This window comes from Tiliqua scincoides, chromosome 9 (genome assembly GCF_035046505.1).
Source record: "Tiliqua scincoides isolate rTilSci1 chromosome 9, rTilSci1.hap2, whole genome shotgun sequence".
In the NCBI taxonomy this organism is placed as follows: Eukaryota; Metazoa; Chordata; class Lepidosauria; order Squamata; family Scincidae; genus Tiliqua; species Tiliqua scincoides.
Window position 1 is genome coordinate 39,051,228 of NC_089829.1, and position 72,089 is coordinate 39,123,316.

The 72,089-nt window shown below is 44.9% G+C and overlaps 3 pseudogenes; all 3 read right to left on the reverse strand.

Annotated features, from left to right (window-relative positions):
- Window positions 1–41,972: 41,972 nt before the first annotated feature.
- Window positions 41,973–42,095, reverse strand: LOC136660881 (5S ribosomal RNA; annotated as a pseudogene).
- A 29-nt stretch (window positions 42,096–42,124) lies between these two features.
- LOC136660882 (5S ribosomal RNA) lies at window positions 42,125–42,247 on the reverse strand (annotated as a pseudogene).
- Window positions 42,248–42,276: 29 nt separating this feature from the next.
- On the reverse strand, window positions 42,277–42,396 carry LOC136660747 (5S ribosomal RNA; annotated as a pseudogene).
- Window positions 42,397–72,089: the final 29,693 nt, after the last annotated feature.

Genomic DNA, 72,089 nt, shown 5'->3' on the forward strand with positions numbered 1-72,089 from the left:
AAGGAGGCTTATCAAAGCAAGAGGAAGGGTGAACTAAAGACTGTAGGAATGTAAAGAAATGGGGTCAAAGAGGTAGAAACAAGCAGGCATGAATTTTTCCCTTCCCCAGTGCTGGAGTCTTTCTGCTCCTGCTGCTCTCATGTAGTGTTCAAGACAGTTGCTGCAGACATGAGGACTAGAATCTTGTGTGAGTATATGTTGAATCGAGGAACACTGGTGGCCTTCTTTCAGCTCTAATCTTCTCCTCTGGCCTAGTTCTGTGCTGTGTACAAAACATACTTCTCTTCATGACTTCCCCAAATTGGGTTGCTTTTTAACTCTATGTCACAAGATTGCATTAAAATTAGTGTAAATTGTGGCTTTTCCTTTTAGTTACTGTTTGATTTGTATGCTTGCCTGAGTGTGCTGCAATCAGATTTCCAAGGTTGTCTTTGCAGGTGTGACAGGAGCCAAAGAAATAAATGAAAGCTGATATTTTCATGTGTGTGCTTCCTCAGTAGCTTGGGGCTTAAAGGAATCGCCTGGAATTGTGACACTTTCAGCATAATAGTGAGAGTCAGCTGGTGACCAGGACAGAGGCCCTCTTAGCTGACAACTTGTCTCAAGTTTCCTCAAGGTTCAGTCTGAAGTGGCTGGAGCTTGAACTTCGCAAAATTATCTGTCTAGATTCCATGATGGAAGGAAGAGTAGGGGAGAATGGCACGGGGTCTGGAACAGATAAGAAAGCAGTGCTTAGTATCATAAGGCTGAACTTGGAGCCACATAACCAGTATCTCCTGTCTTCATTGAGCCTTGCATATTGTCACTGAGCGGGTGACTAGCCTTCTCCTGTGTGGGGCCTGGCCGCTTGTGGACATCATTTTAGAACAGGCATTTCTTCCTGCATGATGGGAAAGGGGGAGTGCCTCTTTAACTATGGTTCTTGCCATCTACAGTGTTTTTTAAAAACACCTTGCCTTGGTTCTCAAACGAACCTTTTTAGTTTTTTTAGTTTTTAAGATTTCCAGGTGATCTGACTGATTTGCCTATTAAGCCATTTCTCCTCAACATATACATAACAAAGACCAAATGTGTACAATTGTAGGTCAGGCAGGGCAGAAATGGGTCGGGCTGGGCACTTGTGGGCTGGGCAGAAATGGGTTAAAGGTTGCAGTTTAAAAGCAAACTAATGATAGTGGAGCTGTCCCAAAATGCCCCCTTCAGTTTTGTTGGCCCATTTCCAGGTAGTGAAACTGGGGGGCATTTTTTTTATTTTCATGGCATTTCAGCAGTCGATATATTTTTTCCTTGGAGTGACCCTTGTCACAGTCCTACATGATGGTTCACCCAATACTTTATAGATCAGCTGACTCCATGTGATTTGGGTGCATGTGCTCGCAGCATGGACATAGCATTGTGGTCCCTCTTTTGCATTCAGTTTGTTGAATTTGGGGAGGGGGGCAGTAGTGGCCCAGGTGTGAATAGGCTGTGCCCATGCTGTTAGCACACACGTCCTTGATCACATGGACTGCTGAAGTATCATCTGAACTGCCCTTTGTCATGTACTGTCATTCTGGCAGGGGCATTCTGGGAAGAAAAATGGCCATCAGCTGGTGTCCATGATGAGAAGCATGGCTTCTCCCATTGCTGAACTGGTGGCACTGAAACAAGGGCAAGGCTAGTGTGGGGAACTCGATCGGTTCCCTCAACCCAGATTTGAACCTGAGATGGAAGTGCCATCAGCTTAACCTCTGCTTTGATTAGTTTGTTATAGAGCAGTGGTTTCCAACCTGGGGTACGTGTACCCCCAGCGGTATGTGAAAAATAATTGATTAATGGTGGAAAAAGGCAGGTCCATATTAGAATGCCTTACTGGGGTGGCAAAGCAGGAAGGAAGGCAGAAAGCAAAAGCCTCTGCAACTGCAAATTTCTGGTCATTAGTTAGTGTATTATAGATATAAATCAGTAGTTAAAAATATAAAAATTTGAAATAACAGCGACTGAATTCATTATAAACATTTTGCTAATACGAAGGGCAAAATATATAATATAGCAAAACATTTTGCTAATAAGGAAATGGGCTGCCAAGAGGTATACAAGAGGAAAACGCTGGGAACCTCTGTAATGGACAGGTCCTCTGGCTCTTTTTTTTTTTTTTTATAATTTTTAACCCTGTACTCTTTAGAGTGCATCTTTAGAGTGCACCAACCCAGACCATTTTCTTTCTCTTTCCTCCAACCCAAACCAGCTCTTTCCATCAGTCCGAACAATTCCAGAAAGCACTGAAAGAAGAATTCAGGCTCTCACCCTCCGGCTTTGTGATGTTTATAGAGGAGGCAGGCCCCAGTAGGAAATGTCAGTGACTGTATTTTGGTGGCAGGAGGAGGAAAGGATGGCAAGAGTGATACTTGTTGCCTGCATTCCCTGCTTCCTGGTCATTTTAGTAAAACAAAATAGCAAACGGAGGTGCTATAGTGGGGGAGTGAACTGCTGGAATTTCTTTAAAATTAGCTGAGCTTCAGCTGAGCAGCGAGATATAATCTGAAAGACGATATTTAATTAGCAGTCCGCGTCCACCTGCTCGTCTCCCCACCTCGGAACTTCGGAGGAGGATTTTCTCATTTCTGAATTGCACAAGGAGATGAGATAACAAGGAAGATGCAAGGTTTTGTAACTCTGCAAGTTGCTCCAGGCCATTGGTTGCCTGGAATAAGGTCTTTAAAGAGGAACAAAGTATCTCAATCAACAATGCCTTCCTTTTTTTCCCCCTGGGAGCAGGCAGTAAATGGCATTGCCAGCTGAACTGAAAGGCTGGTCTGTTTTGGCATTATTTAAAAGGGGAAAAAAAATGTATTCCTGAGATAATGTACGTAAAAGTGCTTTGAACACTCTTAAGGGTTATAGAAATGCAAAGAATTATTATTAAAGTGATTACCTCCTGGCTGTATCATGCTAAAGCCTAATTTCAACACGATGCAGGCAGAGCAGGAACAACCGCCCAAGAGCGTTGGCACCAAAGTCTCGCACAAAGTGAAATTCAAAGCAAATGTCAGAATTCTTCCCAAGGCAAAATGGCTGCGAATTTTCAAGTGTAGCCAAATGAGTTGGTGACTCGAGTGGGGGCGGCGCTGTTGCCGCTTATCTCTTGCATCGGCGGCAGCATGACCCAGAACACTGTCTGACACTGTCTGTGCGCAATTTGCATGCGCGCATGCTCACACACAAAGTAGCTGCTTACATGGTTTCTTCAACTGCAGAAGTGCAAAGTGAGCGCATCGCCCCACTCTCACTTTCCCTGACCCGAGGAGCCCTGTAGTCGCTCGCGCCCGGCTCCCCGCAGCCAGGGACGGCTGCTGCAGGGACTGGAGGGTGCACCCCAGTCCCTGCAGCCCGGTCAAAAGGGAATGTGGGGCGATTGCGCACCGCTTCCGGTTTCGTGGAGCGGGGCGCGATCGCTCCGCTGTCACCTTCCCTGACCCAGGGAGCCCTGCCGAAGGTCGTGCAGGGCTCCCCGCACCCCCGGGGGGCTGCAGGGGGCTTGGACAAGTTCACAAAGTCCTTGCAGTCCCCCTGAGCAGCATGATCCTGGGGATCGCGCCGCTGCCTCCTCCCTGCCTCCTGGCTGCCCCTGCCCCTTAAGGGGAAAGGGACCAGGACCCTCAGGCTGGGGCGTCGTGAGGCCCCAGTTTGAATACCACTGCCATATGGCATTGCTTGCTACCTGCATTGTCTTTAAGCTTGGTCATCTTGCTTTGTGCATGTGAAGTTAGCGCTCCAAGGATCCATAACCCAGGCAAAACACCATGCTGGCACATGTACTTAGCAGCTAAAGATATGGTATAAATGAGATGCTGCATACAGCAGTAGTGGACTTGCCCTCATTCTGACCTGGGGCAGGTCCATGACATGACGCCCTCCCTCCCCAGGATACTCACCAAGGTTCATGGAGCCTTGTGCAACGTTCCCTGGTGGTTCAGAAGCCTTCTGAGGCTTCTTGGGCTGTTTTAAACAATACTTCCTGTTTCCCAATTAAACTGGAAGCGTTGTTTAAAACAGTAAGGGAAGCCTTAGAAGGCTTCTTGCCAAGTGCCGTGCTGAGCCTTGCCTGCCCATGGAACGGCTCAGACAGGCAGACAGGGCAGTGCGGCAGGAGGAGGTGGCAGCCACAAGGGGCAGCGCCCAGGGCACTTGCCCCCCTGCCCCGCCTCAGGTTTTCCACTGGCATACACAGCCTCACAGGAGGTTCTCATTCACCCAGCACACCATTTAAATTGGGTCTCAGTCTGGTTTTTCCAAGGTGCTGGGCATTTGTCCCTCATTCTCAAAGGACTATTCACACATTCCATACAATGCAGGTGCAATTTGTGTGCCCTATGCATGAATTCTTAGGCTGCAGTCCTGTGCATATTTACTTGGGAGTAGCTCCCATAAAACTCAGAGGGCCTATATTTTGAGTAGACGTGCATAGGAACCCAGATATAGTCATTCACATGGAAATGTTTATGTTCAGACTTCCTGCATGTGAACATGTTTCAGTAAATTCATTCTCCTGCATAGAAAGGGCCATTGAGTACCAAAGGACTGAAAGAGCTTGAAAAGAAAAGCACTTGGAATTTGCGTGGCTTGACTTGATAGCTTCGTTCAGTGGCAGCTTCAGGCCATAGTTTACTTTTTTTTGTGAAGTGTCATTGAACTTCGGGTAGACGTTCTCACTGCCTGTATTAGAGCATTGTTTTGTTGTCCAGCAAACATTCTAGCGTCAGTAATGGCCTGAAAAGAAAAAAAACAGTTTGTGATGGGAACAGAGGACAGGAGAATAATAATTAGTATGTATATGGAATTTTTGAGTTTGTAATGAGCCTCATATATATTATCTCATCCTTAACAATGATCTTGTATTGTCCCCATACTGCAGATGGGGATGACTTAGGCCAGGGGTGCTCACACTTTTTTGGCTCGAGAGCTACTTTGAAACCCAGTAAGGCCCGGAGATCTACCGGGGGGAAGGAAGCGTCTGACAGACACCCTCTTTAATGTATGGAGCCCCTGCTGGAGTCTAGTCAGTTTCGTCAGTTTTGTTGCTGCATGCCTGAAGAGCAGCTAAAGTGTCAGTTTCAGTTTAGTGTCAGCTAAATATGTCAGTTTCGTCTAGTCACTAGACAAAACTGACATATTAACAGTTTGGAGAGACAGGGCTCCGCGATCTACTCATTTTGCCTTGTGATCTACCAGTAGATCGCGATCCACCTATTGCACCCCTGACTTAGGCTGAGAGGAAGTGACTTGCCTAGAAACACTGAGTGATTTCATAGCAGAGCTGAGATCTGAACTGGGGAAGTCTGGGTTTTTAGCCCTGGTTCTTAGCCCCTACAATGCACAAGCTTTGTAACCTGCATACCTTTATCTCTCACAGAGCCTTTGTTCAAAGGAAATTGGATTGTAGTGGAACTTTTGTGCTTTTTCTTGTATTGCACATATCTGTCCCTTTTCTGGGGCCTGGGGACATTTAAATTGACAAGATGATCCTGGTCCAGATCTCCTCTTCTCAAACCCCCCCCCCCAATTCATGCCAGTTTGTTTAAAAAAAAAAAAGATGTTGGGACTTGCAATTCCTGCTGTCTAGTTTGGCCCTAAATTATTAGATAAAAGTTGGTGAAGCAAACAGTGTTCAAGTTTGAAAGAAGCTTGAGATGCTGAGAGCCTATCTCTAGATACACCTTGATGGTAACCACAAACAATAGGAAAACAACATTTTGGATAGAAGGAAGACACATTTTCTTTTTTCTGAACTGAGTTATTCAGAATAGGAGTGATTCTGCAGCCTTTGAGCTTTCTCATGGCAGTTAGGGCATTTGTGTGTAAGATTTCGGCAGCCTCAAAAAGAAGGACTTTGGGGGATCATAAAGCAGGGAGAAATCAGATAGTTTTGGAGTCTTGTATCCTGTTTGCACAAAAGGGGAGAGATTCCTTGAATTTTTAAGCATTTCTTTTTCACTCTTAGTTTGTTAGAAATCTGTTCGTCTGCTGTGTTACCCCCCTCCTTTGTTCCCTCGCACCCTTCTTTCCCTTTCATTTTGTTCCATTATAGAAAATGGAACACTGAACTGTGAATATATTAAAAAAAATAATTAAGAGATACATCTGGCTGGGGACAGACCCCGTGAGATGCAGAGAAAATGTGTCAGGAGTGAGTGAAGTTTGAACTCTGCAATGTGTAAATATGCTTTTAAAAAATTGGTGAGCACATCTGATTGTTCTAAAAAAGCAGAAACAGAAACAAGTTTGTAGGGAAGATAAGAAAGAAGTTCAGGTGCAACCTATTTATCCACGGATTTTTTATCTGCGGATTTGTCTCAATGGGGTGGGGGGAACTGAAAGTCACACACACTTTTACCTCCTTTGCCCTGCACTGGCTTCTTGCTCAGTTTCCAGGCAACCCAGAACACTGCAAAAAGGCTGCACCTCACCCAGGCAGGGAAATAGCCCTGGAGCCATGGAAGAGGTTGCCCTTGCTAAGGAACTGTAACACTCTTGGAACCCCTGAGCCTGCAAAGAGGCTGAGGAGGGGAAGGAGGGGTGGAAAACCTCTGTAGCTAGAGCACGTGCAGCAAGGTGGAGCGCGCGCGCTCGCGCTCTCTCTCTCTCTCTCTCTCTCTCTCTCTCTCTCTCTCTCTCTCTCACACACACACACACACACACACAGGGGCAGGTGCGATAGCAACAGAGGGAATTGCTTTAAAAAATCCAGGGAGTGTTTGCTGAACCCCCCCCCCCATGGTGCAGGCGCTTCGTGCTCCAGCCTACGGAAACAAAACAGCCGAGCAAGCAAGCCTTCCCAGCAAGCAAAGCATGAGATTTAGGCTACAATCTGCATAGGACTGGACTCTTAAAAGCTCAGCATCCCACCTGTGAAAGAAGTGGGACAGCTGGCAACGGGAGGGCTAAGTATGGAGCGGAGGAGGGGGAGGCGGAGGGGAGGGGATTGATAACAGCTGCTTAGTTTCCTTCCAGCCCCAAGTGTCAGGCTACAGCATATTTATATGGAATTTAGCACAACTCTATGGAATTTAGCACAACTCGTTTTTTGTTAATTGTGCAAGTCATGTGCCGAGTCATGGAACAGAACTAACGCAGATAAATAGGCTCTACCTGTATGTGGGAATGATAGGGCTGGTGTTGTGAGGCTACAGTATCTGAATGACCAGTGCCAAGTACATCATAAAATGGCCAGATGGAAAGAACAAGCCCGTGGGTCTATAAAAGGCCTTTAAAAAGTTATGAAAGGTGGACAGATTTTTGAAAGCATCAGTAGACCTAAGAGAAGAGTTAGAAAATTTTTCACACTTAATCAACTTTGGATGTTGTGATGGCACCTGGCTTCGATGCCTTTCAGAGAAGATTGAACAGATTGATGGGGGAAATTCCATCACAGGTTACAAGTCTTGATGACTGTATGCAGCCTCTAGGTTTTAAAGGTCAGTTATCTCTGAATGCCAAATGCAAGGGTGTGGCAATAGGAGACAGGTATCTTGTGATATTGTGTGATCCCAGAGGCATCTGGTGGGTCACTATGAGAAACAGGAAGCTGGACTAGATGGGCCTTTAGCCTGATCCATCAAGGCTCTTCTTTTGTCCGTAGTGGTGATTTCAGAGCAGTGAAGTGTCATTCTGCTTTATTAGCTGTAGCTGTGGATCCAATTCAGTGTTATATACAGGTTGACCAGATATAATGGAGGACAGAGTGCCTGTACCTTTAACCACTGTATAGAAGAGGGAATTTTGGCAGGTGCTGCTCAGCATGGAGAATTGTAAAAGCCGCATCCGCCAAAATTTCCTCTTCTATACAGTGGTTAAAGATACAGACACTCTGTCCTCCATTGTATCTGGTCACCCTGGTTATATTCAAAACTAGAAACTCTCTGATGTTGCCTGATGAGATTAGTTGCAAGGGATAATGGGCCCCAATCTTGCCCTGGGACTGGGATTTCAAAACTTTGCCTGGGAGAACATAGGCAATCACCTCTGTTGAATTTTTTGGGTTCATGACCCTAATGATATGATTCCTGCAGGTTTGGAGCAAGGCTTGACCACAGCATGCACTGGCCAAGAGGCCATGCCCATCAGAGGGCCTGCTGGTGCTGAACCCTCAGTGCTGGTGGCAGTCTCCCATTGGGGAGACTTAAAGGGTGCTGTGAGGGGGCTAATGCAGAGCACTCCAGCATCCTTGGGGTTTACTGCATGGAAAGCACTACTGAATGGCAGATACTAAGGACAGAAAGCTGTGACTAATTAAGCAACCATACATTATTTCCCTGGCAGTGGTAGTTGCTAGATCCCCATTTCGGTGATCTGTGTCTTATTGGCTAAGTGCACAGCCTTGTCTGGCATATCACGGGCATTTGGCTCTTAGTGTTTGGCTAGTTAGTACCCACTGAACTTAACCTTAGTCTTGGCTCCATCCACCAATTATTCATGCTGAAGGTCAAGAAGAATAATATATGGCCTTTTTTTTTTTAATTGTTGCAGAGCACAGAGTATTTTTGCTGATTGCAGTGTGGCAATACCTGAGGTGTTATGCATTTAAAACATGCCTAGAAAAATAGCTTTCACAGTGGTAGGGCAGAAGGAGAAGTACAATGAATTTTTAATACTGGCAGGGGAAAAATGTGTCTTGTTTTTGTTTTGGTTGTCTCCATCCCATTAGCACCATATCCAAAATGGAACATGCCATCCCTGGATTATTGTGGGTCCCTCTTCCTAGAATTCGTTTCAGTATCTGATGGAGGAATCTGACGTAGAAATATTATCTACTGCAGGTCATGTCATGTATGTTTTGTCCTGGCGAACCTAATCCAAAGTTCTGAAAGAGACTCAGTTGTAGCACATCTGTAAACCCAGAAGTAAGACTGTAATTCCCCTCCCCTTCATAGACAGAAAATACATATACTGCTTCTTTACTTGTCATTATGGAAACTATAGGTAGAGATGAAAATAGAAGTCCCTGCAGCAAGCTGCAGTGGGAGCTCTGTAAGAGCCTATAAATATGCAGATGAAGGGATATCCCACGCCCTGGCTATTGGGCCAATGTAGGACTGAATAGAATTCTGTTTTTTAAAAATATTATTATTATTGCAAGGGAGCTGTGCAAAGCAAATCTGCTTTTTCTGAGGATTTCATCAACCACACAATGTGAAAAGCGAAACAAAAGGCACTTAATCTGGTCTATTTACTAGGAATCGTTCCAATCCAAAGCACATTGTTACACTTACTTACTTACTTACTTACTTACTTACTTACTTACTTACTTACTTACTTACTTACTTACTTAAAGAAATAACAAAACAAGGTTTGTGTACCCTGTAGGGGCAATTCAAGTGTTGTAATACAGGCTGAGCATCCCTTATCTAGAAATACGAAGTATTTCAGCAGAACTATTTTGAGCACCAGCATGACTTTTGTTTTCTTTTTTGCCTAAGGAAATAAAATCACAAACTGTGTTTCATGCACAAAATTATTAAAAATATTGTATAAAATTTGCCTTCAGGTTATATGTATAAGCATGTATGAAACATAGATGATTTTTTTGTCTAGACTTGGCCCCATCCCCAACATCTTTCATTTTGTATATGCAAGGATTTCAAAATATGGAAAAACTCAATCTCAAAAATGCCTCTGGTTCCAAGCACTTTGGATAAGGGATGCCCAACCAGTAATGTGTATTGGGAGGATCTGGAATAGATGGGAAATATTTAAGAATGCATTCCATGGGCAATGCATCTTAAAGTGCATGGAAATCTATGTGTTTAATGTCTTCTGCTTTTGCTACAAAACGTGCTTTCTCCCTTCCTGAAGGAAAGAAATGTCAAGGGGCCATGCCAAATAGCAGCCGGCTGGCTGACCACCCTACTTATTTCTGGTTATCATCACACAGTGGTATACAGAAGCAATATGCGTCCAACTGGGTAATGATGCTTCCTTCAGAAGTCCCTTGCTCCTGGAATACAGAAGGAGCTAAAGGGGTAAAGGGGGAGGGAGACACTCCAGTATCATCATCTCAGCATTGCCACAGAGTTCAGTGGGACCAAGTTGGGGGGAACAGGGTAATTCCCAAGAATGGGAAGCTTGATGCATTTGGGGACAGCCTTTCCATTTTCCTGTCTTTCTCAAGGGTAGTGTCTTGAACACTAGAATGCCCTATTCTTATCAGTTTCCGTCACCAAAGTCCCATATTTTTATAGGCTGTCCTTGCAAGTTTGCTTTTTGATCCAGCTGTCTCTTTTTCCAGCAGCTGCTCATTTTGCCGGTTGGCTCGTCCTTCCCTATGTGTCAAAGGAGAGCAAACATTCCTATCAGCCCACTTTTTGAGCTTTTGCCTTGACCTGCTCACCACTGGAAGTGGAACGGTTCCAAGATACGCAGGCATTTGTAAAGGCATCTTTGATTAAATCCCTGACCCATTTGAAACTTCATGATCCCAGAGAGCAAAGCCACAAGAGACTATCACATCACAGCTACTGATTGTAGTGCTTAATAAACTGGGTGGTTGGAGGGGAGAAATGTGGTTATTTTAATTACAAGCCAAAACCTTTGCAAACTTCCTTCCTTTTTTTCACCGATCAGAACCCAAAATGACGTATCGTAAAACTGGAATGACAGCACTTCAAATTAAAACAGGTCACTGAGATCAAGATTTGTGCTGATCTGAGGTCATTGACTCTCATTTCAGATCACATAAACCTCATTAATAACAAAACCATTAACCCTTAAACTCCAGCTGCCTTTTCTCTCTGATTTTTTTTCTGATTTGTAGAGTTTTTAGCTGCATGAGAGCCCAATCCTATGCAGTGTGCACTGCTTCACCACCGGTACGCACTGTTGCAAACATGCCATAAGGCACGTTTGTGGCCCTCAGCGCTGGTGGAGCCCCAGAGCTCCACCGCTTGGCGGTCACATGGACCCTGGGCAGCAGAGAGGTAGGTGGGGCATGGGTAGAGGCGGAGGGAGGGCTGGGAGAGGGCAGGGAGGAGGTGTGCCGGGAGAGGGAGCGGGGCGGGAGGGAGGTGGGATTGGTGGAGCTTTGCACCACCAGATGCTGAGTGTCTGTTTCGTGCTGCCCGCCTGACATGGAGGCTCTTAATTCAACTTCAACCCTTGGGTTGCTGTAGAATTGAGTAGCCACATTGAAGGGCTACTTGCCTTACCCGGGGAAGGGAGCAAAAGTCCCCTTTTCCTGAGGAGGAAATGGTGGCTCTCTGGGGTGCCCTGGATGCAGCAGCAGCCATTTTCGGTGCCACTGCAGCCCCGCGCACTGGGAAGCTCAGGATAGGGCTGAAAGTCACTAACTACTACTGCTCCTACCTGTAGCTGGAATAAGCCTCCATTTTATTACGTTCGGATGCAATTTATTTCTTGGTTTTTTATAGTACTTAGAATTTGTGTCTCTTTGTGTGAGTGTGTCAAGGAGCTTCATATGCATAATTTTGTTGTAATCCTTACAATGGTCCTATAAGGTTTGTAAGTATTATTACACCCATATTACAGATAGGGAAGACTGAGGCTGAGAGGGAGCGGTTTGCTTAAGACCATTTTGTGAGTTCATGGCAGAGGTAAAATTCAATCCAGGCAAAGATTGGCAGCTCAGTTTCTCATTAACTAAGCAATGCCAGTTGTTGTAATGTTCATAAGAATATAAACGGCACTCAGAAGGTATTTGCAGAGTGGTGCAAGTGTGCAGCCGGTCCTCTTCATCCACAGGTGTGTGATCAACTGATTTGACTCATCATTGATCTCAAGCCCATGATGGAGGATCTCCTGGAGTCTTCAGAAAGGTACTTCTGTGTTTTGTGTGTGTGTGTGTGTGTGTGTGTGTGTGTTTTGCTGAACTGAAAGTTCCTTTCAGAAGACTCCAGGAAGCCTTCTGAAGCATGGGGAGGGCGCGTGCAACATTTACATGCTTCAGGGGGTCTTGCCAGAGGCTTCTGAAAGACAGTTCCAGTCACATCCGGAGGTCCTCTGAGGATCCCTCCCTGCAAATATCTTTATCTGTGGGTTTGGCATCCATGGAGGATCCAGGATCAGATCCCCCATGGGTCCTGAGGGTTGACCTATATGGGTTTTTGCCTCTTATGTCTTGGGTACAAATTGGTATATGCCTATGAGACCTTTGGGTTGATGTAAAAATATCCAATTTTTAGATAGCCCTGACTGTCTTCAATAGCCGATGCCCTTTGTTTTGTGTGGACGATGGTGATATCATGTTGTGGTGTAGTGTAGTAGCTCAGACTCTGCTGCAAGTCAGAACTTCTCCAGCTCCGGTCTCAGCTCTGCTATGAATTCACCAGGTGTCCATGGCTAAGCCACTCCTTCTCAACCTCCGTCTTCCACTGCTGCAATACGGGGGAAACCCTATGTGACAAAATTTGAATTCAAAATTTCATGGTTATCTGAATATTTTGATGTTTATTAATTTTCGTGCAAGTATTTTAAAAATGTTTTAAAATTTTGTTTTTTGGATAACATTAATAGTTTAGCCACAGTTTATGCTATGCAGTTGTATAGTACATGTACTACAATGTATTAGGCCAGTGGTTCCCAAACTGTGGGTCCGGGACCAAATAGTGGGTCATGAAACTGTCAGGGCAGATTAGACTATGTGCATCAACATTAGAAATTCAAGATGAACAATTTTTGTGTTACACAGTGTAATATTTTCTAATCTTACAGAGTTGTTGCAAAGATTACATCAAGCTCATACCTGTGAAGCACTTTGTTTACTGATAGGGGGCACTTTGCAAATTGTGAGCTTTGTGGCACAAAAGGAGCTTCATTGGATAGTTTTCACTTTGTAGATGATGAATTCCTTGGCCATGTGTGGAGGAAGGGAGCTTGCTCAATTTGTGGGGGGTACAAACAGAATATTTCAAGGGTTACTAATAAGCCTTGCCACCTGGCCATTGACATCGCAAGCATTGCCAGGGTGTTCCTATTGTCATTTATGAAACAGCGTTCGCACACAGATGACTGCTTTTGACAATAGAGAGTATGACTTGCAGCCAGAGTGAATCTTGAGTCTCACATTGGTAGCCTTGTTTGTTGCTCTAGCAATTGCACACCACTGCCTCATGACTGAGAGCTGGAAGTACACCAGCATGGGTGAGGTGAGGTTCTCCTTGACTCCTCTCTGTGGGCTGAAGTCACTGGAGCACCTATGTGTTCACCTTTCCGTGAGCTCTTCATTCTGGGATATAAGAGGACAGGCGGTTCATTTTCACCTTATGACCAGATAATGGGTTTTCTACCAGCCAAAAAAAATGTAGCAGGACCAATAAATCATATTCTTACCATAATGTGGTCTGAAGGTTGATATAAAATGTGCTGCCTGCCAACAGCTCTTTAAGAGGGTCATAACTTTGGAGGATGAGAAGCATCACTTGGAGGGAACTCTCCTTATGGAGCGGGAGGGCAGGCCCTTAATTTGTCGCTTTTCATCAGGGGTTTCATTACAGATTTAAGGCTGGATTACAGTATGGCTGCCTTTAATTTTCTTGGAGGGGACTCTCGCCTCTTCTTAACAAGTTTACATTTACCTGGACTGATTTTTCCATGATCTTCTTCATTGCAGGGATGAGATGAAGCTGTTGCTTCTGACACAGCAGAGGGGTGTGGTGTGTGTGTGTGCGCGCAAGCTTTTTTTCCCCACCTGAGCAGTTAGTAATGGAAAAAAAGTGTTTTAATTTTCTGTTGTCTTTGGTCCAAGACAAATCCAAATGGGATTAAATATTTTTCAGGTCTTTGGTCTATTGCTTTACCTAAAACTCCCATCCCAAAACATTGCAAGAAGTGCAGAGAGGCTAGATAATTATTTGTTTTAAATACCTTGTTAAAATTTCATGAAAACAGGAAGCTGGGGAAAATAGATGGTAAGGATGATGAAATCTGGGTTTTTGTCATTTTGCTCTTGACGTCAGGCTGCCCCAGCAATAAGCAAAGGGAGGGAGGAAGGGTGTGAGATTGTAAGGAAAGAAAATATTCACGGTCATGTTGAGACCATGAATACAGCTGGGATTATGTTTCCAGGTAGGACTTGGGGGGGGGGATAAAAGCAACCCCCTCAAAAAAACACTGTGGGCCCAATCCTATCCAACTTTCCAGCTTTGATGCTGCCATGCCAGTGGGGCGTGTACTGCATCTTGCATGGGGGGGGCAGTTGTGGATTCTTCCTTAAGGTAAGGAAATGTTTGTTCAGCACTGGAAAGTTTGCTAGGATTAGGCTTTATATCTCATTAAGCTCTTGGATTCCACTTGTAGCAATTGGTCACCTTTCAAGGTAACCAGAATGTATGGTGCTTTGATAAAAGTTATAGGCCTTTTGGGTTTTAAAACAAGTTGTTTTTATAACTAAGTTTAGGTTTGTTAAAGAAAAAAATTAACTATCCTTCTTTTTGCTTTCAGTGGAACCTGCTTTCAGGTAAGCGACATAGGGTTACAGTTATTAATCAAGGGAAAAGGCACAGTTATTGGGACAAACAGAGTCAAACGCATATAAAATACACTAGATGGTCACAAAGCATATTTGTTGAGATCTCATTGTGATACTTATACAGTAGAACATAATTTTAACCAGTGTTGTCAATTTATGACCATGTCATTTTAGCATTGACTCATTAACATATTGAAATATAATTGTTAATGTGTGTAGCCAGTTTTTTTTGAGCCATAAAGTAATGCATCAATTGCTTTGAAATGCCTAAAGCATTCCTTTCTTTCTCAAATACACATGAGATGAACAAGTTTCAGACATTTTAACTAAAACCAATGCTTCATTTCCCATGGATGTATGCAAGTGGCTTGAGGAAACGGAAATGTCTCTCACACCATCATGAAACATTTGAAATGTTTTATCATGCTTGATTTTGTGGGAAAAAGGGAAGCAGGAAAGGAGGTTTGGCCCTCCTTTCCTGGGCATATGTTTTAGTACGCCCATATTGCAGATGGGGAAGACCGAGGCTGTGAGAGGGAGAGGCTTGCCTAGGGCAGGGGTGCCCAAACCCCGGCCCTGGGGCCACTTGCGGCCCTCGAGGACTCCCAATGCAGCCCTCAGGGAGCCCCCAGTCCCTGATGAGTCTCTGGCCCTCTGAAGATTTGTTGGAGCCCACACTGGCCCGACGCAACTGCTTTCAGCGTGAGGGTGTCTGTTTGACCTCTTGTGTGAGCTGTGACATGAAGGCTACCTCCACTGCTTGCTGTTTCACATCTGTGATGCAACAGTGGCAGCGAAGGAAAGGCTGGCCTTGCCTTGTGCCAGGCCTTTTATAGGCCTTGAGCTATTGCAAGATCTTCATTCATTCATATAAGTTCATCTTTAATATATTCATTTATGTAAACTTATGTAAATTTATTCACGGCCCCTGACACAGTGTCGGAAAGATAATGTGGTCCTCCTGCCCAAAACTTTGGACACCCCTGGCCTAGGGCAACCTAGTAAACTATGGCAGAGGTGTGATTTCAGTTGGTTAAGCAGACTCCATGAATGAAGCGGAGGTCAGAGCAGAAGAGGAAGTGAGGAGTAGTGGGCTAGAGTGGCCATCTTCTTTTCATTTTTCAGTCCATGGAAGGAGAGAAGGTGGATGGAGATGGAGGTAAGTGCCCATTGACAATATGCTATCTCAGGCAGCATCATGTCCTAGTGGTGAGGGACAGAGAAGATGAGGACAAAGGATGAATGCAAATAGATGAAGATACTTCTGCTCTCATGCATAAAGATACTATTGAATTAGGATGTGTGCCTGCAGCCTATTAATCATTATATTCTGCAGAGCATATGTTTCTATGTTTAACTCTGTTGTTGCCAGCCCAAAGTAATACTGACATCTGACTCAGGGACCTCGGAATGTAAAGGCAAATCTTTGTCAACAGGCTGCTAGTAGGGTTTCATCGAATAAGTTGGATCAGTGAGGCTGTTCGTTCAGTCTATCAGCGAGACTGTTCACACTTGTGATTTGTATCCATCACTTGTGGGGGGCTGTCCTATTCCAAAAGTGCTTATGATTGCATTTCTGAGCAGGTTCTGCCACGGAACCAGTTCTGGTTCCATATTCCAGGAGCTGAAAAGAACGGGCACTTATATGCCTTGACTTTTCCCAATCAAGTGAAATAGCAAGCAAGCATGATCCTGTAGGTTGGTCTTCCTCTGGGTCCTTCTTCTGAAACCCTGGTGAGGCTCTCTAGTTTTTGACTGAGGCAAGTAGACCTGGATCTGAGATGACTGCTCCTTCCAGTAAAGAAAACACCTGCAGATTTCTTCTCCACACTGTGTCTGCAGTCACCTGGGTGAATTCTGCAGTTCTCTGTTGTAACATTCTGGAATTCTAGCCAGGCAGATACTCCATAACTATTTCCAAAGAGCTTGCCAAAGGCAAGTATAACACACGTTGATTTTTTACAACTTGGGGGCAAACCCGGTGCTGGATAAACCTCAAATCCCTGGGCAGCTGATAAGCCGCAGCAAGTCTGGCGTCTTATTAACAAGTTCATTGGCTTGTTAGCTCATAGTGCACCTTCGTACAGTACTTTGCCCTTGAAGAAGAAAGGCAAATGAGTTGCTTTGAGAGAGAGGGGAAAAAACATGTCCCTCCTGTTTCTTGGAAACACAATGATAATCTCCATGAGGCTTTGCAGGGCAAATGTCTTTTCTTTCAATCCTCACACGCACATGACAGTCTTTTTGCATCCATTACCAACATGTCACAGGTGCGTCCCACAAGGGATAGCGCTGCAGATTTAATTGTGAGGCAGGTGGTGATAAGTCGGCGTCCATAATGCATTCATCCCAAGGTGCACTTGTGCATCTGTTAAGAGTGTAAGGGTACTTTTTTTTTAAAAGGAGGTTGCTTATACAAGAGATTTTAGTAGCAAGGTATGATGGGGGAGTTTATAAGAGGGCAAAGGAAGTGAGGATGTCATGACAAGGGGGAAACAGTGAGAGAGAATGGCAAGAGCAGCTAAGACTAAAAAAAATACTGTTTGATTCATGTATTTGCTAAAGCCCCCCCCCCCCCCAATTTTACAGTCATTTCTTTTAGACCTGCATTGCTCCCAGGCAGGATACACACTTGTTCATACTCACTCCTGCTATAGTCAGTTGGTCAGTGTGCACCAGTGTCCTCCTACCATGTGAACATACATACATACATACATACATACATACATACATACATACATACATATAATGTCCGGCAGCAAGGCTGGTAAATACGGGTGGGCAGCACCAGGGTCCAAGAGGGTCTCAGGCCAGATTGTTAGCCTTGGAGGGGCGTTGGAGACTCTTGAAAACCAGATCTGTCCTCTCAACATTGTCTTGCCCACCTCTCAATTAAAGACTGAGGACAAAGATTAGGTTGGTTCTTTGAATCTGCCTGTGAAATTCAGTTTTCTCCATGCATCTTCCCACCCACAGTGTCATCTTTTCCAGTGGTGCATGCATACATTTATGAAGAATATATTTGGTTTTCTGGAATGTTTGCAACAAGCTATTTATTCCCAGTGATAATTCCACTTTTTGTTATAGTGTACACCTTTTGTTACAGGATTACTAGTTTAATCCACTTTTTGTTACATAAGGCAGTTGTGTTTTCCTTTATTGATTTTTTTTTTTTTTGGCTCTAACATTTCATAGAGAAATTTCAACATGGTTTGTTTCGTTGCATTCTGCATGAAATTACACATTGATTGATATTAGAACATGATGGTATTATTCAAAAATACCAAATTTTAAAAATTGGGAGGCAGCCTCTGTCACCAGCCTGTAGCTTGGCCCCCCATTTGTACGCCACTGGTCTCCTCCATTTCTCACTACTTTCTGGGCACAATCCTAACCATGTCTACTCAGAAGTAAGTCCTATTTTGTTCAATGGAACTTACTCTCAGGAAAGTGTGGTTAGGATTGCAGCCTCTTTCTTGCATATTGGGTGTTCCATAATTTACTAATATCGTCCATTCCCACCTTGCTGAACATTCCACCCTTATATTCTACCTCAGGGGTGTCCAAAGTTTTTGGCAGGAGGGCCACATCATCTCTCTGACACTGTGTCAGGGGCCATGGAAAAAAAGAATTAATTTACATTTAAAATTTGAATACATTTACATAAATATACATAAATGAATATATTAAAGATTAACTTATATGAATGAATGAAGGTCTTGCAATAGCTCAAGACCTATAAAAGGCCTTGCACAAAGCAAAGCTGGCCTTCCCTTTGCTGCCGATACTGCATCACAGACATGAAACAGCAAGCAGTGGAGGGAACCCTCATCCCACAGCTCACGTGAGAGGTCAAACAGTCGCTCTCATGCTGAGAGCAGTTGCATTGGGCCAGTGCAGGCTCCAACAAATCTCCGGAGGGCCAGAGACTCATTGGAGACTGGGGGCTCCCTGAGGGCCACATTGAGAAGCCTAGAGGGCCGCATGTGGCCCCAGGGCCGGGGTTTGGGCACCCCTGTTCTACCTCATAAGAGAATTTCCCCTTTACCTGACTAGTCTTCCAAATTCCTTCACAGCACACAGGCTGACTTTCAACATTTACAACTTCCTTTTTCCTTTCAGCAGTGATTGTATTTGTAAACTTTCTGTTAAATGACAGCTCTTAACTGAAAATGCTTGCTTACTGGGGGATAAGAGACGAGCGGTTTGAAGCCAATCTACTCATTTTATAACATTTGTACAGCACTCTCTGTGTGCAAAACACTTCATATATGTTTTCTTGATGTTGTTCCAACAACCCCGTGAGGTAAGTACGTTTTAGTACTCCCATATTGCAGATGGGGAAGACCGAGGCTGTGAGAGGGAGAGGCACACCTAAGGCAACCTAGTGAGCTCAACTGGTAAAGTCCTGATTTGCAGCTCAATTTCTGCATACCTCTCACAGGGATATTTTGAAACGCTATAAATGGCAAAACAAGACTTTCCTTTTGTCTTAATTTTAGCAGGTTTTTCTGGAGAAGTGTTTGTACACAACATGTTTTTCAGTGTGCTCTCTTCAGCCGGCACTGGTGCCAGTTTGCTAGGGCCCTTGGGGGGAAAAACCCTGCTCTGACTCCCAAATGACATTCCTAGCCACCGCCTGGAGGTGCATTGGGTATTGCTCCTGGTACTAAGGTTTCATAGGGTTGGTTTGGCCAGGTGAGCCCTCTGATGGGTGTAGGCTCTTAGCCAGTGTCCACTCTTACCAGCTCCTGGTGCCACCTGTCTGGTACTAGTGATGGCATGCTACAGTAGACACTGCTGATGCCGCATTCGTGTGTGTGCATTTAATTTGTAGTGTTCACTCAAATGCCAGTGCAATTTCCTTTTCTCTGTCTGTAGTAGTCTTCAGGGACACGTTTAACCTGCAATGTGCTGCTGCTGGTCTCTATGCAATATCTGGGGGGAGAGAATTCCCACCTGAAGGGACCCCACCACATGAAGGGCCTGTTCACACACTCCTTTAGGGTATAGCAACAGTATATTGCAGCACAACATTAAATAGCACAAGGACATAAAAAAGAACTCTGATGGATCAGGCCCAAGGGTCATTAATCCTCAACCCTTGTCCCTCATAGTGGGCTCATTAGATGTCTGTGAAAAGCCCACAACTAGGAGTTGAAAGCAGATCCCTCTTCCCTGGTTGTTCCCTTGCAGTTGTTATTCCGTGACATCCTTCATCCGAACCTGGAGGTGTCTAATAGCCATCGTGGTCAGTAATCTTTGATAGACCTTTCCTCCCTGTGTTTGACCAATCCCCTTTTCAAGCTGTTTAACTTAGTGGCCGTCACCACGTCTCGTGGCAACAAATTCTGTAGATTTGTGATGTGCTGTGTGAACAAGCCCTTCCTTTCATCCACCTTAAATCTCCTGAAGATCAATTTCACTGGATGCCCCCTGGGTTGTAGAGTTGTAGAGAGAAACAGTACGCAAACAGCAGTGTAAAGGGGGGGGGGAAATTAGTTGGAAAGTGTCTGAATCTTCAACATTTACCATGTTTGTGGATATTCAGAAAAATGCAGCTTCTGGGCCAGTGTCTAGGGAGCCTTGTTAATAGTTGACAGAAGTTTGCCTGTTTTAAGCCAAGCTATGATGTTAAAAAGAACATCTGTGTTTTGTCTCTGCTGCAACAGCTGGCTTGTTTTTTTTTTTTCTGGTTTTTTTTTCTCAATCACCCTGCCAGTCTTTTCACCTTTATACCTTACAGCCTTTCCTAAGCAGCCCTGGACTCTCCTGCATTTCTTCTTTTGCAGAATGAAAGGTTAAGAGAAAATGCAAGATTTTGATAACCCCACAGCAAGTGTGTGTCATCTCCTAGATTGCTGGGGTGTGGGTGTCCACATGTAGACGCACACGGCAGAAGACGGAGTGGGGATCCAGTTTCATTTTTGCCGCAGCTACTGCAGCTCCTATCTGCGGAGCAGTTTATCAGTGAAGACCTTGTACAGTCCCCCGTCAGTAGCAGTCCTTCCAAGCAAACGCTGCCATAATCCTTCAGTGTGAGCGCTGCCCACCCCATCACTGTTTTCATGACTTTCAGAAGAGAGGAATTGGCTGCTTCCCAAGTGACTTAGCATTCTTTTTCAGCATTGGATTTTTTTTTTTCAGCTGTGCTTACAAAAAAGAAAATTGTGGGAGAGAGGGGGGAAATATTGGAATAAGAAGATAATGCTTCAGATCCAAGAACTTTAAAAAGCTCTTTGTGGGAGACTCTGAGTGAGTTCTTTGGAGTTAAGCCCAAGAACTGTAAATGTGCACTTCTTTCCTTTTGATGAGGTGAGATGGTGTGAATATAGCTGCATTTTCCATCTGCTTGGGGGCAAATCCCAGATAGGTACTTGTGTACCTGCCTCACTGGCTGAGTTGATTCATTGGAAACCAGTATGGAGACCCAATGATAGAGTTGGCGTTAGTTGCAGCATAAGGTTTCTGTTACATAGGCCAAGTGCATGCAAGGACAAGTTCATGTGCATCTAAGCAAGCATTTTGCTCCATTCCCAGTCTGAGGGAAGCTTCTGAAGCCTGTAGTGGTTCACTTTGGTGGAGTTTGGGGAGGGGAGGAATTGTAGCCCTTGCCCAATTTGTCATCCTCCACCTGGGAGTGGAGGAGCCCTGGTAGGAGATTGTCACTGGGTTAGATTTTGCTGCACTTCCCGTGATGCAGCGAATGCCCCTGCTCCCATCTGCCTCAGCCCTTGATTTCTTCCGGCTTGCAGGCTCTGAAGGGCCAAATGAGATGTGATGAGAGCTGCCATTTCTGTTTGTTCATGAGCCTTCCCCAGTTGAGTATAAAGTGTACATTTTGCATGGATGAAGAGAAGAACACACCCTCTTCCTCTACTTTTGTTCCCCATGCTTCAGACAACCCCCATCCCCATTTTGGCTGGCTCACTCTTGGTATTGGATCCAAACTGGGGAAAATGACAGGGAATGGGGAGGTAAAGTAGGAGAAGTTGAAGTTATCTTCTTACCGCACTTTTGTTGTAAAAAATAAAATGCCTCACTCCTTTACATGTGCAAGGACAAGAACACCAACAATGGCTCCCCATCTTGTGGTTTCATCTTTGTCCACCTGTGGAACCTACTCTCTCTCTGTGTTTGCCTCCTATCAGCAAATGTTGGTGCTCTTTTCTCCTAGGAGTATACGCATCACTCATCATAAGAACATAAGAACATAAGAACAGCCCCACTGGATCAGGCCATAGGCCCATCTAGTCCAGCTTCCTGTATCTCACAGCGGCCCACCAAATGCCCCAGGGAGCACACCAGATAACAAGAGACCTCATCCTGGTGCCCTCCCCTGCATCTGGCATTCTGACATAACCCATTTCTAAAATCAGGAGGTTGCGCATACACATCATGGCTTGTACCCCATAATGGATTTTTCCTCCAGAAACTTGTCCAATCCCCTTTTAAAGGCATCTAGGCTAGACGCCAACACCACATCCTGTGGCAAGGAGTTCCACAGACCGACCACACGCTGAGTAAAGAAATATTTTCTTTTGTCTGTCCTAACCCGCCCAACACTCAATTTTAGTGGATGTCCCCTGGTTCTGGTATTATGTGAGAGTGTAAAGAGCATCTCCCTATCCACTCTGTCCATTCCCTGCATAATTTTGTATGTCTCAATCATGTCCCCCCTCAAGCGTCTCTTTTCTAGGCTGAAGAGGCCCAAACGCCGTAGCCTTTCCTCATAAGGAAGGTGCCCCAGCCCCGTAATCAGCTTAGTCGCTCTCTTTTGCACCTTTTCCATTTCCACTATGTCTTTTTTGAGATGCGGCGACCAGAACTGGACACAATACTCCAGGTGTGGCCTTACCATAGATTTGTACAACGGCATTATAATACTAGCTGTTTTGTTCTCAATACCCTTCCTAATGATCCCAAGCATAGAATTGGCCTTCTTCACTGCTGCCGCACATTGGGTCGACACTTTCATCGACCTGTCCACCACCACCCCAAGATCTCTCTCCTAATCTGTCACAGACAGCTCAGAACCCATCAGCCTATATCTAAAGTTTTGATTTTTTGCCCCAATGTGCATGACTTTACACTTACTGACATTGAAGCGCATCTGCCATTTTGCTGCCCATTCTGCCAGTCTGGAGAGATCCTTCTGGAGCTCCTCACAATCACTTCTGGTGTTTACCACACGGAAAAGTTTGGTGTCATCTGCAAACTTAGCTACTTCACTGCTCAACCCTGTCTCCAGGTCATTTATGAAGAGGTTAAAAAGCACAGGTCCCAGGACAGATCCTTGGGGCACACCACTTTTCACCTCTCTCCATTGTGAAAATTGCCCATTGACACCCACTCTCTGCTTCCTGGCCTCCAACCAGTTCTCAATCCACGAGAGGACCTGTCCTCTAATTCCCTGACTGTGGAGTTTTTTCAGTAGCCTTTGGTGAGGGACCGTGTCAAACGCCTTCTGAAAGTCCAGATATATAATGTCCACGGGTTCTCCCGCATCCACATGCCTGTTGACCTTTTCAAAGAATTCTATAAGGTTTGTGAGGCAAGACTTACCCTTACAGAAGCCATGCTGACTCTCCCTCAGCAAGGCCTGTTCGTCTATGTGTTTTGAGATCCTATCTTTGATGAGGCATTCCACCATCTTACCCGGTATGGATGTTAGGCTGACCGGCCTATAGTTTCCCGGGTCCCCCCTCTTTCCCTTTTTAAAAATAGGCGTGACATTTGCTATCCTCCAATCTTCTGGCACCGTGGCCGTTTTGAGGGATAAGTTGCATACCTTAGTCAAGAGGTCTGCAACTTCATTCTTCAATTCCTTAATAACCCTTGGGTGGATGCCATCAGGGCCCGGTGACTTATTGATCTTTAATTTATCAATGAGGTCTGAAACATCTTCTCTTTTAACCTCTATCTGACTTAACTCCTCGGTCAGGAGGGGCCGTTCGGGCAGCGGTATCTGCCCGAGGTCTTCTGCCGTGAAGACAGATGCAAAGAACTCATTTAATTTCTCTGCCATCTCTAGGTCTCCTTTTATCTCCCCTTTCCCTCCCTCACCATCCAGAGGGCCAACCGCTTCTCTGGCGGGTTTCCTGCTTCTAACATATTTGAAGAAGCTTTTATTATTCCCCTTAATCCTGTCCACCTTGCCTCCTTGCCTCCTCACACTGTTACTAGCCCCAGAATATTACCCGATGCTGAAGAAGTCAAATTGGAGCATTTTTAATATTGGAGTATATTTAATACCTTTGCAACAAAGTGTGGTTGACTAAATTATTATTATTAAGTTATTAACTTAATTATTAAGTCATTAACTATTATGGTAATTCAACCGCACTCATTCAGTAAAGACATAAAGGCTTTAGGGTGGAAGTTGGCAGGACAGGTACTTCTTATTTAGGGTTGCTACGAGGCCTGCTATGAAGCCTCGGTGACCAAATGTTTGGGACCTCACTGGTTGCATTTTGGAGACTTTATTGGCCAGCAACAAACAGTTTAAAAGATGTGTGTAGTTAAATGGACTAATCATGAGCAATGGCTAGCTTTATTTTCCCTCTGTGGGAAGTTACATTAGGATTGCAAAGAGTGGCACAAGATAAAATGAGAAGAAACAGGCAGTAAGGCAGGAGGAATGGAGCTTTGATTTGGTGCTTCCCTTCACTAGAGATTTCACAGAATTGTGTGTGTGTGTGTGTGTGTGTGTGTGTGTGTGTGTGTGTGTGTGAGAGAGAGAGAGAGAGAGAGAGAGAGAGAGAGATTGCATTCAAGGCTGTATGAACAGAACAGAACAGAAAACAAGAGCAGAGGTTTTCAGACCCAGAAGTGGGTCATGACCTTACTTCAGTTCTATCATGGCAGTTCTACCACTATCGGTTTGTGTTGAGACTCAGAATGGCTTCTCAGGAGGGCTTTCAGTAAGGATAGCTTTTTCGATGAGAGTTGTTTTGACCCATCGCAGCAGGTTTGTTGGTTGTTACAATAGCTGTGAGCTGTTACCCACAGTCTTTTTCGCTTTAGCTGGGGTTGGGTGGAGAAAAGGCTTCTACTGAGCAATAGCCCCTTCCTGATTCTTGAAAGATGATGATGATGATGATAATAATAATACAGGTATTTATATACCGCCTTTCTTGGTCTTCAGATTTCTCCTCAGACTTTAATTCAAGGTGGTTTACATAGGCAGGCTGTACTAAATCCCTTGTAGGGATTTTTACAATTGAAGAAGATTCTGTCTTTCAAGAACCACAACATTTCAGATGGATCTTTTATGATCTGGTATCACATTCTGGCCTCCAGTTTCCTCCCACACAGGCTGACAAGCAGCCCCTTCATATCTCACTTGAAGGGCGGCCAAAGAGCAGGTGGAATAACTTGGCTCAGCTTGTCAGCTGCTTCAAGGTCTCGCCATTCACAGTGCCGGTGGCCTCGAACTGGCGACCTTCGGATGTTATCTTCAGGCAAACGGAGGCTCTACCCTCTAGACCAGACCTCCTGCCCGATAGGACCCTCTGACTTGGTTGAGCTCCACGCTTAGTGAAGGCATATCAGAGGTCTTTGTGAAGACCCAAGAAATTCTGGGATGTTTTGTAGCTCAAGCACCCTTTGCCTCTGCTTCCTGCTTTGTTAGAATAACAAGATGCTTCTAGAGCAGTGTTTCTCAAACTGTGGGTCTGGACCCACTAGGTGGGTCATGAGCCAATTTCAGATGGGTCTGCAATCATTTCAATATTTTATTTTAATATATTAGACTGGATGTTACCACAGTATGTGACTACATTTGGGGAAATGTTACAGACCTGTAGTTTTAACAAGCTACTATGTATATTCTTTTAACAATGATAGCAAATGGGACTTATTCCTGGGTAAGTGCGGGTAGGATTTTCGCCTAGAATCGTTAAAAATTTTCCTGCTAGATGATGTCACTTCCAATCATGACATTACTTCTGGTGGATCCTGACAGATTCTCATTCTGAAAGTGTGTCCCAGTGCTATATGTGTGAGACCCACTGTTCTAGAGTGCCCATGGGCCCTCCAAAAGTTGATGCAGGCCTCCATGTGGGGTGGGGTGTGTGAAGTCTCTCAGTTCCAAGACAGTGAGTTTATGGATCATGCCCTACAAGAACATTTTTACAATGAAGAGAACGGCATGACTAATTTGTAGAAACTTTGCTCTTGGAAGTTGTTGACAAAGAGCTGCGATTGGGAATGATTTAGGATGTCTTGTCCCATCTGCCAAGGAAATATATTTTTTTTTAATGTTGAAGAGAGTATTCCAAGTACCATGCTTTGCAGACAAAAGAGTGCATTAACAGATCAAATAATTATCAGACCATCTTAATAAAGGAGGTTTGGCATATAGTAATAAGCACTTTCTCTCTCTTGCACTCTTGCTGTTACATTATGGCCTTTTCAATTATCCACCCTGCTGCCACTGAAGCAGAGACAACTGCAAAGCATATGGTACTTGCTAGTGATCTCCGGTGATCATCTTTCTGCTATTAAGCTCAAAATGTTTGATTTCTCTTTCTCATCATTTAGTTTAAGACTGGTGCAGAGCTTAATGCTTTCAGTTGCATCAGTATGGTTAAGAGATTGAACGTAAGCCACAGGTTTGTATTTTTCTGCCACCCAACCCTTCCTTTTCCAGTATTAACCATGGTAAATGCATACCTGGGTTAACTGGTACTGGCTCTTAATAACTTAACAACTTAATAACTGCTGACACTGTCAGGGAGAAGAAACGTTCATAGATAGGCCAGGGTTGACTGGAAAGTCTTCCGTCACGTGAGGCAGGGTGCCAAATGCCATCCCTCCATACCCAAATGCAAGCAATTTCTTTTTTCTCTTGCTCCTTTGTCCTTGAAATGGAAGAGGGGAACAAAGTGGAAGAGGAAGTGTGGAGGACACCGTACTCTCCTCCATACTTCTTCATTCACTCTATCCCCCCTTCCTTTTGGATCCAAGGTGTGGTAGAAGGAGGAGCCAAAGATGTGGGTGACATAGGTGCCAATCTGCACCTTGGGGTGATGAGCTCAGTAAGCCTCATGGGTGGCTCAGCCCTGGAAGGGCTGAGAAAAATTGAGAGCCCAATCCTGGAGCCACTATTGAACCTAAACATGGCCAGGGGATCTGGGTTTGGTGGTCTGATTTAAAACTGTGGTCGGTGATCTAAGACTGGGCAACTAGGTTATTCTGTGTCTGCCAGCAGTTATATTGGTTTACACTACAAGAGCATTCGGATTAGTGCTGCAAGTTATTTATACAAATGTATTGTTTGATAGTGGCTTGGTGTTTTTCCAGACTTTGGAAATTACAAACCTTTTTGCCTTTCCAAGAGCACCATGGGGTAAGAAGGCACTGTGACTGCAAAATGTTAAATGGGGTATTGATCCATTCATTTTATCCCCCTGGCTTCAAAGTTCAAGGTAGAAGAAGAAGATGATGATGATAGCTGCATAAGATGGCCAGAGTAAATTAGATGAAATTTTTTTTCAGTTATGCTACATGAAAATGTTGCAATTTTGTAGTTCCCATAATGGCCAACAAAGTATGTAGATAGCACCTAATCAAAATAAAACACAATAAAAGATATTAGAAGCAGCACAACCACTTTAAAGCCATCATTACAGACCAGTGGCAATCAAATTTGTCAGCAGCAAATACAGTCTCAACAGGCTCAACTTATTAACTTTTGCCTTTGCAGGCCACTCCTCCTCAGCCTCAGTCTTTCTATCTGTGACATGGGAATAAGGATGCTTGCATGTCCTTACAACCAGCCAAGAGGGAGCAGAACCACCGCAAAGCAGTGCCCCCAATCCCCTATCAGTATAATGGGTATATATTCCTATCAGCATAGTGGGTTGAGCCTTTAGAACAGGGGTGTCCAAATCCCGGCCTGGGGGCCACTTGCGGCCCTCCGGGGCTCCCAATCTGGCCCTCAGGGAGCCCCCAGTCTCCAGTGAACCTCTGGCCCTCCAGAGACTTGCTGGAGCCTGTGCTGGCCCGATGCAACTGCTCTCAGCATGAGGATGACTGTTCGAACTCTCACCTGAGCGTGGGACAAGGGCTCCCTCCACTACTTGCTGCTTCATGTCTGGGATGCAGCAGTGGCAGTGAAGGAGAGGCCCGCCTTGCTTTGTGCAAGGCCTTTTATAGGCCTTGAGCTACTGCAAGATCTTCATTCATTCATATAAGTTCCATCTCTAATAAATTCATTCATGTAAATTTATTCAAATTTTAAATGTAAATTAATTCTTTTTTCCCCCGGCCCCTGACACAGTGGCAGAGAGATGATGTGGCCCTCCTGCCAAAATGTTTGGACACCCCTGCTTTAGAAGAAGATAAATGCTCCCTGCAATATGAATTCGGTATGACTCTCTTGTTATACTGTGTTGAGAACTTGGCCTTCTTCTTCTTTCTACGTTTATGCAATGCACACATTTTCCAAAACAAAGTTAGGAGTTCTATGAATCCAGACATCTGGGTGATTTTTCCACCATCCTAATAGTGCAACAGCGTGTCTTTGCCAAGATATCAAAGAAGAAATGCCAGACAGAACTAATTTTCTAGAGACAAGTCACATAAAGAAATTTGATAACATTAAAAAAAATCCTGAGGCCAAGGCAGTATAGGGCAACCTATCTGTGCTGGCAGTGCATTAAAATAATTTGTAAAAGTACATTTTATGGGACAGAGTAAATAAGGCAAAACATATATCATTCTGTTGACAGGCAGAAATGAGGCAGAGAAAAATCACCACTGGATGTTTTATGTAAGGCCATTTTCATGAGTCAGCTCCTTTTTGAGGTTTGCGGACGTTCCAGCTGCAAGCTTGCCGTGTTGGCTTATCTTCAGCTTGAGGCTTTGCGTGTGCCAGAATTAGCTTATAATTGGCTGTGCTTTCCCCTTTGTAACTGGTAATAATAGAACCTTGATCAGCAGAGAATGGCTCAAATTTTGGATGTTTTTAGCTTCATTGCAAACTCTCCAGGCCTCCTGTTTGGCTGCCCTCTCACTTAGCTCCTGGGAGCAGAACGCACAAATGGCGTCGCTGCTTTAGAGCAAGAATCTGAATCAAAAGAAGAGGTTATAAATGTGTGGAAGAAACAGGCAAGGACTGGAATTCCAGGTCTTGGCTATCCCAGAGGCCTTGTTCATTAGATGAGTTCTTTCCAATGTAGTTCATGATTTGTTAATTTGCTGAGTTCAGAAAAAAAAAGACTTCCTCAACTTTAATGCTATACTTTCTTGTCCCTCGGCCCGGTGCAGGCATAATGTAGGTAACCCTAACAATGGTTTCTTAAGCTACCTGATCTTGTTCCCAGAGAAGCCGTTGTTTAGCTTGCTGAACCAAGCCCTTCCTTGAAGGGTGTATTTTAAGGTGGCACTGGCATGATCGGTTTGCTGCTTTGCAAGTAGAAAGACTGGGGAGACAGATAGACCGGGATGGTAAGTCAGGCGCGGCTTGACTTGAGTCAAATCATGAGTCTCAACGCCCATGACTCGTGGAAGACTTGGCAAAACAAGTCATAACAGGGGCACTTTCCAAGTCGCTGAGTTACCTTTTCGCAACTCTAAAAGACTCGAGTCACAAATTGCCCCCTTTAAAAAACCTGCCTTGAGAAAAAAAAACAGGGCTGCTACTGGGGTGTGTGTGTGTTGTGTATATGTGTGTCAGAGTTCTCTTTAAACACTCCCCTGCAGTCCCCACCCATCTGTAAACAAGGTGGGAGGGGGTAGCATGGACTGGAAGAGAGCCAGGACAGAAGCGGCAAGAGTGAGGAGGGTCACGTGCAGCAGCTGTGAGGTTACAAAGTCAACCCAGTCCTTTGCAGCTGTACTCAGAAGTAGCCCCACTGTAGCCGGCAAATCAATGGGGCTTCCTCCCAAGTAACAATGGAGCGCACAGCAGTCATGCAATTGGAAAGCATAATCTCTACAAACCTCTCCCCCCGCCCCCCGCTTTCCCACCTCCCTTTTCCCTGGGCTTCTCCAACCAGTCCCAAGGCAAGAACCCATCCACCCCCAGAACCTCCTTCTGTCTTACTCATCCAAAGAAAATATCTGATCTCCCATCCTTGGTCTCCCATCGTCAGTTCTTTCAGAGATGGGCAAGACAGCCCCGTCCCAACTCCTATTTGTTGCAAAAGCAAAACTTTGACCATTCCCTGCCTTCTAGCTGCAACTTTTTTGCTGCTGCTTTCTTGCTGATGAATGATGGCCTCACAAGGTTTTTCATGCTGCAAAAACAGTAAGCAAACACACCCAGACACAGACAGACTTGAGTCTGTGTGCCTAGGGTTGAGTGCTGAGTCAAGGGGCCCTTGACTTGAGTGTTTTGCAGTCTTCCAGACTCGAGTGTACACGCGTGCATTTTCACAACTTGAACATGAGTCATCTGACTTTCCCATTCTGCTAATTATGGTGTTTTATGGATTTCAAATTCAGTTGCTAACAGGTGTTGGTCTTTCTTTGTCATCTTCTTGTTCCATCATATTCTCCATGCATTCTTTGCAATTAGTGAGAACCAAATATAAGATAAGCAAATTTACTTGCTATTGTTGTTTTGGCCTGGAAAAGAGAGTTGTCCAGGATTTTGTTTTGTTTTGTTTTGGTACAGCTTGTTGTATTTTGGCATGCCATCATTCCCAGAAATATCAGACTAGTTGAAGCTTCCCATAGCTGTCGGTTCACAACCTTTGGACGCTAACTGTGCTTTGATGTGAACTGTGCCATTTAACTCAGTATCTCAGAGGGCTTTGTTTGATAAAGGGGAAATTGAAGTGGTTTGGGGTTAACTGCACAGCCAGTAACAATATAGCAGTGTGTTGTTTCTGAAGATTCAGGGCTAATTACGTCCAGTCTCTCTCTCTCTCTCTCTCTCTCTCTCTCTCTCTCTCTCTCTCTCTCTCAGATGTGTGATAAAACTCCTTTATTCTTAAGATGGCAAAAAGCCACAATCATGTGATACAACCCCATGCATGATTGCTCAGAAGTAAATCCTGTTGTGTTGAACAGGACTTACTCTCAGATATGTTATAGGATTGCATCTGCTGACTCTTTTATAGGATTGCAGCCACTGACTCAAAAGTGAAGGCCCTATCACCAGTCTTTCTTTGCTTGACTACCCAGCACATGATGACTGGATACGTAGTTGAACATGTGAACTATGTTAAAGTTGTGTTTGAGTGGGCATTATGTGATATTGAAGATCTAATTATGGTGGTAATCTGTGGTGGGGTCATTCACATGAAACAAAAAATAACTGGAGGCTACAAGTGAACACAAGTTTCTGAGCCAGACCTTTAGAAGAGGTCAAAAGCGAAACTCATTCACTCATCAATCCCAGGTAAATACAGTGTGTTGCAGTCACCTGGTCTACCATATGCAGTGCTTATGGTGTGTGTGGGTGGGGGAGGGAGAGAGAGAGGGGGGGACGACTGATGGGGCTTCCAGAAACAAGTTATATCAAGAGATGAATAAAAGAAAGCCAAAATAGACAATTGTACTGCTAAATGATATTGTGTAAAAAAAAAATGAGGAAAATAATTGTTTATGAGTTAAATGAATGCAATCCAGCAAAGGATATGAGTTTTTCTGCATCTACTAGTTTTGTGGTAGAATTTCCATCTTTTCAGTTCAGGCTGTTCTGATGTTCCCATCTCTCAGCTTCAAGGAAGCAATCAGTCCCTGATTAATGCTAGAAGACTTGGTGAGCTTCTGGGATCCTCCCCAAGTTTTCTGAATCCAGTTTGAAATGCATCCTCACCAGTCTTGCACATGTGCCATGCATTCAGAGTTTCCAAAAGTTGTGGGGGTGATCATGGCACACAGAGAAGACCCTCTTTGTGATGAGAGAGTAGCTTTTCACTAAACAATCATTCAAGGTGACAAATGCAAAAGAATCAATGCCGGTCATTACAAGAGAAAGCAACTTTCGCTTACCTCCTGCCAGCTTCTGCTCTGCGTGTGTCTATAAGATTAATTCAGGATGACAGCAATAGGGACTGATAAGATCCTGGATGCAAGTAAAGCCAAGAACCAAATCATCATGATTAACATTATTACTCTACCCTTCCTCCAAAAGGCTCAGGCCAGTGTATGTGAATGGAGTTACCTCTGTCCCCTTTCATCATTGCAACCACCCTATGAGGTAGGTTAGACTAAAAGAGAGTGATTGGCCCAGGTAATCTGATATGGGCACAATCCTAACCAGATCTACTTAGAAATAAGTCCTATTTTGTTCAACGGGGCTTACTCTCAGGGAAGTGTGGTTAGGATTGCAGCCTGTTTCATACCCCACGTGTGGATCTCCTCTCTCATCACAGATCCAAAAGCAGTGTACTGTCCATTTTCTCATCTACCACCTAGGTTGGCAACCTTCAGTCTCGAAAGACTATGGTATAAGCCTACAGCACCCGGTATTCCCAGGCGGTCTCCCATCCAAGTACTGACCAGGCCTGACCCTACTTAGCTTCCGAGATCAGACAAGATCAGCCATGTTCCGACAGTGAATTTCAACCACTGTGCTGCGGCACTTTGGTGTGCCATGAATGGTCTGCCGTTGTGCCATGGAAATTTGGGGAGCGTCATATGTTAGTAGGGCTATTGTGGGATGTGAGCTCATGGCCAACGGTGCATTATGCCTTTTCAGTTGTCAAAAAAACTGACAAAAACAATTTTAGTGCCTTCTCAGTGCACCATGCACCACGAGCATAGAGCAGAGGTGGTGAGCATTTTTGAGAGTATGTTGCCAAATCTTTTTAAAAAAACCTTTCATGGACCCTGGGAATTTTGAGCAGCAAGTCATTCATTGTTATTGATAATGATGATGTATTGTATACCTGTGCTTGTTCCAACTCCTGCATCATCTTATGAAAATGGATTGGGAGACATACCAGAAGGATTATACCACATATTAATGTCTCAGCGGCATCGGCCTTTCTGACACCGGTTTGTTCATGTAGTTTTATTTTGGCTTGTTCTGTTGTTTTTTTGATGTTTTATTTGGTTGTTTAGATTGTTTTTAATGAAATTGTGACCTGCTTTGGCATTTTTTTATGGGAGCCGAAAAGTGGGTCACACATTTTTTAAACAAATATAGTTGAGAGGAGAGGAGGGCAGAAAGTGGCACAGCAACAGTGTATGCTCAGTTTCGAAAGGGAGAGAAAGTGGAGACGAGGCAGGACGAGGATCGTTGCAGTGAAGCACTGAAGGATGGGTCAGAGACCGAGGGGACCCACTGAAGATTGAGGGACTTGGCCAGAGAAACCCTCCAGAGTTTGCAACACCTAGGGTTACCTAGCCCTAGCACTTTTCAAACTGTGCAGTCTTGAACCTCAAAACAAAATGTTGGAGGCGGCACTGCCACAGCCCCCCTTTTGTCATAGGAGATCTGGGGAAAACCTGACTCAGGGATGGCATTTGCTGGGGCAGCTTTCTGTTCCAGCAGTGGGAGGTCATTGCAAAGTCCTTTTCCTGACTGCGGGTTTGCATCACCTACAATCCAGTATGTCTAAGTTGTGGCAGAATGGGTCCTTCACCAGGTCGGAACAAGCCACGTAGCATTCTTGCTAGCAGGTTTGGAGAGCTGTTTGTGATATGCCTCGAGGACAAGCTACTAGCGAGGCCAAAATCAAGTCTGTTTTGACTTTAAAAAGATATACAATGACATTTTTCCCCCCTCATCTCCCCTCCCTCCCCTGGGTGTCTTCAAGAGCTTCAACTTTCAAGCACATTTACTAACAACAAAAGGATCCAAGGACCAAAAAGCTTTTTGTGCGATATCTTTGGATGGAATAAAGCAGATGGTCATTTCTAATCTAGGGAAGTGTGCCGAGAATAAGGCACAGTGTTGGAACTGTCCCTGTATTTATTGAGCACTCTTAAAGTAAGCAATAAAGTCTTTAAACATTGATTTGGTCCTTTACTGGAAGCGAACACTGTGTTTTAAAAATAGTGGTTACATGCTGATGATGGCGCTTTCAGAGAGAATTCCACGAGTTGGACAGAATAAAGCCTATTGCTCTCTGTGACCCTTCTGAGTGTGGAGGTAGTGGGGGAAGGACTGATGATGATGACTTATTTATATAGCACCCTCGGTGTACATTGCCCTTTACAAAAAGGTAGGTTGTTGCCCCGAGGGGGTGCAAAGGAGGCAATAGAAGGATGGAGAGTAAATGGAGGTGAACAGAGAAAGTGCATGCAACAGTTTCAGTTATATATACCAGAGATGGCAAATCCAGCATGGCTTCACTCGAGTCAAGTCACGAGTCTTCCCCCTTTCACTCAACTCAAAAATAAGCCCTAAAGGGGGAACTTTCCAAGATACTCAGAGCATTCTGGGGACTTAAAAGACTTGAGTCCTAAATCTTTTCCATTAAAAAAAAGTCCACAGTGGCTCCGCTGAAAAAAATGGAGCTGCTGCTGGGGTGTGTGTTGGAATTCTCCTTAAACAGCCCCCTGATGTCCTCTTTTCCCCTCCCTCTCCTAGAGACCCAAAGTCAAGATGCATCCTCTGTCCAATGGATAGTTCTGGAGCAAGAAGAAATGCCTCCCTCCCCGTGTTCTGGACATGTGCAACACTCAGTTTCTTCTGCAGATAACTTATTTCTGCAACCTGATACCCTTGAACCCTTAAAAAAAAATAAAAAAAATAACCATTTCCCTCCATCCCCAACCCTCATCTCTGCCTCCTGACTGAACATAATGTACCTCTGCTGCTGGTTGCTGTTGCTTGCACAGATCTGAATGCCTGGCTTCTGGATCACCTCACAAAGTCTCTTGGGAGACACGGAAGTGGTGCAACATAAGAGTATGCAGGCAGCACCCCCAAGCCATGTCTGGGCAACTTGAGTCATCCAAATCCATTGCACTTTCCGAGTCAGTAGCCCCAGACTTGAGTGTTTGCCTGAGTCTTTGACACACGTGACTCAAGTCCGCGAAAAACGTGTTCTTGCAACTCTGACTCAAGTCACTTCTTAAGTTCCCATCCCTGGTACATGCCTAGTTGCAAGGGGAAAATATTTAATATTCTAGGTCTTCCTTGTTTACATAGTGGTTAGAGCCAGAATTCTTTCTCACAGGTTGATCTATGCAAATAAGAACCATTCTGCAAAGCTGAGGTGGCGTATACTGTTTTCAGAAGTTTAAAGCATTTCATGTGTACTCTCTTGATGTGACCTTTACAACACCTATGTCAGGTAAGTGTAATTATACCCATATTGCAGCTGAGGAAGACTGAGGCTAAGAGGAGTGTCTTGCCTTAAGGCGACCTAGAGAGTTCATGGCAGAGATAAGATTGGAATGGGCTGGGGGCAAGTCCTAATTAGCTGCTCAGGCTCTTAGGCATTCAGGTATGTCAGTCTTCTGTCTTGGATGATGAAATTATCAAGAATTCTGTCCAGGGTTGTGTGCAGAATACATTTATTGGATGTGGCATCAGCTTTTTGAGGACAGCAGCTTTCATGGAAGAAAAGCTTCTCACTCTTGGTTGTGAGGATAGGAAGCTGCCTGACCAAATTGGACCCTTGCTTCACCCGCAAGAGTGTTAGACATGATTGGCAGCAGCTTTCCAGGATTTCAGTCATTTCTCCTTGTTTTACGTGGAGGTGCCCAGGCTTGATCGGAGACCATCTGCAGTGTGTGCGCTCTGCAACTGAGTGATGGCATGCAGGTTCTGGAATTCAGTTTTCCTTGGCACAGAATTTGAATTGGTATGAAGAATTTGTCAGGAATTTTAATTAAGAGCAACAAAGGAAAGAGCACAGGGTATGTACAGCCCTGGATATGCTAGAGAGAGAAAAAAAAAAACCTCAGCTATGCCTGGTGTGAGAATTCCACTTACAGCTTTTATGGCTCCTGGGAACAGAACCTTGGCCGTCAAATATATCCTCACCAGAATAGAGCTGGTTGGCTTGGCAGACACAGCCCTTGTACACACTCTGTGCAAAAAGATACCATTCCTCTGAGTTAGGAACACAGTTACAAACAAAAGCGCGAAGGCTGGAATGACACCCCCATGCTAATTATAACCCTTCTCCATTCACACAGCTCATGTTATGTCATCCAACTCCCAGCTTTTCAGTCCCTTCTTTCCTTTTTTTTTTTTTTTTTTTTAAATTTTGGCTGCATCATTGCAGTTTGGAAGTTGGTGCAGGAGGCTTGAGGCACAGAAGCCACGTTCTAAGTGGTGATTTATGAAGTCACCTGGAGCAGAGACAACCTGTCTGGCAGGGCAGATAAAGTGGGAAGTCTGGGGGGGGGTGTGTGTGTGTGGTGATTTCCTGCTTTGAAAGTAGTGACAAAACGTGCATAGGGGCCATAATGGTCTTCCATTCAATGAAAATGCTGGTTTTAACCTATGAAGGAGCTCAGCACACTTTGCCACTCACTTGGGTTGCTCAAAGTGAGTTAATTTCCTTTTGAGCAACTAGTTGACCAGACCTCTTCTTTCAATAATTTCTTAAGAGTAAGAGCAGTTCAGCACTGGAACAGTTTGTTATGTGCAATTGTGGGCACTCCTTCACTGGAGATTTTCAAGCAGAGACTGAATGGCCACCTGTCAGGGATGTTGTAGCAATTGCCTGGATTTAACAGGGGGTCAGACTAGATGACCTCCAAAGTCCCTTGCAACTCTATGATTCTTTGAAGGTCCTGGATTTCTGAATATTCTCAACAATAATAATAGGTCAGTCAACCTTGTTCTCCTGTGTAGTGGCTTCAGTTTTGCCCACAGTTAATTGCATGTACATAACCCCTAAATGGAAGGGCAGTTTGGTAAACTGGAACCACCAAACAATGAAGTTATCTGACAGGTTTACACAATGCACTGAGTTGCTTTTTGTTAATGTTTTAGGTCAAATTTAGGTAGCTGTTTATATTCCGAGCAATTCCCTGACCTACTTTTTTATTATTATGCATATCTGCATGCAGAGAAAATCTTTGCTGTCAAGAGTTCACCGTCTTTTAGCCTCTGTTGCAAAGCGATTGAAATCCCTGCTCCTGTGGGATGTTTACTGTTGGTTCCTATTGAAGGAATGGTGTCAGATGGCTTCAAATGGACAAGCATGTTTTCCGGGATGGAATAAGAAAACTGACTACCATATACACATTTTGAGTACATTAAAAATAAAATAAAATAAAACAAACTAGCCATTGTTCTCAGCCTCTGACAAATAGAGGAATATACAGCTTTCAAAATGCTTGAAGGGATGTATGGTCTGCTTGTGACTCTTTGTGGAAACAGACTTCTGTGCAAACAGGAGTTGGTCTGTTCCCCCCTCCCAACTCTTTTCCTCCCCAAATGTTACAGGCTCTTTCATCCAGATCCAAAACTTCACTATGATTTAGGCAGATCCTAGGAAGCTGCCATGCTGTGTCAGACCACTGGTTATCTATCCCTGTTTTGTGAACAAGACAGGCAGCAGCTATTGGCAGGGATTTTCTGCCAGGGATTAATTAGGGGACCTTCAGCATCCAAAGCAGCTGTTCTGCCACTGAACCCAGAGCTGCCTCAGAACCCAATCCTATGCATGTTTACTCAGAAGTAAGTCTCATTAGAGTCATTGGGGATTACTCCTAGGAAAGTGTGCATAGGATTTGGCTGCCAGTCGTTTGCTTTTAAAGTATTTTTTTAAAATGCCTTGTAAATGAATCCAATCAAATGTTTATGTAGTTCTCAGTTTTATTTTTATTCTAAAAATTAATAAATGCGTACACACACAAAAAATCCCTTAAACTACACTGGGGGTGGTAGGGCTGTTTGTATGGCACAAGGCCTAACCAATTCGTACTATACACAGCTGGTACCTTTTGTAAACTACAGAACTGACCTTCATCCTCTGCTTGAGCCTAAGTAGCCTCAATCATCCCTTGATTCGTGCACTTCTTTTTGTTTGATTGGTTGGTCGTCACTCTCTCCAGCTTCCTCTTTCTGCCTTCAGCTTCTATCTGTGCAAAAAAGAACACTCTCTATGTTACTTTTGGACTCGGTTCCTCCACAAGTCTTTGCTTCTTTCCCATCATGCTCTCTAAGTGGGTGATATGTCACAACCGAACTATGAATTGAGAAAGTACTTATGCCAAATCCTGGCCCTGTTCCTGTGCTGTCTTGGGGCGCTCCAGGCTGCTCAAATTTGTGCCACTTCTTTGGGTGGCGTAGATCTGAGTAGATCCATCAGGGCTGCTGCAGCGTGACACGGGATAAGGGGAATTATTTCTCCTTGCCTTGGGCTGAGCCACAGCCAGCTCCAAACTTGTGCTGGATACAGTGCAGGCCCATTGGCCTGCTTGTTCCAGCACAAGTTAGGATTGTGCTGTAAGTGTTCTTATGCAAACCACTATTCCCTCTCTACCTCCCATCTGCAATATGGGGATTGTAAATCAGAGCTTGCCTTACAGGGTTAGAAAATATAAATAAATGCAAATGGTTTATTGCTTTCCTTGCATCTTTCTACTCTCATGCATCTAGTCTGCTCTTCCACAGGCAGCCCAATCCTGAGCTGCCCGGCGCATGGGGCTGCTATGGTGCCAGAATGGCTGCTGCGGTATCCAGTATGCAACCAGGTAGCTGGGCGGCAGTTCCTTGGAAAAGGGGACTTTTTTTTTCTCTTCCCCTGTGTAAGGCTAGCAGAATTCACATTGGGTCAGCTGTAGCCTTGGACCTGCTGTAAGGACTCACAAACGTGCCTTATGGCACGTCTGTGACACTATGTCCTATGGTGAGCCAGCGCACATGTGTCTGAATTGGGTCCTGAATGTGGATTTTCAAATCCTTATCCTGCGGTGAGTCGCTGGGCCCACCTGAAGCATGAGAACCCTGATAAATAAACCATATGGGTCATTAAAAGCGGAGTGATGGAAGGCCAACTGAGATAAGATTGCTGTCTCACTGGGGGAGTTTTGAAAAGTCTGCTCTCATTTGGAATTGCATGTCACAGTGGGTAAAAGACATGCATGTTTCTTACTGGGGTCCTCTGGGTGTGTGTGTTTGAGAAAGAGAGAGATCCCCTAGACAGGAAATTTTGACACCCTAACTTCCACTTTTATCAATGTGGTTAGCCATTGTGCCTCCTGTGCTTCTTCAGATATTTCTTCGGGACTTTCCAAGCCAGTCAACTGCTCAGCTCCTGGTTCCAGGCCATTTTATGGGCTCTCTCTGAGACTCTTCCTCCCTCTCCCCCTCTCCCAGTCCTCAATCCATTCACCCTTCTGTCAGACACCTCTAGTCTTTCCCTCAGTCTCACTGCTTCATTGACAACTTTCTGCCCAACTAAAGGCTAGAAATCCTTGCCTGAGAGAGCATAAACAGCCTCAACACACTTTTTCAAATTCTCTTCTGATTCAGTTTTCTTTTTCTGCCCTGAAATATTCCCATCTCTGCACTCCTATATAAACAGTATGGATAATAGCACCATGTAGTGTGAGTTCTGGGATGTGTGTGCCTGTGCCCATTGCCTTAAGGTAACCTACTCATAAGGCCAGCTGAAATGTTTCTGGTGGTTGTTTGTGGGGCCTGACCCCTCCCCCATCTTACCTAGTTGCCACACCTGCTTCTCGTACTCTTCCCTTGCAGAGAGCCCTTGCAGGACTCACTGCCATCACCACTTCAGTCTTTTCCTGAGTGCTCGGGAGAGGAACCAGAATTGCTCCAACTTCCTTTCCTCCCCAGTCATTTGTTCTAAAGTGGCCAGATAGAGAGATGCTGAGAACAGATGGGTTTTGCTCCCAGGAACCTGCCCGTTGGCCACACCAAGCGAGGAGGGTGGTTAGGTGCATTCTGGTAGTGGGGGACCTGGTGGTGGATATGATGGGGACTGCTTGTACCCATCTGCTTGTGGGACTGCTTATGGATATGATGGGGAAGCAGGTCAGCTTGTACCACCCTGACATGCACCCTGTTAAGATCCCATTATGGGGATCTAATTAATACAGTCTTTCTTAATGAGTGTCTTTGACAAGATGACACAAGGACTGTTCACACATTAAGTTGTGGGTGGGCATATCTGTGCACCCAGGAGCAACTGCTGTTAATCTCTAACAGGGTACAGTTATCTATATGTTCCATTCCTTGCAGGGATTATATGTGTACATTGTATACAGATGGTTGATCTGTTGAAATGAAACCAGGCAAGTCATTCATATGGAAATATACCCCTGTGTACAGGCAGAGTGAGGGCTGGCCTATTGATGAGGTTGACTTTTCCTTTGCAAAGGAAAGCGAAGAGAACAGAGGAATGGAGCTGAAATATGGAGGAGAAGAGAACGAAGCTAGAGTACTGGAGATGCTTCCTCTCCTCAACACTTCCTCTTCCATTCTATTCCCTTCATCCTTTTGAATTCAGGAAGTCAGGGTAGAGGAGGCAGCTGTCATCCTGTTGGACAAGGAAAAATTTCATTTGATAGAGTGCCACAGGGAGTAGGCCCTGCTGAGAGTCACCTTTACCAGGTCAAAGGAGGCCCTGAAATGACTAGATAAAATGCAGATGCATCTCTCTCTCTCTCTCTCTCTCTCTCATGGAACTCTTAATAGTCCAATCAGGAGTGAGACAAAATGTGAGACACAATGTATGCTGTCTTTGCGGCCTACAACACACAGATACACAAGTGTGGGCTTGTGTGCATGCATTCACACATACAGAGCCATTTAGATATTTGATTTTTCTGTGTAAACCGCTTTGTGAACTTTTAGTTGAAAAGCAGTATATAAATACTGTTGTTGTTGTTGTTGTTGTTGTTACTACAGAGCCCCAATAGGAATTTATCAAATTCAGCAGTGTGGTGGGGATCGGATGGGAAAGTCATATAAACAGGAGTACCATAATCAAAATTTTATGCTAGAAATAAGTGCAATTGTTGGATGAAATTTTGCTGCATTTCAAAATTACAACTTCATCACTGAAGTTTTAAAGGATCAGTATGTTGTCTTAGGGTATGCATATAAAAAAAGCCATTACAAATTGTACTTCTGTATGAATCGTGTCTTTTCCTGAGATGGAAAAGCCACGCATTACATTAACTATATAAATAAAGACGAGGATAGTGCTTCGTCAGTCATTTTTAGGTCCCCTTTCAACTCGACAATCCAGCATGATCGCAGCATCTAAGTCTCCAATAATGTATAGGTGCTTTAGGTATTCACAGGACCAAGCATTTTCCGATCAGCCTTTAACTCCAGCTAAGCCATTTTAAAGATGAATGCAAATGTTAGCAAAAGCTTTAAAACTCTACGTTGTTGATCGACATGATACTTTGCATTTCAATGCATCAAAATTCTTGATGGGAGAAAAAGCACATGTCCATCATTCATCTTGGCATCTAGCCTCAAATGCCCATTTTTCCTCCAAATAGAAGCCTTCGGATCTTAATTCATCTTGTCAATTAGATTCTGCACAGCTTCGTTCCACAGAACTCTAACAAGCCATTAATACAAGATTCAGTGGGGGGAATATTTATTTATTAAGCTTCTTTATTCAAAGCATCTTTATCCTGCTTCTTAGCAGGGGAGAGGGAGGGAATCCCCCGGCATGGTTAATATCATCCTAAAATTATCATACAAAATACCAGTTTAAGAGCAAGCAGCAGCAGCAAAAATTGCAGCAATGCAAATAAGGAAGCACCCCGGTACCAGTTTAGTTTACAAGCAGGTCAAATAGCCACTGGATATCCATTGATCCATCTATCTATCCCTCTAATCTAATCACCACCCTCCTGTTCCCTATGGGGTGGGGCTGTAGTTCAGTGACAGAGTTCATTTTTTGCATGCAGAAAATTTTAGGTTCAGTCCCTGACATATCTAGGTAGGAGATGGATGAGAAAGACCCCCCCCCCCGAGATGCTGTTGCCAGCCCATGCAGACTGTCCTGAAATAATGGTCTGATTCAGCTTCCTATGCTTCTTAGCAATTGCATGTTTATCCTGCTTTTCCTGCCCAGGTGAAGTGGCACAAATGGCCACCCATTTTTGGGACCGTTCCCCCCCTCCCTGCCACCCTTGTACCAAAATCTTGTTTCCCTGATGTGCCTGACTCAAAAGCAAGGTGCAAAAGAATCTGCTCACATGGTGATGTGGACATGGCAGAAAGTGACCAAATTTCGTACACTGAGAGAGAGAGAGAGAGAGAGAGAGAGAGAGAGAGGCTGCTGAACTGTCCTTGGCTCACCCACTTGTGCCTGTGTAATATAATTTGCTAACCCGGATCACGTGCCTGCCATTTGGAAGCCCTTTGCAGTATTGACCTGTAACAGGGTGAGCTAAGGGCATGGCGCATTGCTGCTCCTGCTCCATTGCCTTTGTCTGTTTGATGTGACTCTTCTCTGATTCCCAGTGGCAGCCTTTCTGTGGACTGGAATCCATGTCAGTGTCAGGAAGTTCCCATATACTTCCTTTTCCGGCTGCCTTCAGCTTTGTGAGTAGAATGCCTGGCATGCACATTGTGTTATACTGTAAATGTTTTCCCTGTGAGTGACTACATGGTTGTCGACCTTCAGTCTCGAAAGACTATGGTGTAAGCCTACAGCACCCGGTATTCCCAGGCGGTCTCCCATCCAAGTACTAACCAGGCCTGACCCTGCTTAGCTTCCGAGATCAGACAAGATCGGGAGATAGTGTTCAGTATAGGGAGATGGTTGGCAAGCTTCAGTCTCGAAAGACTATGGTATAAGCCTACAGCACCCGGTATTCCCAGGCGGTCTCCCATCCAAGTACTAACCAGGCCTGACCCTGCTTAGCTTCCGAGATCAGACAAGATCGGGAGATAGTGTTCAGTATAGGGAGATGGTTGGCAAGCTTCAGTCTCGAAAGACTATGGTATAAGCCTACAGCACCCGGTATTCCCTGGCGGTCTCCCATCCAAGTACTAACCAGGCCTGACCCTGCTTAGCTTCTAAGATCAGACGAGATCAGGCATGTGCAGGGTAACAGTTGCTGCCGGGTGACTACATGAATTCATTTGAAAGTGCAGGTGAGGCCTGGATCCCTTGCAAATGTAGGGTATAGACTGAATGTACTCTGTATGCATGTTAAATGTAACACATTAATGCAGCACTTCCCAATCTTCAGTGATCTGTGACACCCAAAAGTAACCAGCAATGATGTCATTGTCAGTTGCTTCCATCTTAGGAGATCACAACGGGAGCTGCTATCGACAGTAGGAGGCTCAAGGTGGGCAGCAGGGCTTTCTCCAGTGTGTGAAAACCACTCATGGGAGTTCAGACCTCCAGGCTGAGCCTCCTGCTACTGTTTGCAGTGTCCTGTCATAGTTTTGCTGTTGCCCAGTGGCCTGCGACACCCCAGGGTGTGCCTCGCGATGCCCCAGGGCATCAGAACGCAGTTTGGTAACCCCTGCATTAATGTGTTGTTCAGGATATGTACAGGTCAACTGTTGTGGATACCCTTTAATTTTGAAATTAAATTAAAGTGAAATTATACATCAATTGACACTCATACAATGGTATTACAAAATACCAAAATTTTAAAAATTTTGTCCAGTAGTGGTGACACCCAGTGTGGTTCGCACACCATGCACCCCTTTAGCAATGCCACTGCCCAGGCCAAGCCCCCCCCCCCAAATGATGATGTCATTTTTCTTTGGAGGACGAGGAATGGGAAAGCAGCATAATGGTGTTTGCTTTGTTTTGCAGGCTGTCAATTTGACACAAATGTTCAATCAGGACTGTCTTTATCCTGATTCTACTTTCTAAGCAAGGATGTTTGTTTTTTCAAGCTACTCCAGCAGAATGCTCGCAATATCTCTATTTACAACATTGTCCCTGTTTAACCGAGAATTTGGAAGGAGTGGAACACAGCCTAGAATGCATTAAAGAAAGAATAATTGTTATGGAAGGGAAAATATTCTGTCATTTTGACTTCATTTGTGGCAGTGGCTTATCTCTTACTTTGTGTTCTTCTTGCTTACTTGGGTGTAAACATCTTACATTTTCAAATGCATTGTTCTCATCACATGAAAAACAGCCCTTTATTCAAGGGGAAAACTGTAGCTCAGTTGGCGATTCCTACACCACTTCATTCTCATCCCTCCCACACATTTTATTAATTAGATCTGGTTCTGTCTGCCACCAGTGCTATAGAGCTTAAGGTTACTAAAGCTTTCACAAGGAGAGAAACTATTAGCACAGGAGAACCAGGAAATGCAACAAACATCAACATCAATGCAACATCAAGATGCTTTCTGACTCCAGAGGGACAGAACAACTGAGAACAATGCTATCCAAAGTTCCTAAATCCTGAATTATTATTATTTTTTTAAATGCAGACCTTGAAGAAATAGATGTGTAAAAGATCAGTCCACTGTGACTTTAAGTGTAAAATCCATTTTAGTAGCAGGAAGCTGTTATATGGTTAGAGCAGTTATTTTTATTGTCTGTCTGGGTATAGTTTTTAACTGCAGGCACAGAATAAATCAATAGTGTCATAAAACTCCTCTCGCCCTGTGCCCTTTCTAACGGGACATTGTCGAGCAACTGCTCCGGGTGTGACACGGGCTGCTGCTTTGCTAGGCTGAATTATGCTGCCACAATGGGCGGATTTTCATGTGAAATACGCACTTTGTCATCTCTCATAGGTCACTGTGTACTGGTCCCAATATGATCGGAAAGAAAGGTAAAGAAAGCAAAATAGAGTAATAAATTGTACTTTCTTTCTTAATAACCTTTCTTAGCGTCTGAGAGTGCAAAGCTCATCACGCGCATTATCTTGATCTTGTCTCTTCTACAGTATGTATTATTATCCCCATATTGCAGATGGAAAACACTGAGGCTAAGAGGAGAGGGGCTTGCCTAAGGCTGCTTGGTGAGTTCATGGCAGAGGTGAAATGTGAACTGGGGCAGTCTTGATTTGCAGTTAAGTCTCATAGGGAGTAACAGCCTGTGTTTCCCAGAGCCCAGGGCTGCAGCGGCACTGAAATTGCAACTGCTGCATCCCATGGGGCTGGGAAGCGGTGCAGGGTCTATTTGGGGTAAGGGAACTTATGCTCCCTTACCCCAGGTGGCCCTGATGGGTCTCCCCAGATCTGCACCTGCTGTTGAGGAGGTGCAGATTCAAGGAAACCCATTTTCAGTCTTCTGGGGCAGGAGGTGGGTTAAGATATGGTGGCAGGGCCTGCCGCCATCTCTGCCCCCCTCCTGCCCCCTCCCTCCCCACCGCACCTTTTCCTGACCCTCCCCCCCACCCTGGAACCCCTCTCCCTGCCTCCAACTTACCAGTCCATCGCCCAGCACTTGCCCAGGAACTCCTGGTGGCAGTTGTCGCTCCTCCGCCTGGCACTGGCTCAGCATGGGCTCATATTGAGCTAGCACTATTGGGCAGGAGGTCTGGTCTAGAGGGTAGAGCCTCCGTCCGCCTGAAGATAACATCCACAAGGTCGCCAGTTCGAGGCCACCGGCACTGTGCAACCTTGAAGCAGCTGACAAGCTGAAGCCGAGCTATTCCATCTGCTCTGAGTGTGGGAGGATGGAGGCCAGAATGTGAAGCCAGATCGGAATGAAACACCTGAATGTAGTGGTTCTTGAAAGAAAGAACCTTCTTTCAAATTGTAAAAATCCCTATTTAATAAGGGATTTAAATAAAGCCTGCCTATGTAAACCGCCTTGAATAAAGACCAAGAAAGGCGGTATATAAATACCTGTGTATTATCTCCTCTATGGAGAACTCGTGCAAGGAAAGCGCCCTACAGGTAGACCACAGCTGCGATACAAGGACATCTGCAAGAGGGATCTGAAGGCCTTAGGGATGGACCTCAACAAGTGGGAAACCCTGGCCTCTGAGCGGCCCGCTTGGAGGCAGGCTGTGCAGCATGGCCTTTCCCAGTTTGAAGAGACACTTTGCCAACAGTCTGAGGCTAAGAGGCAAAGAAGGAAGGCCCATAGCCAGGGAGACAGACCAGGGACAGACTGCACTTGCTCCCGGTGTGGAAGGGATTGTCACTCCCGGATTGGCCTTTTCAGCCACACTAGACGCTGTGCCAGAACCACCTTTCAGAGCGCGATACCATAGTCTTTCGAGACTGAAGGTTGCCAATACTATGTATTATTATTATTATTATTATTATTATTATTATTATTATTATTATTATTATTATTATTATTATTACTACTATTACTATTATTACTATTATTAGCACTAGAGCTGACCTGGCAATGAGTCTTGCAGGTGTGTCTTATGGCATGTTTGTGACACTGACTACTGGCTCTGGGCTGGCACAGGCCCAACAGGATCAGGCCCTAAGTTACAAGGGTGTAAGCCCTATTAAATGTAGCAAGACTTTCTTCCTAGTAAACTTGCATAGAATTGCACTGTTGGCTGCTATGCTACACCAGCTCTATTCTCTCTAGTGAATTTATGGTAGATGGAATACATATCTGTAAGAATCCACATCATGTTCACTGTGGTGCTCTTCCAAGCCCCTATCCCTGGTCTGTATGCCCTACTCATGTAGAGCTGTGGTGCTTTGCTCTGCTAACGTTAGAAGCTCCAGACTGTGTGAGAGGAGCTAGTATTATGACTATTTCTTACACCACAGTTGCTCCTCTAAAAAAATATGTGTTCTTATTCATCTTACTCACTCTCTGTTCACTCAATGAAATTGATTGGTTGTCCATATATTTGGGACTGATGAAAGGAAGTTCTGAACAATGCATACTATAGCTTTAAATAGACAATCAAATGAATGAAGGAGGAAGGGCTGTAGCTTAGTAGAGCATGACATGTTCTGTCTGCAAAGGACCCCAAGTTCAGTCTCTGCCATCCCCCAAGCAAGGATGGGGAAGACCCCCTGCCTGAAACCTTGGAGAACCACTCTCACCCATTACAGATAGCATTGAGTTAGATAGATCAATGATCTGAAATCACTGGGAGTTTCATATGATCCATGATAGATTTTAGCAGTGGCTATATGACAGCAGAGTGCTAGCTCTATACTTCGAGAGAGTAAATGGGATAGCTCTCTTCTGCTTGTGAATATCTAGTTAGATACTGTTGGAGACATTGCGCTGGACCATACCTGAACCATTGGTTTGTGAAACAGTATAATTCACAGAAGATAAACCATGAATACACAAACTGACAAATGCGCAGTTACTTTGGATTGTTTTCTTGGTATAGGCTTAAGGCTAGTTTACAGATGTGCACACACCACTTAATTCTTGACCATACACTCCACAGATGGCCACATGGACAAGCATCACCTTTCAGGTGACATGAAGCAATGTGAAAGTTGTACTTGTGGTGTCTGATTTTATGATAGCCCATTCACAAATGCATGCATGATGTTGCGATGACAAACATGCGTGGATTGTCCCCTTTAGAGATAACCTGCCGCCAAGTTCTAATGACCTTGGCACAAACTGCTGCCAGCCTTGGCCATCTGTCGATTTTAATTCTTCGCCTGTTGCACAAGTTCTGCTTCCCTCTGCTCCTAATGTTGCTAACGGCTACTGTGGTTCGCACAACATCCTTTGGTGTAATAGGACAATAGTAGCAGACCCTCCCTTGGGAAGGGGGGGGTGTTGATTTAATGAAAGGGACTTTTCCTTGCTCTTTTCTTTGAAATTCTGCTCCCTTCAGGGCTGAGAATGCAGCTGTGCTGGGTGTCAAAGAGTGTTGTAACAGTAACACTTTTTTCTGGGCAGGTTGGCCTGTAATCACAGTTCATTGAATAAAGGCTTTGCCCTAGCTGCAGTCGAGTTCAATCCAGATCAACTGTAAATAATACATGGTAAAGTCATTCTCAGGAAGCTAAAGTAGTTAGAAGCTTTTGAAACCTTGCATATGTGTCAGGTGGAGTCCCCCTAAACTCTCTAGGCCTCTGGTGAACTGGCAAACACACACAAACACACCCTCCCGGATTCTTATATTGTGATAAATAAAATGGCCAGGGACTAAATTAGACTCGAGAATACAATATGAATCGCTGCTGTCTATTGTCAGCTTTCCCCAAAGATTTATATGCGATGCAGCGGGGACCGTTCAGTGACACATTTTAATTTAATTAAATTTCCCATTGGATTGATGTCTGATCAATCAATAATGTTAATGTTTTTGCAATTTAGAGATTAAAGCACAGATGAGCAGATTCAGAAGGGCTTTCTCCTTAACCCTGTCAAGCGGTTTGGAAAACGGCTTCTCTCTTGTCCCACCTTGAATATGTGTTTGGGGAAGATGCTGGTGGAGGCGATACCCCCAATTACCTGCACAGGTGGTGGACAAAGCTATGTGGTGCTTGTTAAAATATAAGGGAAGGGGACGCCTCCAAGGTATTTTTTCTTCAGTAGTTAATCAGTGGAACTCATTGCCACAAGAGATGGTGACGCTCACTAGCTTGGATGGCTTGAAAAGGGGATTAGACAAATTCATGGAGGATGGGTCTGTCAAGTGGCTACTAGTCATGATGTCTATGTGTTACCAGGGATGGGGAAACCCAGCGTAGTATGACTGCAGTCAAGTCTAGAGTCTCTGCCCCCTATGACTTGACTTGAAAACAAGTCATAACAGGGCACAAGTCCACGAGTCAGCAAAAAACATGCATTTTTGCAACTCGAGCCCAAGTCATCTGAGTTGAATTTCCGACCCTGTGTGTTACCTCCAGATTCAGTAGTATGTCTTAGTACCAGTTGCAGGGGATCAATGGTGGATGAGAACCCTGCCTTTCCCCCCCTCTATTGGGGCAATAGAGTGAACCACTGAAGGAACGAAAATGTTGGAAAAGATGGGCCCTTTGAGCTCTTTTTCTTATGTTCCTATGATTTTGCACCACGGCCGGGCTGACTCAGTTGGGTCTCTCTGGCTATGGATTGTTTTAAGACACCTACTTCTGTCTCCCTGCCTCCATTGCTGCCCCACTCCCTGAATTTGGAAAGGAAGAGGGGGATGGAGCAGAAAGAGTGTAGAGAAGAATGGAGCAGAAAGAGTGTAGAGAAGAATGATGGACTAGAGCAGGGGTGTCCAAAGTGTTTGGCAGGAGGGCCACATCGTCTTTCTGACACTGTGTCGGAGGTTGGGGGGAAAAAAGAATTAATTTACATTTCAAATTTACATACGTTTACATAAATGAATATATTAAAGATGAACTTATATGAATGAATGAAGGTCTTGCAATAGCTCAAGGCCTGTAAACGGCCTTGCACAAAGCAAGACTGGCCTTTCCTTTGCTTCCGCTACTGCATCACAGACGTGAAACAAGAAGCAATGGAAGAAGCCCTCATCCCACAGCTCACGTGAGAGGTCAAACAGTCACACTCATGCTGAGTGCAGTTGTGTCAGGCCAGTGTGGGCTCCAACAAATCTCCGGATGGCCAGAGTCTCATTGGAGACTGTGGGCTCCCTGAGGGCCGCATTGAGAGGCCTCGAGGGCCACAAGCGGCCCCAGGGCCGGGGTTTGGGCACCCCTGGACTAGAGCATTGACACTGTAGTCCACCACTCTCCTTTCCTCTATATTTCCTACATAAGAACATAAGAACAGCCCCACTGGATCAGGCCATAGGCCCATCTAGTCCAGCTTCCTGTATCTCACAGCGGCCCACCAAATGCCCCAGGGAGCACACCAGATAACAAGAGACCTCGTCCTGGTGCTCTCCCCTACATCTGGCATTCTGACTTAACCCATTCCTAAAATCAGGAGGTTGCGCATACACATCATGGCTTGTACCCCATAATGGATTTTTCCTCCAGAAACTCGTCTAATCCCCTTTTAAAGGCGTCTAGGCTAGACGCCAGCACCACATCCTGTGGCAAGGAGTTCCACAGACCGACCACGCGCTGAGTAAAGAAATATTTTCTTTTGTCTGTCCTAACCCGCCCAACACTCAATTTTAGTGGATGTCCCCTGGTTCTGGTATTATGTGAGAGTGTAAAGAGCATCTCCCTATCCACTCTGTCCATCCCCTGCATAATTTTGTATGTCTCAATCATGTCCCCCCTCAAGCGTCTCTTTTCTAGGCTGAAGAGGCCCAAACGCCGTAGCCTTTCCTCATAAGGAAGGTGCCCCAGCCCCGTAATCAGCTTAGTCGCTCTCTTTTGCACCTTTTCCATTTCCACTATGTCTTTTTTGAGATGCGGCGACCAGAACTGGACACAATACTCCAGGTGTGGCCTTACCATCGATTTGTACAACGGCATTATAATATTAGCCGTTTTGTTCTCAATACCCTTCCTAATGATCCCAAGCATAGAATTGGCCTTCTTCACTGCCGCCGCACATTGGGTCGACACTTTCATCGACCTGTCCACCACCACCCCAAGATCTCTCTCCTGATCTGTCACAGACAGCTCAGAACCCATCAGCCTATATCTAAAGTTTTGATTTTTTGCCCCAATGTGCATGACTTTACACTTACTGACATTGAAGCGCATCTGCCATTTTGCTGCCCATTCTGCCAGTCTGGAGAGATCCTTCTGGAGCTCCTCACAATCACTTCTGGTCTTTACCACTCGGAAAAGTTTGGTGTCGTCTGCAAACTTTGCCACTTCACTGCTCAACCCTGTCTCCAGGTCATTTATGAAGAGGTTGAAAAGCACCGGTCCCAGGACAGATCCTTGGGGCACACCGCTTTTCACCTCTCTCCATTGTGAAAATTGCCCATTGACACCCACTCTCTGCTTCCTGGCCTCCAACCAGTTCTCAATCCACGGGAGGACCTGTCCTCTAATTCCCTGACTGTGGAGTTTTTTCAGTAGCCTTTGGTGAGGGACCGTGTCAAACGCCTTCTGAAAGTCCAGATATATAATGTCCACGGGTTCTCCCGCATCCACATGCCTGTTGACCTTTTCAAAGAATTCTATAAGGTTCGTGAGGCAAGACTTACCCTTACAGAAGCCATGCTGACTCTCCCTCAGCAAGGCCTGTTCGTCTTCCATTTCCCTATCCCTTTTTTGAATTCAAAATGTGGAAGAAGGAGAAGAAGAAGCAGAGGTAGCAGCTGACATGCTGCCAGGTAAAGGGGTGGTGACAAATGATATTCTATCTCAGGGACCTCACGTTCTTGGCTGAGCCCTTTTTTTCACCAGCTCACAAAATAATCTCACACTATATCTCAGTTTGCTCAGGAGCCCATCAACCCCTTTACTCCTCTCTCCTGTTCAGAGTCCAAGAGAAGCCAAGTGCTCTCAGAAGGAGGGTAATCAAATAGTTGGGTGACATGTAGAGAAGCTTTGGAAGACGGAAAACAACTGCTCCTTCAATGACCTGGAGGCTTATTGCTCCATGAAACTGTGATCTGGTGCTGCATCTTAGGTCCAGTGTCCATTTTACCCCCTCCCCTTTCTACATCAGATAATTTGCTACATGCCATTGATGCAGTGTGACTGTCTCCGTTCACAGGACAAGAACGAGAAGTTTTTGTTTTGCTTTGCTTTGTTGCTGAATCATCATTTTTAAATGATTCTTGGTAATAAAGGAAATGGCTTTTCTCTCACTTCCTTCTTTTTTTAAAGACTGGAGTTTGGTGCAGTTGTGCCTCAAAAATCACATTTGCCCGCTTTTCATCCATTTTTTTTTCTTTAGCAGCATAAAGTGACACAAGATGGGAGTGTGTCACTGTGGGCCATGGTAGTGTCCTTTTCTGCAGCCAGTCCTTGTGGTCTTACAATGCTCTGGGGGCCAATTTCTCTTTAGTTAAGCAAATATGTCACTTGAACATGTTTTAAAACTCCAGCTTTGTGTCTCGGCTTCCTCCTTGAAACATTTTGAAAGTGTGGGTTCAGTATTACTTTTAAAGGCTTGTCCACTGTGTGGAGATAATCCTGTGAGGATATGTATTGCTGTTTAAAATACTGACACACCACTTTTTGACACTAGCAACACAGGTTCAGAGAGGTTTGTGAGGCAAAATAAGTGAAAAGATAGTTCCATGTCCAAAATGCTCTTTGTCTCAGAGGGCTCACAATCAAAGACAAGTTGCATAAGAGATGCCAGTGAAAGGCCACCTGGGAGGGACACTGTGCTGGTGTTGCATAGGAGCAGTTTCTCTTTACTTCTGAATATGAGAGCCAGCACTTCAAGGTGTGTCTTAGCCCAATTATCACCATACGACACTCCCAACCCAGTGGATTATCAACAGCTCCAAATTATTTCCCCAACTGCTGGTGGAATTGTGTCCTTCCACCTACTTCACCCATGGTGAAGATTGACAGATCTGGACTTGGATATCTGACCCCATCCAATTATCTAAGCTGCCAACCACATTTGACTGGCCATGGAGCTGTTAAACCTATAAGCTTTAGCAAAATTCCTTTCCTTTTTGGGACAGCAGGCTCTTTGCATTGTCCATTTTGTTGGTGTGATGCTGCACTGATCCACGTTGCCGTTAAGATGAAGCACATGTGAGCTGGCCAGTATAGTTTCTGATGCAGTGATTATTTTTCTGGAATAGTAGAATCCCAGTCGTGAGCAGCCTAAGGGCCCAATCCTATCCAACTTTCCAGCACCGGTGCAGCTGCAATGCAACCCCGAGGTAAGGGCACAAATGTTCCCATTCCTTGAGGTGGCCTCTGTGACTGCCTTCTCACCACAGGTTGTAGTGCACACCCCATTGGCATGGCTGCATCAGCACTGGAAAATTGGATAGGATTGAGACCTAAGAGCTAAGACCTAAGTAACTTTCCAGCACCAATGCAGCCCCTTGGTAAAGGAACAAGCATCCCCTTACCTTGAGGAGGCCTCCATGAATGCCTCCCCACCACAGGAGGCAGCGCACACCCAATTGGCATGGCTGCATCGGTGCTGGAAAATTGGATAGGACTGGGGCCCTAAATCATTTGCTCGACAAGGTTCCTAGATTTCTTTCTTTCTGCCTAGTGAAATGTCTAATTTCCTGCTTTACTAAACAGAAAGCCGCTGTCATGTTCTTCAATCTTGCTTCAGCTCTCTGCCTTAAGGGGGGCTGTGTGCTTCAATTAGTACTGGTGATGGATCAGAGTAAACTGCTAGTTTTGATATTTGTGGGGGCATTGAGTTGTCCTGATTCCTAGAAGTCCTGTCGTACACTGGCAATAGTTTACGTAACTCTTCCTGCCTCTGAAGACTTTTATCACATGCCAACCCTTGGGGACTATTTTCCTAGGCCCTCACTTCCCACCACCCCCTCTTACTTTTCTTAAGGAATAAGACTTCTAGAGAAATTGAAAGCTTGTGTAAGCTTTGTGTCATTTTGCTGGGTCCTAACAAATGTGTTACCAGAATGTGGCTTGGGGATTTTTTTTTTTTCTCATGGACCAACAAAGCTAACTGCAATTTTTTCCCCCTTCTCCTGTCACTCCTGCCCATCAGATAGGACAGGGTGTCCCAATTGTGAGCAATTCCTTGTTTTGCACTAGTGTGGTTGTGCCTTTATTTTCAGGTATTCCTCTGACAGTCGGAGATCTGCCTCTTTTTGCAAACCACCTCTGAGTTGTATGTGTGTGTTGCTCTTTGGGTGTTTGGATCCTTGCCTCTATGCTTGCCATGTTGCACACTGCTTGGTCCCACAGGTTGGAACACTGGGGAAGGAGAGAGGAAAAGAGGGGTTCACTGCAGTTTGGGAGGTGGGGGGACCCCTTCCTGTGCATGCCGCCTGCTTAGAAAGGGACTCCTGCCTCTCAAATATTAATACAAGACCTGAATTCCTCCCCTGTTTAATTGCACACCCCAAATGTTGCACGATTAAGGCTGGGTGCAGGGGAAGGCTACAGATGCAAGGTCAATCTGTATTTATCTGAACTGCTGAAGCGTCTTGCTACTTGGAGCATAATAACGCAAGGAACTGTGCCAAACATCCTAGCAGGGCAGCACGCAGGTCGGAAGAGATAATTTTCAAGGAATTGCAGATTGTGAGATGGTATTTTGTAACAAGGGGATTAAATTGGATTTATATCTTGGCAGTTACAGGCACAGCCGACATGACTGTGTTCCCCTTCTTTTTTTTGAAAACTCTGGAGTGCTTTCGTTCTTTCAATTGCAACATAGGTCAGCTTGACCCATAATTCACCCTCCCCCCCAAATTCATTGCTTTACTGGTAGTGTTGACCCATTATGGACCTTGCACAGTTATAGGGGATTAGCTGAAAGCTTCCAGTCTTTCTAATGCTGTGTTTTTAACTGTGGGAGAGACGGGGTTGTAGCTCAGTGACAGTGCTTTACCCGTGGAAGGTGCTAGGAATTTCCAGGCAAGGCAGAGGAGAATTCCTGTCTGAAACTCTGGGGAGCTACTGCCAGCCAGTGTCTGACAATACTGACCTGGGTGCACCAAGAGTCTGATTCACTGCAAGTCAGGTTTTCATGAAAACTAGAAAAGCCCCCACTCCTGTTTTAAATGAATGCTCAAAAATGTTCACATAGGAGCTGAAAGCTGCCATAGTCTTTCAAGCATAGTGGCTTAGTGATAGAGCCGCAGAGCAGCACTCCCAAGTTTGAATGAGTCTGCTATCAACCCTCCAGGTGCTCCTAGACAGGCTTTCCTCTCTCAGCCTCAGTCTTATCCATGCCATCTGAAAAATGGGAATAATATTCACCTTTATGGAAGTTTTGGAAGGACTGCATAAAGCTAATATGTGTGCACTTTGTACTCTTGGAGAGGTTTCTACACCAGTGGTTTCCAAACTGGAAACTGCTGGGAAAGGCTTCCCCAGCATGAATGGAATGCTGGGGAACCTTCTTACAATGCTGCTGATCTCCCCCAAGCTACCTGCCAGCCTGAGATCAGTGGCAGGGTAAGGAGGCTCCCCAGCAGAATGGAGTATTCCATTCACCCAGGGAACAGATTCTGTCATGTGCCGGATCCGGCCCTCGGGCTAGGGTATGGAGAGCCCTTCAACATACTCACAGGTTGTTATGATAAAAGGGAAAAGATCTGAACTCTTTGGAAGAAGGGGTGATGAAAAATGTGAGAAATAAATATGTGTATATGTACACCACCTTGAACTTCTTAAAGAAAAAATCAGTTAAGAAATGTATAGTGCAATCCTGTGCATGTTTACTCAGAAATAAGCTGATAATGTTCAGTAGGGTTTACTCCCAGGGAACCATGCCCAGGGCTGCAAACTTTAAATAGGTAGCACGTCTGAATTCCAGTGGTATTGGAATACACTGTCTGGACTGGGAGAGACACTAGACTTAACTCTTTCTTTTCCCTTTCAGGATAATGTGAACATCACAAGATTTTTTTTGAGAAGCGCAGTAGATTCTGTAGATCACTCTGGATTTCAATGGATTTGTAAAGCGGTTTGCACTAGGAAGCCTTGGGTTCAAACTCCCACTTGGCCAAGAAGCTAACTGAAGAGATGTTGGGTCAGCTGCACTGTATCTCAGTCTCTCCCTCTCAAGGTTATTGTGAGATAAAAAGAACGGGAGTTCCTTATAGGAAGGACAGTTTGTATTATTTAAAAAAAAATAATAAAAAAATAACATCAGTGGAGGGCTGTTTTAGATTGGGGTCATGCTGTAAGGGAAGGTGGAGCTTAAAGCCCCCACGTCCTGAGTATTTCTTTACTCAGCTTGTAGTTAGTCTGTGGAACTTCTTACCACAGGATGTGGTGTTAGCATCTGACCTAGATGCCTTTAAAAAGGGGTTGGACAAATTTCTGGAGGAAAAGTCCATCACAGGTTAAAACCCATGATGTGTAATGTGCAAGCTCCTGATTTTAGAAGTGGGCTATCTCAGAATGCCAGATGCAGGGGAGGGCACCAGGATCCAGATCTCTTGTTTTCTTGTGTGCTCTCTGAGGCATTTGGTGGGCCACTGTGGGACACAAGAAGCTGGTCCAGCAGGGCTCTTATATTCTCTGCCTGATCTCAATATGCTTCAGCCTCCAGGTTCGAGTTCCGTGCCTTTAATGTACGTTTCCAACTGTAAACGTCCAGCAGTTGGAGCAAATATGTGCTACACTCACTTAGGAAGCCAGGATTGACTGTACTTCCCAGTCATGTTTATGTTCAGCAACATACCTGTGTTTGCTACACTAAGGAATGCATTAAAAGCCCTAATGTGGTGTCACTTGCACTTGAGTGCAAGGCAGGAGATAATTCTCCTCTCAAGAACGATAGCTGTTTTCCCACCTCTGTCCACGTGTGTCAACCCGCCTTATAATGCCACTGCCCGGAATAGAGGCAGGCTGTTTCTTCTTTGGAATGTGTTTTAAAAAGGCACTTAATGAATTCTGTCGCCAGAACCCCTTATTATCTGTATGTCATCTATAACATCCTCTCCAGCCACTTTTCATCTCTACAACGACTGCACACTGAGGGCCCAATTTGCTGCAAAACTGCATGTTCTGGGCCTTCACCGTGTTCCCATGGCCCCTTGCTTCCTTTTTCTCCTTTTTTCTTTTGCAGGGCTTTGGCTTGTGCAATCTTCTTTGGCTAGGGGAAGTAACTAATTCATGTGCCTCAGCATAATATACAGCTGTGGACGCGGGAGGGGGGGATTAAGAATGAACAGTGACTTAAGTTCATTTGAAACACGGGAAGGGTTTGACTTTTGCCTCCTGTGACGGCAGTTCCTAAGAAGAAAAACTTTGATCAAAAATGCCCAGCTGACCTCAGCAATTCAGACTTTTTCTTAGGGGGAAAAGCCACCTCTGAGATGGGTAGTAGTGAGGTGCAGTGAGTTGAATCCCCTGCTATCAGTCTTAAGTGAAATGGTGTTTTGGGGGGGCTGGGAAGGAAAGTTTCTTGAGGTGTTTTGCAGGTTTCATAAGCAACAGCCGGTGTGGCACTAGTTTCTGCGTAGCTGGCCGTGTGGGAAAGATGAGTCTTAAATCAGTAAATGGAAAAAAGAGAAGGAGATGAAGAGTAGGATGAATTTATATAGCACCTCTCATGCAAATGGCACCTTCTACGGAAAGACCAGGCCCCTGTCCCAAAAGCTCCCAACCTAAAAGAGATCTTGGATCCCTGTGCCTCCTAGGCTTACAGGGGTTAACCGACAGGTGATCACCATTGATCCTCCCACTGACCAATAGATGCATCCCCTAGAAATCCTATAATGACACAAGGGACTCTGGGAGATGCTCCCATTTATAAATAGGGGTACTGGATGCAATGGCAGTGTGAATCTCTCAGTCGACTGGCTTCCCACTTGTACTGGGAGATCCAGAGGATGGCCTGGCTGAATGGGCCCTCAGCCCCTGGTTATTGTGACTTTGAGCCCAATCCTATTATTTCTTCCTTGCCAATGCAGCAGTGCCAAAATACCTAATGCTGTATCCTGTGGTGGGAGGGCGGTCTAAGTGGAATTCACTGGGTAAGGGAGTAACCATTCCCTTACTGGAAGGTAAGCCTCTGTGCACCGGGGGCAGGTCTACTACTTAAGATCAGTTAAATAGATGGTGCAGTGATCTGCACCATGAGATCAGGGTCTGGGAAAGGGGTTAGGATTTGGCAGCCGCTGCTGCCACTGAACCTTCCCCCTTCCGGGATATGATCTGCCCACCCCTGCCTCATCATGGCTTCTTTCTGCCCTCCCTGTCCCCATGTTGTTTTGCTCTCCTCAACCCATTTCAGCCCTCCTCCCATCCCTGCTTCCCTTGCCTTCTTACCTTGATCGGCAGGCAACTCTAGATCGGTTGGCACCAGCAGGAAGGCTCTGACTTTCCCGGCAGCTTGCTGGGTAGTGTGCTGCCAGAGCTCCTTTAACAACTGCTTTATGTCAGACAGTGCCAGCAGCGGAGATGCAGCAATGATGACCAGTAAATATAGGATTGGGCCGTTTATTTTTTTAAAAAAATATTTCTCTGCAATCTTTAGACACTGTTAAGGTGGTCACCATGGCGACTTACGATAGAAAAATTCATAACAGTATAAAAGCAACACAAACACCACTGCAACAGAGCAAAAACCAGAGCGTTTTGGAAGTGCAAGAACAAACATCAGCATTAAACCAAAATGCCTGTAACTCAACCTAGCTAAGTGTCTTAGATGTTGCAAGTGTCATGCATCAGGGTACCAAATAAATGTGCAAATGTATATAATTCCAGAGCAACTGTCAGCGAGCCTGTTATCGGCTGGGACTCACACTTGCCTAGAGGGCCAACTGCTGGCTGTAGCCCCCCCCCTCCAAAAAAAAATCCACAAAATGTCAAACTTTTATTTTATGATAGTTTTTAAAATTATGTTTTTATCCCACACTCTTTTTAAGGAGCTCACAGTAGCGTGTGTGCGTTTTCTTTTGCCCACACACTCCTTCACAACAACAACATGAGATAGGGGAGAAAGGTGGGGAGAGAGGCAGGAAATAAATAGTCTAAACCGAAAAATAGTGGCAGGCCCAAGTTCACTGAGCTCACTTCGTGGCTTTGCCCTAGCTCAGTACTCTATGCTGTACTGAGAGCTGGAGGGGCTGCATTTGCAATACATCCAGGATATTTCGCACTTTCACAATCTGTGTTGTTGCTCTGGTGACACAGTCCCCCCCCCCCAGCGCACCAGCCTGTAGAATTGGTTTGCAATTTGCATGGTTATGCAATGAATCAGGAGTACCCAAACCCTGGCCTGGGGGCCACTTGTGGCCCTCGAAGACTCCCAATCTGGCCCTCAGGGAGCCCCCAGTCTCCAATGAGCCTCTGGCCTTCCAGAGACTTGCTGGACCCCGTGCTGGCCCGACACAACTGCTCTCAGCATGAGGGTGACTGTTCAACCTCTTGCGAGAGCTGTGGGATGAGGGCTTCCTCCACTACTTGCTGTTTCATGTCTGCGATGCAGCAGTGGCAGCAAAGTGCAAGGCCTTTTATAGGCCTTGAGCTATTGCAAAACCTTCATTCATTCATATAAATTATATCTCTAATATATTCATTTATGTAATTTATGTAAATTTATTCAAATTTGAAATGTAAATTAATTCTTTTTTTCTTGGTCCCTGACACAGTGTCAGTGAGATGATCTGGCCCTCCTGCCAAAAAGTTTGGACACCCCTGTAATGAGCTGCAGTATGTCCGTGCACTAAAAATAGTGGAGTTGAAGCAGAAATTCAACCAATACAAGTCAAAGAGCGACCAGCCTTGCCAACACCTTGGAACAATCTGAGAAAGGCTGCATGTTTTTAATGAGGAACGTTGGCATGCTGGTGGATTAATTTGGCACACTTCTGTCTTCTCAGTGGATTGCTTTTCTGTTTGGGGGAAATACTTTACCTTGCATGATGCATCTACCAAGCGCTGCGTGTGTAGGCCAGAAAATGTGGCTCCTGCACAATGCACCTGCGTTCTACATTCAGCCCAAGAAAAGTCTTTCTGCCTTGATACAAATTTCCAAAATATGCTGCGGTCGACAGTTTCAGATCAGGGCCATTTGTCTTGCCGTGTGACTGATGGTTTCTGTTTAGTTCCACAATGTAGGTGGGAGATAAAAAAAATGTTCAGCACTTTTCACATGCTATTTATTTCTCAGGGTGCGTGTGTGTGAGTGCGTGCAAACCCTTCTTCCTTCTGTAGATACAGAGGGAGGGAGGACAAATCAAAGTTTCTTTAAACAATCCCTCCCAATCGGAAGGCAGGCAGGCCGGCCACTTTTGGTTAACCTTTAAAAGTGTGCTAGTTGTAGTTTACAACCTGAAGGAAGCTGACTACATGCACAGGAAACCAAAAGCACCCTACATTTGCACCTTTGTATGCATGGGTGAAATTCCTGCCCATTTGGCCTCCAGTCTAGAGGTCACAGTGAGGTGTGGCACTGACAAGCCATCTCTTTCAGTATGGTCTGCCCCAAACACATATGCAGCAAGGGGCTGGTTTTAAGAGTAAAAGGCACATTCAGTTGGGGTCTACAGAGCCCTAACTCTTCGCTGTCTCCTGGCTTACCTCTGTAACCAGAAGGACACAATCTGGCCTCTAATAAATAGCTAAGCTTCAGTGGCATTTGAAGAACCTCTGGCATGAACTCAGGGCTAACCTATCCATGATCCCTTATGTTCTTATAAATGGGCTATGTCAGAGTGCCAGGTGCAAGGGAAAGCACTAGGATGCAGGTTTCTTGTTGTCTTGTGTGCTCCCTGGGGCATTTGGTGGGCCACTGTGAGAGATAGGAAACTGGACTAGATGGGCCTATGCCCTGATCCAGCGGGGCTGTTCGTATGAGGACAACTGAGGCAGTTGCCTCAGGCAGCAGGTTAGTGGAGGGTGCCCATCTCTGCTAACTACTTGCCTCCACTGCTGCTGCTGTTTCTTCCATGCCTTGGATTGGAAAAGGAAGAAGGAGATACAGGGGAAGAGGAAATGTGGGGGAGAGGAGAATGCTAAGTTAGAACACTGGAGAGTGGGAAGAGCAAAAGCTGGTACATCATTGGGTAAGGGGGGGGGAAGCATTTGGCATGCCATGTCAGGAGGCCTTGTACCAGCTCTGAACATACTGCAGTTGTGGGGAATAACTTCCCTTGCTCCAATGGGGGGGGGGGAGAGGGGGAGAGTGTATGGACCACATCCTCCAGTCACATTGGGCTTGACAAGCACAGTGAAGATAAAGCTCACGCACAGGTTCTTGCCCCATCGACTCACCAGAGGGTGGAGAACCATCTTTGTCGGTTATTGCAAACCAGACTCTCTCGTGAATTAGACTTTTCAAACCATGATTTGAATATCTGGTTTATGAGAGATTGTAGTACGCATTAACCAGGCTTTGCATTGGTTCACCTGTAAGAAGAAATCCCTGGCATGAGGCTGGCTTTGCAGTTTGCAAATTGCAGTTTGAATGCAATCTATGAGTGCATCGCAGTGCTAGAATTGTGTCACTTTCAGGTCGGAGTCTAGTGGCTTTGAACTGGTTGCATAATACCTGTGTAGACATATTTGAGATGAATAGCGGTTGTAGAAAAAAACCTTGGCAGAGATGAAGTGAAAAAGGGAAGTGGAACAAATTCTGGAGCACCTCAGGGAAGCTGACTGTGTGTTGTTCTTGGCATTTTTGACTTCTGCATTCCTGGTGCTGTATCATTATTTAAGGGCTACCTTGCTGTCTGCCTTGATGCAGACAAGAGAAAAGCTGCAGGGGACTATTTACTCTGCATTCTCTGCCCTTTCTTCACCAATCTGTGCAAGTGCAGGCTGGGCCTTAATACTTTATAACCCATAAGTGGTACAACCCAGTTGATCCCAACTCTTGATCTAAATCTGTCTCTTCCCTCTATGATTAGAGTATTATTCTTTCTTATGAAGACTAGAAAACAGATTTATGTAAAGGGCTATGCGCACGTTGTTGTTGTTGGCAGCCTTCAGTCTCGAAAGGCTATGGTATCGCGCTCTGAATGGTGGTTCTGGAACAGCGTCTAGTGTGGCTGAAAAGGCCAATTCGGGAGTGACAATCCCTTCCACACCGGGAGCAAGTGCAGTCTGTCCCTGGTCTGTCTCCCTGGCTATGGGCCTTCCTTCTTTGCCTCTTAGCCTCAGACTGTTGGCAAAGTGTCTCTTCAAACTGGGAAAGGCCATGCTGCACAGCCTGCCTCCAAGCGGGCTGCTCAGAGGCCAGGGTTTCCCACTTGTTGAGGTCCACTCCTAAGGCCTTCAGATCCCTCTTGCAGATGTCCTTGTATTGCAGCTGTGGTCTACCTGTAGGGCGCTTTCCTTGCATGAGTTCTCCATAGAGGAGATCCTTGGGGATCCGGCCATCATCCATTCTCACAACATGACCGAGCCAACGCAGGCGCCTCAGCAGTGCATACATGCTAGGGATTCCAGCTCGTTCCAGGACTGCGCACTATATGCGCATGTTATGCTCATTCCAGGACTGTGCACGATATGCGCACATTATGCTATATGTATTTGCTATACATATATGCTATACATACTCACACATTATGCAGGCACATATTTTTGTGTGAATGGCTATACCTGGCTTCATTTTCACAGATCAACAATTGACATCTCTGTAGACATATTGTACCTGTAGGGAATTGAATAATTGTAGCCAGGTACAGACTGAAAATGACTGGACCCGGCTGCATAAGTGCATCTTAACACGTGAACAGCTCTTGGGATGGAGGGATTGAGTGTGTGTATTAGATATGGTCCAAATGTTCCTGTTTACCAGGAACAATTTTGTTCCTGATACATCACTGTCCCTACGTTGTCGCCTTTTTTGCCTTTTGGGAACTACCTTGTTAACAGGTTGTCAGTGTGAGTAGCCAAAGTTGTCATTCTCCAAGATTTAGCTTCTCTGTAGGGTTTCTGGAAGTTAGATCTCCAATGGAGGGAGGGGTTGGGTTGGTGGATGTCTTTAATGCAGATATTGTACTAGCAAATGCATATGAACATTGGCATAGCTAGAATTGGCATAGCTAAAATCAAATGCATATGAACATTGGCATAGCTAGAGGGGGTAGGTTTTGCAGGGAGCCTCACTGCAGCGTGCAGCCCCTCCCCTTTGTAAGCATTCCGGGCGGTGGGAGAAAAATAAAGGCATATGCCTTGCTCCAAAGGGGAGGGGAGAAGCCGCCTGCATGCTGCGATGAGGCTCCCTGCAAAACTTAGTGCTTTGCTCCCCCTCTAGCTATGCCACTGCATATGAATGCACACAAAGGCGTCCTGTAGAATTTGGCCTACTATTTCACATGCTTTACGTTGGTTTACGTAAGGTTTATGTTGAAGAGTTAACATATTGCATGGCAAATACTTCCTTTTTTCAGATCATGCTGGGTAAAGGCAAATGAATACATCAGAGTAGAACCTTCAGCAATGCAGGGTGAGGTGAGGTGGAGTAACAGGTGTAGGGCTGGAGCACTGGTATGAAATTGACCGTGTCCTGTGCTTCTTTTTTCACTATAAATGCTGGAAGATTTGCTGCAACTTTGCTGGTTTCAAAAATTCTTTTCTGGATGTCTTTTCTGGATGACTGGATGACTTTTCTGGATGACTGTCTAAGGTAGGAATATTTAAAAGTCAAAAAGATAAAACTACAGAAGGAAATATACAGTGAGATTAAACACTTGTTTACAGAATCACTCGTGCAATAATCAGCTGCCTCTTGTTACCATCATTGATCTTCGTTCCTTGCTAGCTGCATTGAGTGTCTCTGTTCTCTGCCCTCTGAAATGGAAAATGCCATCTTCACAAAGCAAAACAAACAGAAGCTAAAAGAGGAGAATTGTAGAGGCGCATTCAGGCTGGCATCCTAAGAAAATGAATTCCAGGAATTTCCAATCCATAAGAACTCTGCATTCCTGAGCTGCAATTCTCACGCTCGAATACTCTGCTGGATAACAGCCACTGTTAAAAGTAAAGACCGTCTCTCCCTTACGTTGGCGTCACTTGCCAGCCGTCTGCTACAGTAAAAGAAGACAAAATCGATTTGGTATTCGAAGGTGCTGATTGTACAGTTTCCATTTACTGCTTCAGGAATAAGGGTGTTTGCTAGAGACAGAAAGGCAACTAACTACATTGTTTTAGAATTCCTGGGGTCCAACTGAGCTGCAGGTTGTTGGCTGTGACAGAGGGGTGCAAAGCACAGGACAAAACAGGCAGGTGCAGGTCTTTGAACATCAGTTGGACTACTCATGCATTGAGCTGTGCTTTGCTTCCATTTATTTCAACAGGACTTAAATGATGTATGTTTAACGTGCTAAGAGATTGAGCCCACTGTGTGTCAATGAGGTGATTATACATTGGGAGATGAAGTCTTTTCTTCTTGTCTCAAATCCTTTAAAGCAGTGGTTCCCAAACTTTTTAGCACTGGGACCTACTTTTTTAAAAAGACATTCTATCGGGACCCACCTAGGTTTACCAGACATAAAAAGGAGATCTAGAAATAATATATTTTATTTTTAAGTAGTAATAACCAGAAAAAGACCCTCAAACATTTATCTCCCTATATTTACACATGCTCGCAAAGTGCGGGAGCTGAGCTCTTTGCAGGGTGATTAGCAGATACAGTGTCCGATCTTTCCTTCACCCCTTGGTGACCCACCAAAAATCAGGTGGCAACTCACCAGTGGGTCCTGACCCACAGTTTGGGAACCATTGCTTTAAACTGTTTTTGTACCTAAAGCTCTGAGCATGTCAATCATGCAATGTGAGAAAAGCATAAGAATGTCTGTAGTAGTGAGAGTCCGAAACCTTGTCCAATTCTGGTTACAGGTTCAATCTAAGGGAGATGGGACTGTAGCTGAGTGGAAGTGCATGTATTTTGCTGCAGAAGATTCCAGGTTCAAATCCTGGCAAATCCAGGGAAAGACCCCTGTAAAAAACTTGGGGAGCTTTTGTCAGTTTGAGCAATTCTGAGCCAGTCGAACCAAGAGTCTGTTTAAGATGGTGATTGAATTTCTATTTGTTTGTTAGTTAGTTAGTTACTGTATTTTTCACTCCATAAGACGCACCTGACCATAAGACACACCTAGTTTTTAGAGGAGGAAAACAGGAAAAAAATATTCTGAACCAAATAGTGTAATAAAATATTTAATAAACTATAACAGAACAACATTTGAACCATGTAAATGAACAGCAGTCAACAGTGGCATTAAGAACCATTATCACTGTCATTAACAAATGGAGAGACTTAAAGGTTTGAATACTCTAGTTTTCTGGAAACCCTAAGAACTCATCATCGCTAGAGTCAGAATTTATGAAGCTCACAAAAGCAGGTGCACACAAATAGGGGATCACATTATCTTTCTGCTACAATGATGTTCTGCCAAATCCCAATCCACTGGGCCTCGTGCCCGCTTAAGGCTGATCAGTCCCCCTTGTGCAACTCACCAGTGCAGCAAGCAAAAGTGAGTCCAGTTCCAGTCCACAGATGCCAAGTAAATCAGTCCCATCAATCAGAGTTGCCAAATCATAAGAACATAAGAACAGCCCCACTGGATCAGGCCATAGGCCCATCTAGTCCAGCTTCCTGTATCTCACAGCGGCCCACCAAATGCCCCAGGGAGCACACCAGATAACAAGAGACCTCATCCTGGTGCCCTCCCTTGCATCTGGCATTCTGACATAACCCATTTCTAAAATCAGGAGGTTGCGCATACACATCATGGCTTGTACCCCATAATGGATTTTTCCTCCAGAAACTTGTCCAATCCCCTTTTAAAGGCGTCTAGGCTAGACGCCAGCACCACATCCTGTGGCAAGGAGTTCCACAGACCGACCACACGCTGAGTAAAGAAATATTTTCTTTTGTCTGTCCTAACCCGCCCAACACTCAGTTTTAGTGGATGTCCCCTGGTTCTGGTATTATGTGAGAGTGTAAAGAGCATCTCCCTATCCACTCTGTCCATTCCCTGCATAATTTTGTATGTCTCAATCATGTCCCCCCTCAGGCATCTCTTTTCTAGGCTGAAGAGGCCCAAACGCTGTAGCCTTTCCTCATAAGGAAGGTGCCCCAGCCCCGTAATCATCTTAGTCACTCTCTTTTGCACCTTTTCCATTTCCAAATCAGAGTCCAGAACCAATAAGCCAAATTACAGTCCAAGGTCAGTCAAATCCATCAGGGTATCCAAATCCAGTAACAATCCACAGTCAGATTCCAAATTCAATAAACCCAGTCAGTCTCCTCCCCTACCTCCAACCTGCACTCCTTCAAAACCCACAAACCCTTTCTGCCTCTGGTACTCCTTATATCCCTGAGGGCCCTATTGCCTTCCAGTGGCTGCAGCTGTGCAGCACACTCTGCTGGATGCCCAGGCCTTACCCTTAAAGGGGCCACTGCTGACACCACATCTACCTCCTCGACAGTTCTTCCGTGATTCCAATACAAATGAGCAAGTGGAAAGTCCAACCACAACTTGAATTCTCAAGACACAACAAACCTCTGGATTTATGGTGAGAACCAAGCCTTACCTGGGGCTTGTGCAATAAGCAAACACTGGCATTCTGACCAAGGAGACAGTTTTTTCTTTGTGGGGGGGGGGCTTACATTCAGATGCTGGATGAGGTGAGTGAAAGCGCCCCTCCCCTGCTGTGTGAGTGAGTGTGTGGTGGGGGGGCAGAGCATCTGTGTGTGTAAGAGAGGGGGGAAAGTGTGTTGCAGAGAAGTTGTGATGCTCCAGGCTTGGGGTGGGGGGGGGAAGAGAGGCTGTGATGCTCCAGGCTTGGGGGGGGAGAGAGAGGCTTTCCTGGAAGTAAGCCCCCCTGACTCTAATGGGACTTACTTCAGAGTAGGCATGCACAGGATTGGGCAGTGAGACTGCCACTCCACCCACGCTTTCCTGGGAGTGAGCCCCACTGACTCTGAGACTTACTTCTGAGTAGACACGCGGGCTTGCGCAGTGAGACTGCCACCCCACCCACGCTTTCCTGGGAGTGAGCCCCACTGACTCTGAGACTTACTTCTGAGTAGCATCTGAATAGGAAGTAGAGCAGAGCGAGCGGGCAGGGGGCGGGGCCAGGGCTGGGGCGGAGTTTGTTTTGTTTTGTTTTGTTTTTTGCAGTATTCGCTCCACAAGACGCACACACTTTTCCCCCCACTTTTTTTTTTGGGGGGGAGTGCGTCTTATGGAGCGAAAAATACGGTAATTATTTTTAAGGCTTAAGAGCAGCTGTAGGAAAAGGGAATGGAAATCAGTGTGGGATTGTAGTGCTGGAGGAAGGTGGTTGTGGTAGTGGCAGTAATGACCCTTTCTTCCCTAACACAATTGAAATCTTTCCCCGACTGTGCAGTGTGAGAGCAACCCATTCCCTTTGATCTGCGTTTGTCACACTCATCATTGCAGGACTAAGCTTCAACATGCTCACCTATGACTGCTGTTCTTTGGCGCAGTTTCATGGATTTGAAAGCAACTCAGCAGGGTTAGTGACTGACTTTATTAATCACACCAGCAAAGATGCATTTTGCTGGTACTGTAAACGTGAACCTGAAACGCATGGGAGCTCTTTCACACAAATGCAAGAAAGAAATGAATGCAATTTTGCTTTTCCTCGTGCACTGCCCATACAGTGAGTAAAGTGACTGTATGTCTTGAGGCAGGAAGATTCGAGAGGAACCCCTTCTCTCTGATGAATTTACTACTTCAGTAATTGTAGTCTTCAGGGCTGCCAAATTCTGTACTGTACTGTATTGTGTTAGGAGCTGCCTCTGAAAGCTCTCTGATTTGTGAAACAGGTCTTAACTTTGGATCCACAGTTAGTCCCATCAGCCTCCTCCCTTTGCTGGTGCCAAAATTTGATTGCCCCTGGCATGGTGGATAGGGTTGTTGGTGGGGATCTAAAAAGTTGGACAAAAACAACTTCTTGTCAATTCCACAAAGAGGTGCTCCAGGGAGGGACATTGTTTGGGGAGTCTTCTGAGTTTCTCTTTAAAAGGGAGTCATGTCTCCCTGACCTTGGCACAGCTCTTTCACAGCTCTCTGTGGCCTATGACATAAAACAGCCAGTGTGTGAGGTCAAAGGGGTTCATTCATTTGAAATGGAAGCCCTTTTCAGATGTTGACTCTCTGGGACCATACTGTTTAACCCTGCCCCCAGTTGATCATGCCTGCAGCCTCTCCTCACTTCCCCTCCATTCACACACTCCTCAGTAGAGATTGACACTGAACATGGGGAGAGTTTCTCTATGTAATCTCTGGAACATCCCAGCATTGCACTCATGGCAAGAAATTATCCCATGGTTCAGTTCTAACCTCTGCAGACTGACACTAAATGCATGGGGTGTGGAGGAAGAGGCTTGTTGGCATCCTTCAGTGTCGGAAGACTATGGTGTCAGGCTCTGAATGGTGGTTCTGGAACAGAGTGTCCTCTCCAGTGCATGAAGCCTGGGTAAAGTAGGTATGGAGGATAGGCTGTTACCCATGCAGCAAATCCCCCCTCTCCACGTCGCTGAAATGGTCCAATGGAAAGGCAGAGGCCAATACGGTTGGTTCCAGCGGCGTCGCAGGAGTTGCCAGAACGTGACTGTGTTCAGCCATGAACTGCCTCAGGGACTCCGGCTCCGGATTTTGCCTGGAGGTTGACTCCTGAAGCCTTTTCCATAACTGGATGTAGCCACAAGGCAGTGGAGGTTTGGGATCAGAGTTTTCCTTCTCTCAGATGAGCTGCCTTCCCAGGCTGACGAGTCCCATCTACCCGGTGGCTGTTCAGTCGCCTCTTACGACAAGTACAGCCAAAGGAAGAGGCTAGCATGTGCATAATCAGGAAGAGGCGGGGCTAAGTGGCATGATCCTGCAGGGTCTGTTACACACACACACACACACACAGATACAGAGAGAGAGGCAAGTCTACCTGTTTTAATACTGAAGACTCCAATCTAGCTTCTGCAACATGTAATCCAGGCTATACTTACTTTGAAGAAATTGCCATTGAGTCCAGTAGGATTAACTCACAGGAAGATATCCATACTATCGCATTTTGTGGTGCAAGGGAGGGCACCAGATGCAAGGGAGGATATCAGGATGCATTGTTGTCCTGTGAGGCATCTAGTGGTCCACTGTGAGATACAGGAAGCGGAACTGGATGGGCTTTTGACCTGATCCAGCAGGGCTCTTCTTATATTATGTTCTTATGTGATTGAGCACCGCTAGTTTCCTAAATATTTCCGAAGTTCAGTTTTATTGGAACATTGCTTGAGGCATGATCTTCCATGATGATGCAATAAGAATTAAATTGTCTGCATTTTGTGAATACCTTCAGGTTTGAAAACTTTAGGAATTGGTCCAATTGCTGTTATCCTCAAGAATGGTGGTTGGCACTTTTTCCTCTTTAGTGCAATGGAATCTTTTGGTTAAAATACCTTATCTGCAATGAAGCAGCAGCCCAATCAGTATCTCCCCTTTTCCTGGCTTCTCTGCAGGAAATTAATCCCTTTTTAAGACCAGCATCAAATATTAATTTTGCTTGTTTGCAAGATGTAATTAGCAGGTGTGATTAATCAATTAATCAATTTGCGATCGCTATCTGTGCCTTTGAACAGCTTGTTGGGATCAGTGTGAATAGCACAAGTTCTAATCCCGACAAATAGCTTTCATATCTTATGTTGCATTTGTTCTTTATCGACCTGGGGTCTTTTATAAATGTGCAGAACTTAGTTTTCCTCCTCCCCAACCGAAATGCATAAACAGATGAGGTGTTGATATGCACGGCGGGTATATAAGTAGAATGAGAATCAGCTGTGCTTGGCCATGAGGCAGTGAAGAGAAAAGGTTTGTGATGCCAAGCACTTTGTTGTGCTTTTAAAAAAAATTATAATTAAAATAGCAGCTGAGGTGGGGTTACTGGACAGAAGTGTGGTATATATGGAGGAGGAACATATATTTTTCTTTATACCTCTATTCTGATACCTGAAGCTGCTGCTAGCCTAGAGGAAATATTCTATTTGCCCAAATGGGAGTTTCCTTCCTGGAGCTAATGGCAACTGTAATTGGCTGTGTTCAGCTCAAAATGTGGCTGTGGTATACCGAACACTTGCAGCTTTTGCGAGTGTTTCATCTGAATGCTCACAAAACCTTTCAAGTATTTGCAAAATCTTTGGGGGAAGACAGAGGTAACAGTGGAAGATGTGGGGCATTTTGTGTGTGATTGATTTGATCATTATAAAAATGATCATTATTTGATCATTATAAAAGCCTGAACCTTGATGAGTAGCTGCTACTAATAGCAGCTATGGGGTGATTTTTTTTTAATTGGGACAATAGCACACAGGGAGAGGGATCAGTAAACCTCCCTTTGCGCTGGCATTGCAGGAATGCCACGTCATTCTTTCAGACACACATTCTAGCACAGTTATTAGTACCAGGAGGTGCCAGGCAGCTCTTCTGAGGTTTGGACAGAATCTCTTTGACTTTGAATCAGATCTTGGAGGTTGTGTGATTTGCTGATCCCACCACATTTCTGCCATTTGCAAAAGGACGTGTCTTAATCCTTTCCGGTCATGGAAACGAAATTCACATTGATTTCAGTGTAGAGTTAAGTTTCACCCATAGTGTATAGAATCAACCTTTTCTTAAGGGTGCTTCTTCAGAATAGATTTTGCGCTGAATATAAAATAGAGAACTGTCTTCATAACTGTCTCCAGAACACTGTGTTTACCACATCACCTTCCTCTTCTTTGAGCCATAGACCATTAGGACATGTCCATAAACACCTAACCATTTCCTGAATCTCTCAAGGACAGTGGTTTTTATGCCATACTTGCTAGCCTTGAACATTAATCTAGAGTGCTCTGCTGTGCTTAAATAATTTTAAAAAAAGTGCGGGGGGAGGGGTTAAATCCACTGTTCTGCATATCCTTTTCTGTTTTATGTGCTGTCACCAAGTTTGACAAGGGTATGTCAAATCTTGAGAATGCCAACCCTTTTGCACGGCCTGTCTACACCACAGATTTAAATTAATTTCATAGTAGTTTGATGGTTAAAGATCCTCAGGTCTCCACCAAGCTACAATTCTGACCATTCTTTGGAGGAAACCATGACAGTTAAACAGATGTCAAGCACACACCATTTCATAATGTATATATGCCCTTTTGGTTGTTGTTCTTCTATGGGATCTAATCCTCCTGCAGAGTTTGCCACACACAACAGTTGGTTGGGCCTAATAGAAGAATTACCAGTCTGTGACTTTATATCTCCCCAGTCATTGGAAGTCATGTCTTCCAATGAACCAACATGACTATCTATGCTGTTTGCCCAACAGAATTTTAAGTTCTCCTATGTGCAGAGGGGGAACTTGCTCCCAATTCTCCTCCTTTTATTTGTAGTGGTATTTTTGTTGCTTTTCATTTTTTATTTATTTTTTGCTAAAAGCAACATTCAAGGCTGAAAGAGGCACTAAAAATAAATCCAATGAGCAGAATAAAATTATCTCATACGAACAAGGAACTGAACCATTGGTCCATCCAGCCTGCTAATGTCTAATCTGCCTGACAGTTGCTCTCCAGTCCTTTTTCTCCTGGAGATCCCAAGGATTAAACTGGAAGTCTTTTGCCTTCATAGCATACATACTCTTGGTGAACTATGGACCCTCTCTATGAAAATGTAGGAAGCTACCTTATACTTTGGTCCATGTAGGTTCAGAATTGGCAGTGGCTGTCCAGAGTTTCAGGCAGGAATTATTCTCTGCTGTACATGGAGATGTTGAGGATTGAACTTAGAACTGGCTATGGCCTCTCCAGTTAAGAAAACGGGAGGAAAACAGATATATTTAACTGGAGATTTCTCAAATTTTACTATAGAAAACCTCTTGAGGACAAAAAAAAAATTGAGTTGTTCTTGGTTGTTGCTAAGGTTTGCCAAACTGCATTCCTACATGGTTTTGCGCAATGATGGGGAGAAAAGATCCTCAGATGAATACAAGTCATAGACTCATAGAGATGGAAGGGACCTTGGATGTCATTAGTGTTCAGTTCAGGCAACTGCCACAGCCTTGCTGATAGGTGGCCATCCAGCATGTTCTTGTAAGTCGTCAAGGGAGAGCTCACAACTGCTTGAGACAGACAGTCCCACTGCCAGACAGTTCTTACAGTTAAGAAATTCTTCCTCATTGTCTAGCCTAAGGCTGCAATCCTAGACACACTTGTCTGGGAGTAAACCCCACTGAACAGAATGGGACTTACTCCTGTAAGTCCCATTCATAGCATTATGCTGTAAATCTACTTCCCTGCCGTTTCAATGGGTTGGTTTTAATTCCTGCCTTGAGGAGCCACAGAAAGTGAGTTCTCCCCTTCCTCTGTATACTAGCCCTTCAGATTATTGAAGATGACTACTGTATTTCCACTGTACTTCAGCCAACATCTGGGAAACTTCCTTTTACTGAGTACTGTCTTGCTCACATGACAGTGGCTCTCCAAAGTTTCAGCCAGAAGTCTTTCCAGATACTACCTGGAGATACTGGGGAGTGAACCTGGGACCTTCTGCATCTGTGATTTCACTGAGCTCCAGTCCTTCTCTGACCACCAGTTGCCCAACCAGCTCCTACCTCTCATCAATGCAGTCACCAGCTTCTTTTGGATGCTCGCGCTGACTCCATCCTCCATCAACACATACTCAATTAAGCAGTGATTCAGGATGTGTGTGGTTCCCATTGCCCTGCTGGCACTCCACCAACACCTGGGTGTTTTTCAGCTTCTGTAGCAAAGGAAAACTTTTCTTGCACTCATGAAATGGGTCTTTGTTCGCCCTTCTCAATATTCCAGATTGAAATTGCCCCATCCTGTGCTGACATTTATTTGATTGCACACACTTCTCCATGATTCGAATGGCTTTCTTGTCGTCTTCTTGCTCCTGCCATAAGGAAACATCTCTGCCTCTTCGCCCTTGTCTGTCATAGGGAAATGTCTTTCTGTACCACCTTCCTTTACAGATCACCCAGGAAGGAATTATTCTGTTTTTCTTAGCTTTCTTGCCTGTGATATTAACTCCCTTGCCTCTTCTTGCAGGGATGCAACAGGCTTCCATCACTAATCTCCTCCTTTGCCTACTTATAATAAATCTTTTATTGTTTCATTCATCCTACGGGCAACTTGGCTCTTTCTCCCCCACCCCCTTTTTCCTTCAGTCATATTTGCTTTCCTAATCAACACGTTACATCTTTGCTTTAAAATCCCTTTTTATCCCCTCGGTGCTTGCTTTTTTCCCCCTCTCCAGCATAGTTGATTATTTCTTTATGTGTCTCTAGAACAAGATCCTACTAACCTCCCCCTCCCTCCACATGCCATTATATCTGACTCCTTCCTGGCATACTAGGTTTCTGTGTAGATGGGAGCTAAATGAGTAACTAGACTTCAGTATGTAAATTGGG